This window comes from Amblyomma maculatum, chromosome 5 (genome assembly GCF_055883805.1).
Source record: "Amblyomma maculatum isolate TAMU_Amacu chromosome 5, ASM5588380v1, whole genome shotgun sequence".
NCBI classification, from domain to species: domain Eukaryota; kingdom Metazoa; phylum Arthropoda; class Arachnida; order Ixodida; family Ixodidae; genus Amblyomma; species Amblyomma maculatum.
This window is the reverse complement of record NC_139348.1, coordinates 122454957-122527045: the sequence shown is the minus strand read 5'-3', so window position 1 is coordinate 122527045 and position 72089 is coordinate 122454957. Positions and strand designations below refer to the sequence as shown.

General features: G+C 45.4%; 1 long non-coding RNA gene across 2 annotated transcripts; it reads left to right on the top strand.

The window, feature by feature from the left end:
* The first annotated feature begins 39217 nt into the window (after window positions 1-39217).
* Window positions 39218-67684, top strand: LOC146189392 (uncharacterized). 2 transcript variants are annotated; one of them, XR_014707297.1, is made up of 4 exons: window positions 39218-39323; window positions 47499-47564; window positions 59455-59477; window positions 67433-67684. It is a non-coding gene; the product is annotated as an uncharacterized LOC146189392 (long non-coding RNA). The 2 variants fall into 2 exon arrangements; XR_014707296.1 differs by having other exon boundaries at window positions 47499-47591.
* The last annotated feature ends 4405 nt before the right edge of the window (window positions 67685-72089 follow it).

The window sequence follows — 72089 nt, the reverse complement described above, 5'->3', positions numbered from 1 at the left end:
GGCTTAACACCAAGGTGAAAATCGTGCATACCCGACGGCTCGAACTACTTGCCGTAGTGAAGGTTTCGCTTCAAAAGGGATTCAGCATTTACTACATACGAACAATATCTCACTCGGGGGGTGCTCCGTCGCTCTAGAAATCCTCGCCGTTTTTAATAAAACTGCACTGCATGTGAAGAGCTGCGGCTGGACCTAAGCTGTCACCACTACTTGATTGAAATCTGAAATGTTTAAATTGCGAAGGGTTTTTCTTTTGCAGAAAAGCGCTCTGCTTTGTACACATGATGCGCCGCGTGCTCCGCTAAATTTAACAGGGTGAGGGTTTGGCCGTGTGGGTACGCTAAATCATAGCCGGATCAAAGCGTTTTCTTATATTTTTGATTAGGGCAGTTATATGCATCAGAACAACATTCAATTGAAATTGCTGCAGTGTCGCTCCGAGGAATACTGTGACAGCGGGACAAGATACGTTTTAAATCAGGTTCACGAAAAAAATTGCGGATGACACTTAGCTTCGCTTTAAGTGTATGACGCGACATTTTCAATGACTCCCCCTGCTGGCTCTCTCTTTCTGCGCGCATGTACACTTTGCTACTGGTTTATTCACCAACCCCTCGAGCGTACTCCTGCGCATTCAGTTATAGATCTTTGCAACGAGCGCTCCCTGGGGTTCGCTATATTTCTTGCTAGACTATTTTGTCCACATGACGCTAGCACGATAGAAGTGGCAGCGGAGCTTGTTTGCAACAGCTGAGAGAGGAGAAATTTCGTCATCGTTCTCACCGGATGCAAAGGTCTGTAGCTACCCCCTTATCTCAAAGATCACCCGACGTTAATATTCGCCCCGCTTTAACCGGACCTGCTTTGCGTATATATGGTATTCAAGGGTCGAAGGTTTCCACATCTTATGAGAACTACTGGAGTTACCAGCTTCTCAAAACTCTTCCTTGCCATGTGATCCAGTATCACCGCACAAATTAACAGCCAGTCGATGCAGCTGGTCACGTCAGCTGCCAGCTGTCACCTACTGGAAGCATTTCCTTGGTTTTTATCTCTGGACGTTAACGCCGACTACGCCGACCCCCGATTTTAATAATGGTGGAAGCTTTAATAATATGGCGTTAAAATATTGCTCAGAGTCATCACTTTGGGTATGAAGTTTTTGCTGAAGCTCTGTTCTTGTTGTTCGTGCCCGTATCCCGAGTTTGGAAGCCGTTGACGATGAGCTTAAAGATCGCACGCTTGCATTTGTTTACTTGCAGCTTCATTTGATGAACACTGCTCTCTTACATTGGATTCGCGAGGTCTCTTTTTCAGGACTTGCCACCACAATCATTAGTTTTCGCGACAGCACTCGCAGAGTTGTTTCAGCGTTCCTCTGCAGAATTCTTTTCAGAAATTAGAGGGTTTCAACGCTGCCTAACTGAATGTGGAGCGAATGTTCTGGAGCGAACACAACCAGAGTTCCGTTGAGAACATCAAAGATCACGGGAGTTCTATGTGGAACCCACTTTTATTTCCTGCGCATGCGCTGCCGGAAGAAGCTTTGTAGCTCCACTCGGTCAGCTCTCCGCGGCGTCGCGCTTATGCGCAGTGCGAAAACTACCCTTCCCCTCTTCTCCGAGCTGGCGTGCGCATTTTCTGGGATGCGGCTACCCTCGTTCTCCACTCTGCATGGGGCTACCTGACGAGTCATTGGGTGATCCATGAGTGGACTCGATCTGCTTGCGCAGTGAGGCTAATGAGGCTGCATAATAAGGCACGTGACGTCACTAGTCAAAGCAGCGGCCAAAAACCTCTGGAACGGCGCAGCTGGTTGCCATGGTTACGGCACATGCGCAGTTGCCGCCTAAGAAAGGCATGGCGAAGCTTGCTTCTACTAGCCTAGTGTAGCTTTCACTGCAATATGCTTTCGTACGCTCATACAAATTCGCACTTAGAGATGCGCCCGCGCGAACAGGTTTGGAGGCAACATGGCGGTCAAAGAACGTTGAATTTAGAAAGCTATCGAATGCGCTGTGTGAGCTCTGTAAACGATTGGTTGGGACTCTCTCTCTTGTAGCAGAACTGAAGCCCTTCATCGACTTATCATCGCAAATTGCTGAAGGCAAGTCCATTGCACACTTCAAAAGTGATGGCCTACCGCTGTCTGACCCTTTCTGACCTTTTGTGGTCACGTAAAACATATTCGGGGTATCACCTGCGGCCACTGCTGAGAGGCCTGCCTCTTAATCGATCTGTTTCTTCTTTCAGTTTGCGAGTGCGACTGAACTGAGGAGATATAGGGCGGTCGCATTCTCAATCACTCAGGTACCTCACTGCTTAAATGGTAAACAAGTTAACTTGGCCAGACCACAGTATCCAATTCATTGCAAGCACTTCAAATCACTTGGCTTTGTTACAAGATCACTCAGATAGGTATCACACGAAATATACATTCGCGCTAAACTCAGCAGTATGGGAATTACCACCAGGTATATTTGATTCATGCACTCGAAGCCATCGAAAAATCGGAAATATGTTTATGACTTCTGAGGGTAGATACGTGTACTGTATTACTAACAATAAATTATCTCCCGGTCTATAGTTTTAGTGCTCGGCAAAAAATGTTATGCTTAGTCGTTGGGGCGCATTTTACTTTTTTTTTTGGGTTTTTCATGCGCCTTTAGGTCGCCCAATCTGCTTAACTCGCCGCGTATGTAGCCCTTTTATACTGTTCAAAGCAATCTTTTCCTTGCAATGGCCATAGACGAATGGAATAACTTCTCGAAACCATTGTTTTCGACGCTAATTATTCAAGAGTTAGGGAGGTTTTAATGGCCTATTTAGGCCTAAAATAGATATTTTCTTTCGCACTTCGTTTTTAACTGTCCGACCGGATTATATTTCTGCGTTTTATATCTCTTAATGGGTTCCTGCATGTTTTGGTACATTTCGTTTCATACCGCCCAATGTTACTGTATAAGTCTATTGGTCCCGATTATTGTGGTATTTTCAGTGTTCACTCATATTCTGTTTTTTTTTTTTTTTTTTTTTTTTTCTGGCTTTATTATTTCAGGCTGTAACACCTTTCCAATAAGCTAGTTTTTTTTTTCTCTCTTTTTTTTTCTTAATTATTTTCGCCTTTCTTCGCTTCGCACTCACATGGCCACTCCATACTTCTGCCTCCCCCTTGCCTAATCTAACGTGTCAAATAAGCGATAATAAATATGATGATTACGTTTGGATTCAATAAAGTATTTGCTTTAGGAAGAATCAGACGACAACGCTATTTCGGCTAAAACAAGTAGGGATATGCCATCATATGATGCAGCTGAATGGAGCTTTGTGAAGTGTAATTCTTTCCAACAAACATGAGGCAGAAATATTTCATAGTTGATTTCGGCTTATACATGCCAGTATTTGAGCGTGTTTCATTAATAGCTTTTCAGTTCGCCTGTACAAGGTTATCCACTCTTAGTGCGAACATGCGATCAGGTGATCGCTCTACCCAAAGCGCTATTGCATACGACGCGGCCACATCTCGGATGCAATGGCACTTTGAAGAGAGCGACCACCTGCTCATGTGTTCGCAAAAGAGTGGGCCACCCGGTACGTGAGATTGGCTGCGATATGTTGCTAACAGAGCAGGAAAAAACTTCATATGATGCATCTCGTGCAGCGGCGCACACTCATTATTCCTACTAGTGAATCTAACAAGTTTAATGGCAATTATCGTCTAAGGGTGCAGCTCTTGCAGTGGCGGAGTGCCAGAAACGAATGTTTTGTGCAGAGAGCCAGTAGCAGCAGCTGCTATCAGGAGCCTAAGCAACATTAAACGGTGATGCACTGGAAGATTATGTTTGCTAATGCAGTCCCTTTGACAATAATACGCATTTTCCAGGTATCCGGAACTGCTGCAGAGCAGGAAGATACAAGAATTTTGTGCTCCACTGCACGATGGAGCTTGCTGGAAGAGTAAGTAGATAAATTAGATGCAAATTTTGTCAAGAGGATATAGTAAATATTTTAAGGCGTGCAGTAAATAACAATTCTGGTGGCTTTCAAAACTAGATTTTAATTCTCTAGTTTCGCTGGTTTTTCTTATACTAACGCCCTGAATTACGAAAACGACTAGAAACTTTCAAATCTTCAAAACAACTGACTACTTACCGACCATTTAGAATAAGCCGCCGACAATTCCTAGTGCTTTTTAGCACATAGTGGCCACTCTTTGTGCGTGCAGAATGGCCGGTTCCTAATAGGAACCACATACTAGTGTTTCAAGCTGACCTTAGTATTTTAAATTGTAAGTGAACGCTCGAGATACATGAGCAGGAACAGGAATTCTGTCAATGTTGCCGGCTTATGCCGCAACCTGGAGTAAACACTTTTGGCATCCCACGCACGTCTTTGCCGGGTCATCATCTTTTTTCATGCAATGCTCGTGGGAGATTATGATGTAGCCCTAATCTTATTGATGATGTTTGAGAGAAACACTAAAGGTTATCGATTCATTTATCAAGATGAAGCGCATCTGTGGAGGAAGGCAATCCAAAAAAATATCGCAAGGGCACTGTTAAGGCGTATAGATTGAGTGTGATCGCTGCCTACACCTCAGTGTCCTCTGTCGGCGTCACCCTTTAAAATTCTCTACGTATTTGTGGTATTTCCGCGCAGGGGGACACCAGTGACCCTCTCGCTGGTTTTGTCAAGGCATTAACCGAGAAGGCGGCCAACATGTTTGCCAATGAAAACAAGGTCCTCGGTATCTTCGAGCTCGCTGAAAAAACGCTCTGGCGCAACAGAGCTGCCCGGTTGAGTAGTCTTTGCAGCTACAGCGAAGATAGCTCGTGTTGGGCTGTCCAGTGTCAATCAGACTGGAACCACCTGCTCAACAGGCGAGGTGTCGAGCTTGTCCAACTTCATCGGGGCACTCTCCACTTCCGTACACTTGACACCGTTCGTCCCGGCGACCTGCATCAGGAAGAGGACGCCGTATTTATCTGCATCTATCTATGGTTGCTGGGGCAGCACCGCTGCATATCCAGTGTCGTTCTCAATCTAAGGGTCCTCGCACCAAACCACGAAGACCTTTTCTGCAGTCTTCTGAAGCTGCCGGCGAGTATAAAGAGGTGCCACATTATAGTAAATTCCACAGCTGACAGCCACATCAGTATCACTGCGCTCGAGGAGTTGCGCTTCTTGACAGAGCTGACGATTGGGGCCGTGCATCTATCTCATGATGGCTCTGAAGCCCTCGCGGACCTGGTGCGACGCAACACAAATTTGAGGATCTTGATCATAAGTGACGTTCATATGGCGGCCTGCGAATGTGCTGAATTACTACGCAACGTGATCGCTCACGAGAACCTTGAAGATTTCCGCCTAAAGATGGCTTTGGACGAGGAAAGATCCTTCCTTCTAGACAAGCTTGCTCTCTTCGGTGCCTCACTCGTGAAGAAGCTGCACCTTCATCTGGACAACGAAGCGTCTACTGCTCTCCTATTAGGTATGCTCGGAAGCTCCGCTCTGGTTGAACTGACATTGGAAGTACCGCTGGATGACCAGGAAGTCATAAGCACCTTGGCTGATTTTGTGCAATGCGACGAAGCCCTTAGGCGACTTAAATTTAAAATAGATGTTCGAAACTTCGACTGCACCCGCACTGTCGCACATGATTTGCACAGAATTGTGGGGAGAAGCCAACTGCGCACTTTGATTCTTTCTGGTTCTACGCTATCGACGAAAATTCTACAGGCACTTGCTAGCGGGCTCACGTTCACCCATACCTTGAGGCAACTCTATTTAGACAACTGTAACCTATGTTGCAACGATGCACTGTGTTTCTTCCGCGTCACCATGGAAAATGCCGTTCTCGAAGAGCTTGTACTGGGAGTGTTAGAAGGAACCGAGGAGGAGCAGAGCTTTTTCTTTAAGTGCCTCGTTTACGCTGATCTGACACGAAAGGTTACCTGCGTCTTTTCGGAGAGCCAGATGCAGATGTTTATGAATTACGCACAGACCCTAATCAGAAGGAAGATATCAAAGGTGTCCCTGCGCTATCTGCAGTCCACTGACGCCGAGCCACTTCTGCATCAACTCTGCTACAGGATGGAATCTCTGATGAGCCTCACCATGAAAACACCTCAGGTAATTACTCTTTCAGAAAAATAATGGGCTCATGTGCACGCAATCATATTGGGGTACCAAATCTTTTTTCTACAACTATCCGCTTTCACTTTGTCTGCAGCGATTAGTACTGGACACAAGGGAGCTAGCTGAAAGCCTGACTTTGCGTGGTCAATTATGGGCTGGTTAAGGAGTAGCAATGCTCTTATTATTCTTATTAGCCAGGTCCCCTAGCCAACAAAAAGTAAAAAAAGAAAACGTCCGAATGGTGCCAAAAATACGAGAATATATTTTGTAGAGCTGTCGTAACATCAGATGTTTGGGCTGTTCTGTAGCGCTTTTGTGTGGTTCTGTACTTTTTCTGTTGTACACTTCTGTAGTCGGTAGTACTTTCCTGCTGTAATAACTTTACATTCAGACGTAACTGCGAAAATTTATCTTTTCATAACAGGTTCACTGTCAAAAATAATTCAGATTCTATTTTAACGGCAAAAGATTTTCTATATTATTTTTCCGATTAGGTTTCCACCGGACTACATACACTGCACGGAACGTCTTTGTCATTGTGCTCTGTCTGGAGTGATGATTTATGGCGTTTTTGATGTCCAGGTCTGCCGTTCCTTTTTACTTCGTAAAAGCAAAAACAAAAAAGCACGTGTTTAGATGGAAGAAAGAGGCATATATGGTCTTATGAAAACAGAAGGTGGGATGAACATTTCTGTTTGTGAAACTAAAAGGGGCAACAGGTATTGGGGATATCCTTCGGATTGGAGAAGTGCGACATTTTTTTAGATCACTGTTCCTAGCAATATTTTATTTCAATTTATCATTCACACTGAATACCTACTGAATACCACATGAACAATTTTCATTTGGTCCCATAGCTGCTATCTTCGTGACGTGGCCGCTCTACTGTTCAGCTTGAGAGCCCAGCGACGGCTGCAGGATGTACTATGTCGGCTTTAACACATTGTACAGATGCTCAACACTTCTAACTTGAAAGAACTGGCTGTTGGGCTAGTTATTTTGCTTTATTCTTGAGGATATAAGATCAACAAATGACCTGTAAGAGCACAAAGCTAGACGTAGGACGCGAGCGCACTTCGATGTGGAAGTAGCGCCTCCTCCGGTCCTCTAGTTTTCGTCATGTTCGTCGGGCTTTAAATATTGAATTTCTTTTCTTCTATGGTCTCATTGTATATCCGTCGCTTTTATGACGTCTCTGTTGATAATGTTTTTTATATCAGGTTTAATTTGAAGCTAAATCATGAGAGAACAAATTATTGCATGATGTTAAGACTGCACGGGTACGTTTATCGGCAAGTAATTCTGAATCCTGACTGCGTTAAACATTTTTCTGTAGTAATTGTATAACAATTTTTCTAGAGGTAAACAAAACTGATAAAAAACATGGCACAATTTGTTTTACTCTCCCTGAAAATTTTCGTTAATCACGATCTTTTCATAAGCTCTCTTCTCCCTACCCTGTTTCTTTCCTGCAGCCGCTCAGCTCTTTGGGTGGCCAGTTTTTGGCGCGGACTCTTCGCAACCACTACGACTTGAAGATTCTAGGACTGCACTGCCCAACCACGCAGAATTGTGCAATACAGATCCTGAAGGGCCTAGGGAAGACTAAAAGCGTCGCAGTGCTGAGCCTCCAAAACTGGACTCTGAACGAAACAGTCCAGCGTCACTTTGTGGACATGCTCCAGCAGAACACAAGCATTCAGCGTTTGGATCTCTACTTCGAAAAGGCGAACGACTACGGTGCCTTCAGGGAATCTTTGAAGAAGGGCCTCGAAGGCAACCGTAGTGTTACAGCAGTGAATATATACTGCGGAATAGAAAGAGATGAAGTGTTCGACCCCGAAATTTTGCAGCGTTTGCAACGGGCTCAAATGGCCATAAGCTGGGCTGTTGACGAGATTCTTAAGAATGGCAGGTGTCCCGAGGCAGCGGCAGCCGTGGATAGGCTTAAGCAATGCGACTCGACGCTTGATATGTTGGAATACACGACCGAGTATTCCCATCGTACGGCTGCTAGACGGGTCCGCGATGCTCGCTTGGAGACGTGGCCACTTTTAGATGCCCTCACGTCAGCGTTTGGTGACCGCCCGGACTTCAAGTTGTCAGCTGAAGGTCGGGTGAACTTTGAACAATTACTCGACCAAGCATATGGTGACATTGGGGTCGCCCATGTCGAATGAAGCTGAATACTCATCTATCGCGGTCATAGTTTGTACTACTGGTCATGCGATGCAGCTTTCGCCTGGCGGTAGTATAGGTATCAAAGCTCCGCCTAAATGATTTTTCACTACTGCAATATCCGACCTTTGATCCTTTCTGCTTAAATGCCATCTGCAATTTGTGCAATGCCAGCTGTTTTGACAGTCTTAAATTTGCCCCTTCATTTCGGAGTAACAAATATGTTCAATATGACTTAGTTTCATAGGTCTGGAATATATCCTTGCGATCACTAGAAGATTTAGTATAAGGAGGCAAGAAATTTAAACTGTGATACATTGGCACGTGGGCAAGCTGAAGTGTCGCAGATTATGTAAGAACGACTGTATGCTGCGTAGAACACGCATGAAGACTGCTCGCACGTGTGTGATACCGCGTCATCTTACGTCGTGCGTCGCTACTCGGAGCATGCCAAAAGTTTGGAAGTAACAGCTTGAACGTAATTACAGATAGTTTTTTGTTTACTCGATGAGCAATAAATTGTGTACGCTTCTGAAATGCAGAAGTTGGCAGCCGATTATCGATTTACTCGGCAATGCGAAAATTTACTCACCTGTTCAGACGCTTATGTATTTATTTACTTTGCCCTCAGGGTTCAGCCATGAGTGAAATAAAAGAATATTGGTCACTTTCTAAAGAGGTGCTATGATGCTGCGGCACACTAACTATTCTCACAAGTATGGATAGAATATAGGAGCGTCCTCTTTGAAACGGGGTGGTAGCAGTCGCGGTCATGTTCGTTTTTACCCCCTATATCTTAATTATTGTTTTAGATCAGTTAACTCTAGCATCAAGGATCGCAGCGCGCAGCGCCCTCTTGTTTGCTCTCGCTGCCTATTCAGACACGACTAAGGTAGGTTTCTTTGAATAAATTTGCAAATCTTTCGCTACAGAAACCAAGATGAGTCTGCGCGTCGGTACCGTGGAGGGAAAGTTCGCTCGGCACACTCGGGGCTGCTTGCTGATGATGCTACGTACCAATAACTTTCGGATGTCTTCTCACGAGCGTAGGGTCTGCTTCACAGGCTATGACTTTGTTTTCTTGGCAAGACCATATTATATGGTATATGACTTCTTTCTGGCCGCAAAGTGTGCATTCAGCTAGGAAAGCTCCTGGACTAATTGCGTGCTGTCTAAATGGGCTGTTGTAGGTATAGTGTTTTCAGACTTTTCTGATTTATCGATTCCTTCAGTGGGTGATGAACTGCCGCTGACGCAAAAGCTTAATGAAGCTTTGCTGGTGAAGAAATCAGAGGTGGGTCATGGGCTACGATGTGAGCATGACAATGAGAAGAGGGCGAAAAATCTTTATTTCCACCATAGACTTCTTTCTTCTGGCTTATTTCAGCTGTGGCATTGAATATATTCACAAAAGGAGAAATAAATATGCATGTACCTGCATTAAAAATAAGATACCCTGAAGCGGACGGACCCTGAAGCGGAAGTCGCGCCCAGGGAAGTGCTCAAGTCCTGAGACATACACGGGTGCCGTGAAGGTATACGTGAAAGAAATGTCCCTCTAAGGTGCAAAGCCTAAACAGTCTGCTCCCGGGACGAATCATGCCGCTTAGCAGCATCATAGGTTCCCTGGCGCACCTGTATATCGTACGCTTGAACGACGCTGAAAAAATTAAACTACCGACAACTCATTTTCTAGGCAGAAAAAAAAAAAGAGGCAATGTAGCACATTTTTACAATCTTAATATATATTATGATCGGGTACTTTTTATGGATGTATCTTAAGCTGTTTGGATTATCTTCTAGTAATTTTGAAATGAGATTCGTTTGCATGTTTTAGTGATTCTCTCAATGTAATACGCTTGAAATATCGTGTGAATACCTATATTGAAATACACATGACAGTAAGAGGCTTAAAGAAATTGCCGATAATACGTATATTGAAATACATGTTGCACTGGGATGCTCAGAAAATTCTCGTTTATAAAAGGATGCTTTTATTGCAACAACTCTAGAAGGCGGTTCGTGAGCAGTTGCATTACCAGACGAGTTAAAAGCCATGGGCATTTAGGGTAAAACACTAGTTTATTCCAGGACATCAAAAACCAGTAGAATGTGCTGGAAAGGCATTGTAGCGAATAAATCGCAAAGGAATGCTCTCAGGTGCACTAAGAAGGCGCGTCCGATTGCCGGGAAAAGCCTCACGTTAACAGTACATAACGTAGTGTGGCAGCAAGATGAGCCGCGGTGGAAGCAACTCAGGCCGGGTACCGCAACCGGTGCATCTCCGCTGCAAGGCCAGGATGGACGACCCAGCCCGGACTTCGCTTGGAAACGTTACGACGGACTGCGACGGGCCGTCGCAGTAGAAGTGCCCACCGGCAGCGTGGCCTGGTCGCGGTCGCGTTCCAACAGAAGATCCACCCGGTTAGCTGCTTTTTCAGAGCTTATCAAGCTGCGTCATGATCTATATCAGACATCCAGCAACGGCCGGGCATGCGTCATCGGGGCGCACCTGAGTGCACTCGCCCCGAGAGAAAGAAAAAAAAAAAGAAATGGAAGCGCACGGAGCGCAGGCTTGTATGGCGATGGCGTCAGTGGGTAGGGAGGCCCACACTCTAGTACCGTACAGGATGATTGAATGAGATCAATTGGTGAAAATGGATTGAGTGGAGACAGAACCAACCGTCATTGCTTTCTACTGTGCTATATTGCCTGTTTCGTGGGAACGTGTTTAATCAGAGAAACTTATTCCTACAAATGCTGCTTTGAACGGAGTGCCGTAGACCAAGAATAACAAGCATTTATGGAATTTCCACTTGTTTCTCCGGGCTTTAAAGGTGACTGACTGCACAGCATACATCTAGCAATAATTTTGTTGACAAATGCGTCCAGTGGAGTTGAATGCCCATCAGACGACGTACCAGAATAACTGTGGGAGCGAAGAGGACAGGAACTGTGAGCTCTCTTTGCGCCCCTGCCTTTGGTAGAAGTTTGACTGAAGCACTTAACAGTGCTTTTGTGGGATAATGCGATATGATTATGTTATTTTGCACTGAGTTTATGTGTAAAATACGGAAAATGATACTTTACATATCGATTTTGAGCCACTAGCTATGACTATGTGACTGCGATTTAAATACGTGCGCTATATTTGTACAAGAACATTCAACATTGCATCACATTGTAACAAGCCGAGTCATCTTTTAGACGTGTAATCAGTGCCCAGCTAAGTCACCTGCAAACTGTCAACTACCAGAGTAAACCATGTGAGGAGGGCTGTGGTGTAGGCTGCTGAAGTTGGCATGAGCGACTTAGAGGTAAATATCAGGTTTAATCAAGCCGTACTCAGTGGACGCACTGTTTACAAGTTACGTGTAGGACTCGGGATCAAGAGGTCTTGGTAGGTTCAGTTCTCATTTCAGCATATGCTACCAAAGATGCCAGCTTCTTCAAATTCGACCATCACATGTACTCGTATATTGTGACGCCACAGAAAGCACCAACCGGTCATTTTCCGGTCACTTCTGCGGCCAACTGCGTCACGAGAGGGCGCGGTCCTTATTTTCAAAGCAGGTCGAAGCAGTCCATACAGAAGGTTCAAATATATCGGCTGGCGTTTCGTAGTAAATCTCATGAATGTCGGGTTCAATATGTTTACCCAATGGGGAAACATTCTTTATTTTTGTAGTTTGAATGAACTTTTGTATTTTTCTGTATTGTTAACATCTGTTGTCTGCTTTCGTTTCTTCGCTGTGTTTTTAGCTCTTAAGGATTATTCTTGGAAACAATATAGATGTGCTCAGAACTTCTGAAAACGTACGCGTCCACAGAGTTTTGCTACAGGGACGCTGGGCTGCTTTTGGCCCAGTGCCCATCCCTTTGAGACTTCATGTACCGCTGGGGAAGCGAAATGTTTGCTCTGCATATCGCCGTATTTCTTTCGTTGTTTATTTGGGTTCGCGTTGGAGCAGTAATAACTCGCTGAATACTGTTAGTAGTGTCGCTAGGAAGTCAGTCGAATATATACAGCCTTCTCAGCAAGATGAGGTTTCTCTGGATCTCCGGCGTTCTATGTTAGAAGTTATTAGGAGATATAGCCAGTTTTTTTTCCTTCAAGTTCCCGACTAATCAACCCAAAGGTATTGTAAATAATTCTACCGAGAATATACCTTCTCACACAGTATGCCATTCTCCAGAACGATCATGGTCTTAATTCTCCTCTGGGCTGGTGGTATCACCTGAAATCAAAGTGGATATTTTCGGGAGTACTTCTGCGTCTATGCCACTCTAATTATTCAATTCATGACATTGTGTTGTTTTTGTTCCATCTACTGGCTGAGCACGCTGTATAGTCTGCGAAGCCTAAGCATATGTGTTCATTTATTTCGGCTTGTTTAACCTAATGATGGAGTTTAATAATACCTAGCTGAAAATGATAGTTCCAAGAAAGGTACTGCCTTTTGGTTGGTTGTGCAAACGTCGCCGTAAAATGATCTGCTGTGCAATCAGCAATTCAGTACCGATGACGCTATAAATCAGTCAGGATACCCTTGCGATTATCTCAATCCTCTGGCACACTGAAGACCATTATGCATTCACTGGGCTGCTTTCAAAAGACTGCTGACAAATGTGTGAGATCCTTAGGCATAAGTCTTGTTTATTTCTCACGTCTAGTGCGTTGGGCCGGAATAGTCAGCTGCCATTCCCAACCAGCGACGTTGGGTGTCGATTTTTAAAGAAGTTGCGGTCTTTCTTCAGCTCCTTCAAGCAGCAACTATTACAGATGTTTTATTCACATGGGTATTATTCGGCGACATCATGTTAGGACCTGGAAGCTAAATAATACAAAATTATTGCTGAGAGGAACGGAGTACTTTTTGAATGACAGCATGCAAAAAATGGGCGAGTTTTAACCCTTCTAAACATAGTTAGAAAAACCGAAATCATGGTTTGCTTTGTTTTCATTTGGTTATGTTTGGGTTTAAACTGGGCAGACGTAGTTTTGCATGAATAAATTGCCAGGCATATCGAGTCAAGGATGCCGCCAACTACACGAGAGAACCAGCGATGTTCTATTTGCCGTAAAAGGACAAATGCCAAGGTGAAAGGTCTAGTGGCAGTAGACCATGGGGGGATACTATGGTTAAGCTATGTAACCACACTGTGACCTCTGGCTCGTTGAAGGGCAAGCGGCCTGCTAGGTTGACCTGGGATGACACATGGCGCAGTGAATCTTTCGCTTCGAAAACAAACACCCTTGCAACTACAGCTGTCATTGTGCGCAGCAACACACTGCGCAATGGCTCCGTGCGATGCTCTGGAGCAGCTGAGCTAGTGACGTACATCGCGTCGCTAAATTTCTCAGTTGATGCGAAATTCGCCTTCCATTATAAGAATTATTGGCGGCCATTTGGATTTCTTTTTCAGCCGCAGTGCGTTTTAATGCTTTAGCATTAAATGCCACATGTTGGAATGGTTTGCCCACCGACCTTGGTTGGAAGGTGGCGAAGAGCAGAAGGAAGATGGGAAGAAACGCGTGGCGGCAGTAAGAGAGTGAAGACGGGCACGTTGGGTTTTCACGCAATGGCACAAGCGCTGGATCGCACCCCAAGATCACAGAGAGCAGTGGCAGCGGCTCCATTTCTAATAGGAGAGGTGGGTTTTGAAGTCAAAGTGAAGGATCATGGTGAGGATTATCTGCTACCGCTACTTCCTTTCCCAACTTTATTCTTGCTGAATTGGAAATCATACGGTCGATATCGCTTCTACTACAATTTTTTGGTACTTCGGCAGTGCTGATTGTACTGTATCATCTCCAAGCAAGCATGTGATGCGCATATGTCCCATATGAATAACATGAGCGCACAAGAGAATAATCTCAAAAGGTAAATAAAGTGTGTCCTGCTATTGCCAATGTGCTGGCTATCACAGCTCAGTACAGGTGCAACTTTCCTTTGCGGTTGAAATTGGCTTTTGAAGAGTATTCTTTACACATTCGCTGCTTGCAGGGATAAAAATTACTGAAGCTGGAAATATAAGTAGGCCACACATGCATTTCACTAGCAGCGTGCAAAAGGCGCCCTGTGGGCTAACAAACAGCCCATAAACACCACTGCATACAAACCACAACGCATAGGATAGGGTACTAAGCGTCGGCCTAGTTATATTAGTACACTGCAGGTCTCATTTCGTACCTACAGCAAGAAGCAGAATTTGGGCACGTTGATTCATTTCATTTATTGAAGCCTTAAAGGCTCGAGGGCATTACATAAGGCGGGAGCAATAACATTATATAACAGCGTACGAACACCAGTTCAAGAAACGAAAACAAAGAAAGAAAACGAAACCAACAAACAAACATTAACAGTGATGCGATGATGTAGTACGGCCATGAATGCTTTATACCAGTAACTCTGAAGAACAAGCGGCGCAAACTCAGTGGCTGCAATTGTTGCAATGGACGATGGAAAGCAAGCTGGAACCGGAAGTAGTGGCTGTAGTACGTTTCCCATGATTACTTGCGTTTCCTTCGGAGATCCACTCCACTTTGAAACATTTCATTACATACATAGTGCATAAACGCATCGCCTATGTTCACTCTTTCTAGTGTCCTGAGAGCAACATTGCCTCAACCGGCTGGTCAGCTTGTTTCGTGCCCGTGCTCTGGGACGCAAATAATTGGCTGGAAGTGGCGAAATTGTTCACGCTTGCTCCTCGCATATGCAGCGGTGAGATCACCGCTTTCTATGCTAAAATGCTCAAAAACATTTTAAGTAGCTACAGACCTCAGAAAAGTGAAGAAACGCAAGTTGCTTTTTTTGAAGATTTTGAAGACTGCGTAGAAACCCGCAGCATCATGCGGTCATTCTGGAATGTGGGGTCGAGGAAGACAAAATATCAGAGTCCTGCAGAGCCATTCAGACAGGTTTCACGAAAGCTGTGGATGATGTCAGAATAGTGGGGCAGTCGCGGCTTTGTTTCAAACAGCCGAAGAAAGAAAACTCGCTCTAAGGCAGTTGTGTTTGCAAATTACGGAGACAATAGGCGCTGGAGTTAACGAGCTAACATCTAGGACCATTCGGTAAATGCGAAAAAAAAAAATCACATGCTTTCTTTAGCCGTCAAAGGTGAAGGCGAGCATTAGGTCCTTTCTTCTTTACATGAAAATGTTTCGCGAGATGGGGGAAGTTCAGGGAGAGAGAGATCTTGGCGCCGAAGATTCTGTTTGTATCTATTCGTAACGCAGAGCGGATAAGGGCTAAGTGTTCAGAAGAGACTGAAAATTATGAGAAAAGTTAAAGCATTGGTTATAGCGAATAACGCCTCTCAGAAGGTGCGTCCTGACGGCGTATTCTAGGAACAGTGGGGAATAAGGGAGAAGTCTCTGGATCTCTTATGCAAATAAGGCGAGTCAATCGACCGCCTCTAGGTTGAGGCTGCTTATGCCAATTGCGACAGTGATTGCTTTAACATGCTTGACCATTCGTATGAAGTACTGGGTGAGAAATCAGTCCCAAGGGAAACGAGCGGCAGAACTACTCGAGGAGCTGCTAACTGGGAGCAGCTTTCTTCGTGGTGTCAAGCTCATCTCGCAATTGAAATCATTAAAGTTCGAACATCTCTCAGAATCTAGAACCACATTTTGAGACTGAGGTGTTCAAAACTGATTTTGCCCCGGGAGAGTCAGTTTGGTTAGCCGAGCCTTTTCGAAGCGTACTGCTTGAGGAAGCGGGGCGTCTAGCCGAGCGACGCTTGTACTCAGTTCTACCAGCGGGTGTCTGGCTGTGGGTTTCGAATTAACCAATTTCGGCAGCCGAGATGGAAGCCCAATCCACTGGACCGAGACTGCGGTGGTCGCTACACGATGTGATGGGAATGTGTAGCTTCTATGGTGAGGCTGATTTTTTACGTGTCGCATCGGCATATCGGGTATTTATTAAAATGTCGCGAAATTTGGATTTCGTAAAATGCTAAGACGTCAATCAAAATGGTAGCTATTGCATTCGATTTTAACCTGAACACGGTTTCTCGGTTCTTGTTTTTTCATGTTCTCTTTCAAAGTTCGGCCCCGAAGTCTTGCGGGGCAATTTTTTCTCTAAAAACGTCTCTTAGTAAAAGAGCTGCCGGACATATTTAGAAGCTGGTTCTGTTCTTTCTATTAGGCGGATTCTGTGGTTTGCGCGGTTGAGGCAGCTAAATATTAACAAACATTACAAGGGTATCAACGCTGCTGAAACAAATATTAAGCGAAAGCATTAGCCGCGGGCGGCCGAGCCTTCTTCTTTCTCTTTTTCGTCTTCCTCAGCCCACATATAAAGCCCCGCTTTAACCAACCCGTAATAACTTGCCTTAGTGGCCTATAGGGGTAACGTGAATGCCAGGGTCCTAAAGTCACACTTGTTCTGTGGACACCTGAACCGCACCATAAGGGAAGGGAGGAAGGTGGAAGTGAAAGTGGAGAGAGAAAAGGGAGCCAGTAGTGGAGGGCTTCGGAGTAATTTCGACCAATTGAGGATCTTTAACGTGCGCTGACATCGCACGGCACACGGACGCCACTTCGCTTCGCCTCCATCGAAACGCAGCCGCCGTGGTCGGGTTCGAACCGGGGAACTCCGGCACAGTAGTCGGGCGTCTTACCACTGCACCACCCCGGCGGGGCTGCCAGGGTCCTAGCAGGCTGATTCTGACATAACCATTCTATGTGAAACGACAGACCCAAGTTGGCAGCTCCTGTCAGCCACATATAAAGCCCCGCTTTAACCAAGCCGTGCCTGAAGTCACGTATCACGTGAGCACCAGCTGCGCCTCTAGCGCGCCACTCCGACCGCTTTTGTGTCACGTGGGGTGTGACGTCACGCGCTGTGCCGTGGCTGCGACCGCGGACCGCCAACCGCTTGAGTTGGTAGCCCAGCTTTCACCCTAGTGTCACGTGGGGTGTGACGCCATAGCATCACCTGGGCGCGCCGCGCTACGCCGACCGCTTCTATGCGATATGCTGTACTGTGCGATATAAGTGAACAATAAAAAAAACAGGGTGGTCAAAATTTCTGGAGCTCATTAGAGAGACATTCAGCATTTGGACACCCGCTCACGCTGCCGTCCCTGGTAACGAGGCGGCTCACGAGCTAGCCCGAGCTCTCTACTTCCGGGTAGCCGTCGAGCCCCCCGAACACTGGGCATACGACGAGCGTCTGCAAAATTATGGGGAAATCATCGACCATTATAAATTGGGACGTAGACTGGTACCCCCGCCAGATGTTAGACTGAATAATAGTGAAGCTGTCGCGTGGAGGCGGCTACAAACATATGTTCATGAACCCGGTCTGGGCGTTTCACGCGCTACCAGACTTTAGGGACAATGATCTCTGCAAACACTGTGGGGCGAGAGGGACCCTCGACCACATAATTTGGGAGTGCCCACAATCTCCAGGGATAGGGCAAAATATTACAAGTAGAGAAGCCTGGGATACCCTGCTGCGAAGCGCGGACCCTGCGATCCAGCACCGCACCGTCCATCTGGCGGAAGAGGCCGCAAGGAGCCAAGGGCTACCTGCCAGCCTCTAATCCGCGGGCGCACGGCTCCCCGTTTCCGATGGAAATAAAAGTTGTACAACCAACAGCAGCCCGTCAAAAACTACTTCACCACAGTACTTTGATCCCTAACTCGTTTGAGCACAGTGTTTAAATGAGTGCAATATAAACGAGAAAAGCACAATACATTTACCCGAGAAATGAAATTAATTGAAAATATTTTACCGCTGAAAGGGGATAAACACACATATATTAGATGAGCTGTATATGGTAACCTAGCCGGCAACCCGCCGGGGTGGCGCAGTGGTTACGGCGCTCGACTACTGTTCCCAAGGACGCGGGATCGAATCCCGGCCTCGGCGGCCGCTTTTCGCTCGAGGCGAAAAGCAAGGTGCCTGTGTGCTGTGCGTTGTCAGTGTACGTTAAAGAACCCCAGGGGGTCGAAATTTCCGGAGTCCTCCACTACGGCGTCTCTCATAGCCTGAGTCGCTTTGGGACATTAAACCCCACAAACCAAACCAACAAATAATTTATAAGCAAGGACAGGGTAAATATAAGCTACATAGCTATCATAAGCCACCATCGGTCAACTCCTACAATTATTTCAGCGCACGACGTCCGCGTGACCACACAGCATTGCCAAAGTACCCGTACCAATACTTCAATACAGTAGTGGTATTACACACTTATTATTGCCCTGCAACGGTGGTGCACTGTTACGACATTCGAATTCTGTCTCAAGGCATGTGGGATCGAATCTCAACCGTGGTGGCCGCCTTTTGATATAGGCGAAAAGCAAGACGGATGCCAGCCAGGGGGTTCAAATTTCCGGTGCCCTCCACTACGGCGTCACTGTTGTTGTTGTGGCTGTATAGGAAGAAGGAAAAGAAAAAAATTGGAGGACGCTTAAGCTTCGCCTTCAAGAGTGGAACGCGATAGCGTTATTGCACCTCGTCGAGAAAACTTACTAAACGCAAGGGTATTGGGGCATCCTCGCACCGGTACCCGCGCGGCCCGAAGGGGAGAAGCGGGTGAGCGAAGATAGTGATCTAAAGAAAGGAAAGACGCTTGATTCTACAACCTGTGAGGGTGCACGGCGAAACGTCAGGGGCGAGTGGCGCGCCACGTGTCGGGGCAGCGCCGCACATTGCGAGGAGGGGTTCTTCTGTGTTTGCCGCAAGATGGCTCTGCATGTGCGCAGAGCGCAGAAGAAATGTAGCGGAAACGTACTTCGCTACTCGTGTAACTGCGACTTCTGTAAGTAACATGCTCATAATTACCGATATAGACTGCAGTATAACGTTCTACGGCATGTTTCTAAGGCAACACCGCATTCACTAGAAGCGCTTTTGTACCGCTTTCAAGCATCGAACTCGTGGCTGAGTGGTAGCGTCTCCGTCTCACACTCCGCAGACCCTGGTTCGATTCCCACCCAGCCCATCTTGGAACTTGCTTTTTATTTATGAAGTGCATGTTTATTTATGAAGTGCATGCCGGGATTTATCGCTCACTGGACGCCGACGACACCGGCTTTTCTGCGACACGAGCTCCTTAACGCTACCGCGTTAAAATGCACGGGCCTGCTACTGGCTCTGTAGCTGAGCCACCTCCGCTGCCTCATGCAGACAGAAGAGAAAATAGAGAAGAAAGAAAAGGAAGAGGGAGAGAAAAACGCGTGCCGCAACAACAGCTGTCGTCCACCACCGAAGAGGTGGCGGGTGCAATGACGGCCTACAACAGGTAAAAATTCGAACAGGCTAGCCCACGCCGCAAGCGGCAGTGACCTACCTGTCCCAGCCCCATCAGGGGAGTTCGTGTCCGTCATAGCCCGAGTCACTTTGTAATATTAAACGCCCTAAACGAAACCAAACAGAACTAAACAATTATTAACTCTATGTTGAATTGCCTGAAATGAGCTATATAAGATATTCGTTTGTGCGCGGTGAGCAATGGAGTGGAGAATTTAGTTTTTGCTGAAATGCAATTCGAAGGGCGATAACAAAAAAATACTACTGTTACTACGGGTTGTGGGGGATCATCTGAAAAGGAGACGGAAAAGTAAATTTTCTTTCGATGCTGTTGCATTATGTTAGATGGTTAACATTTTTACTAAAAGTGATTTTGCTCATAACTGAACCTCATAGTTTACATCTTAAAACTCTGAATTGGGTTGTAAAAACAGTTCATTTTAGGCAGTGTATACACTCGCAATCCGAAATTACTTAAATAGAAAGAAGTTTGGTCTTATGTTTGGCATTCATCACTGCAAATTCCTCGGAAGCACTTGTTTTTCACAACCTATCCTTTTCGCCCGAAACACTCAGGTGTAAATTCTTCACACTCGCTACCAGATACCCCTGCTAATGTGTTTTCCTAAATTAGCTAGTTGGTCACGAGAAACACTTCATATATTTAAGATGAAGAGCATTTGTGCAACAACTTCTATATTACAGCGTTCTTGTAAGATGATATAAGATATCGTGCCAAAAGAATGGACTCTATCACTGCCTGATGGCAAGGCTCGATTTATGCCGTACATAGTTGCTGACACAGAAAATCGGGAGTTGTTTTTCAGCAGTATTGAATGCTTCGGAAATAAAGTTGCAATTGTGCCGAACACGGAAGAACTTTAATCGAAAACTCCATACCTATATATGTCATCTGTGCTAACAACGGTACGAAATGCTTTTGAAGCAGCAGGCATGACCCCACGTGCTTCTTACACGTAGTGTGTGCACAATTAACTCCACGTTCCTGACACATATCTGACTTCAAGAAGGAGGTTTATGAAACACTAGTGGAGATATTTACAAAATGTGAGCAATAGAAATGGACCATTGGTTGATAGTGGAGCAGCACTTGTGGCAATAGTCGAAGCGTCCAATTAGACTACAGTATTCTTTATTCGTTTTTTATTCAGATCGTAACGCTGGCTGCACCTCGCCCGCCTAGCACGAGAGAACATCCTCGGCTCCGACATTCATGAGTAGGTGCACATTCTGCGGGCAGTATGTTGATCCGCATATATGTATGTTGGCCCACATGTTGTGGGCCAGCTAGGAAAACACAAGTATAGAAGCTATAAGACAACGAACCAGGGCTGGGAGGCGGCCCTGCCCAAACTGGACCTGGAGACCCAGCAGGCACTGGTCCAGAGAGCTTGGGCTGCGGCGGCGGCCAATGGCGTCCCGGAATAGGGTTTGCCATCCAGCGCCATAACCATCCTCACTTTCCTTCCAAAATCATTTAAGTGTCAGAGTAAATGTTTTCTCCTCCTCTCGTCTCCACGAACTTAGGCGTTCGGAAAGCAGTGCACACCCAGTCAGCATTTCTTTATCGGTTGCGTTGGCGCTGGTTCGCATCGGCCCACATTCAGTACCAAGACAAGGACATCGCAGTTGCAGCTCATTACTCCACCTGATGAAGCGGTAGGCATAGTCATGTCCAATAGATGCTGGGCAGGCACCCCTATAATATTCCTTCAATATTTCGTCTTCAGCAGTATAGAGCTTCATCGGAGATGGCCGCTGGATTGCCTCAAAATGTTCAATTTTAATCATATTCTGTGCAGCCCCGCTCTTATGGAGAAGCTGGCCACAGATGTACACCTTGCTTGAACGAACTGCCGAACGCCAGGACATCGAACCGGAATGGGCGCCTACTGAAGATTACTTAAGTGGCCCCGCTATGGGGAGTTCCCAGAAAGACGTCTCGTCATGCACCCCAAGCTGTATTGTTCTCGAGAACCCATATATGAAAGGAACACAAAACTGAAGGACACGAGAGCGTGAACTTAAGTGGCTAAGGAATACGGCGTCTCCTTCATTTAAGCCGCAGCAGGCCCGCAGTGATCAACCAACAGGCACAGCCTGACGACGCAGTTTCAACGCTTATATATAATCTATACAGATGGCCACATAACAACCGCAAAGGGCTCTTTGAAATGTACCTGAGCAGGTAGGGTGCCCGGATCACCTCCCACAAGTCTATTATTCTTTTTCAGAAGACGACAGAGGCCAGAAACCGTGAGCGTTCTGAGAAGAGGTAAGCCGCCTTTCTTCTCATTTATGCAGCTCGTCCGGAATCCCTTAACATGATACTCCTTTATTACTCAACTTCCTCCTCGGATCCTTCGAGCGTACCCCTTACTGCTAAGCAGCGTGTCGAAAACTTGTCACCGCTTCCCACGTCGTCCCAGTATTCGATGACTAATTTAACCGCAAACTAAAAGGACTGGACGCCTGCATCAACGCAAAATTCAATCAACGCTGCCACTCTCATCGAAAAACAAGAGCAGTGCATGGATGCTACGCTCAAAATTATGCCCGAGCTATTGGAGATTCGCCTCAACCAACTTGTGACCCCCTACCAAAAGCCTGCATCCGCAAACATATCCCACCTTTATGGAACAACGCATACCGATCACCTATAACACTCGCGTCCTCCTCTCACCTCCGCTGAATGAAAAATGTCTGGGTGTAAGAGTAATTTCCTCACTGCTTCCGGGGAAAACGAGCACCCCGGCAACTTTTTCGAACCCTCACGTCCTTGCCGCACGTTTTCAGAAGTCTGCCTACCAACAGGTTCTGACCGGCTCAACTCACCCCAGGCGTCCACACAAAGCAGTATATATATATATATATATATATATATATATATATATATATATATATAGAACTTAAGTGGTTCTATTCTTTGGTGAATACAGGTCTAAAGCACGACCACCCAAAAAGCCCTCCACATCACGGCTGAGACGTCTTCCTGCGTGATTTTAGAAGTTAGGAATCTAGTACATACGCTCGCTTGAATCTTTGCAGCTATGGAGTTACACCGCCTGTCCTAGGCTCTGGAGTTAAAATCACTTCCGCGAGGTATACATTAGTTAATAGTAAACCGTCCCCTGCTAATCGGTGGGGACTTCAACAAAGAGCATATTGTCAGGGGATACACACCTACTTCTCATTAAGGTCGCAGGCTCTGCTGTAACCTGTGGCACTCAAACTCACTGGTCGTAGTATGGTCGGCAATCCCTCTAGAATTGGTAATAGTGTCAGCACGTTCACCAGCCCGAAGCCTACGCTGAGCCGCTCCTTCTGCGGCGTTATCTGGAGCAAACAAGCAACATGCATTGGGCCGCGATCACTACATTAAACAAATTAGCGTCCCATAAAAAACAACCCCGTCACCCCTGTGCAAAGCAAATTTAATCACTATTACTGGAATGTCTCTCGCTTTCCACGAGCTGCCCATCCAGCTTCAATCACTATAGGGTAACGTCCCCCATATAACGCAAGAAATTGAATTCACCACAAATATAATTGCCCTAGGCACATCTATAGCTTCGTGAAGGAATTATCGCAGCCCCCCGAAACGTCGAAAAAGTAATTAATCCAGTTGTAAGAAAGGGCAACCAACAAGACTTGAGGGGAGCCTCAGTTCGTAAGCAAAGCCAAAGTTTCGGCAAGGGGACTTGGTCAGTCCGGGTCGAGACAAAGACAAGCCCTTATCGACGTTATTTTATGTACACATCTCATGCTTTCACATCCTGTCTACAGCACCCATGCACAAAGAAATGTTTTGGCATTAATAATTGTGCGAACGTGCTCAAACTCACACATTACAACTCACATAGACACATATGTACCCACATGTACAGGAAGAGCCTAAACGCGCAACACATGAGAGCACGCACGAAAGCATAAACGGACACCTCGGAAACGAGTGTACGCTAGTACGAGTACGAGCACACAGATGCGCTCGCTGGTGCCAAAACGTGAGTGCGCTTGTTTCATTGTAAGCGCATAAAAAATTGCCGCACCTAGGCAAACAAAAAAAGACGATTGAATTTCTTGCCAAAACATTTTCCAACAAACCGCTAAACATAAATGGAGGGTAAGCGAATATCGCCTGTCTGCTGATCCCTATAACGACCGTCTTTGCCAAAAGTAACCAGGCTGCAGGATCTGCTTCTCAGCCATATGGTAGCAGATTCATGCCACTTCTGAAGCTCTAAATCTCTGCAGTGCACATTTGAGCACCTGTTTTAACTTCTTAACTAGTTGTGGTAAAGTGGGAATCCTTATTGGCTTTATAATACAAGTGAGAAACAAAACACTCAGCCTGGTTACTTTTGGCAAAGACGGTACATTTTCCTAGTATTTCTTTGCGTCGAAGGAGAAGCATTGGCCCGAGCAAGTAGCCGGTATGGAGAGGGAGCAGAGTAGATAGATATTTGTAGAACACTTCTATTAAACCAGTCACATCCGCTTTCAAAGACCAAACGTAAGTGTCCTCTAGAAGTTCACTGTTAAGAGCATTAGCTCTTACTACTTACATTTGCCGGATTCTCATCCGTTTCTGCGACGCTGTAAGATTGAACATCGCGGCCAAGCCACGGGATCATAGCTACAGGGCTGCAAATAAATTCTTAGCTACCACGTGACCTTCCATATAATATAGACCACCACCCGGTCCACCGCGTTGACGCCATGATTCCCCGATGCTACGTGACTGACGACCCCAAGCGACACCTACAAACACTGAAGCTGAAGGCTCGAGCTGGCTGGCGTAGTGAAGCTCCCGCTTCAAAAGAAATCGCCGGAGAGGTCCGAATTTGAACGCAGGAATCACAGCAAGAAACGAATACGGAACGCCGTTTTCGCCACAGCACATCGCCTCGTGTGGAGAGTGCTACATTCTCTCCTGCCACTGTGCGCTGAAAGTCGTCGTCGTCTTTATCGACTTCAATCAGTGTGCATTATCTTTACCACATTCTACTCGGTCGAAGTTCATTAAAGGTGTACAATTTGTCGATTCTGCATCGTACTTCAATTTCGGGGCCCTTTTGTCGGGAATGAGCTTTCGTAGATTGTGCAAATTTCGGTAATTTCCAGTATATTTTTCTCGCTGCTTCCCAGCTATAAAATAGCTCGACGCGGCTAAGCGCAAACAAAGCTGGTTGGGGAGGGCTGCCGTTACAACGCAAGAATGTGGATAGCCACGACAACACTGCGTTTCAGACTGTTAGAACTCCTTTGACATTCTCTCCTGAAAAATATATGCGCTTTTTAATTAGCTTTCCTGTTAATGTCCCTTTTCTGCTCTGCCACTTTTTCGCCCAATGAAAAGCTCCTGCAGAGCATCGGTTCGGTATAGTTATTTGGTGCGGGAGCAAAAGTTATATCGCGAGCACTTTCTTGTTTTTTAAATTTACATGCCCGCCGTGTGTGATAAGGAAGCAGGTCTGTCCTCCCCCGAGGGAGGAGCGAGAATGTGCCGGCCACCGTAGGAGACGACGCGGTTGCCCTTACTTTGATGGCAGTGTGCACATCGAAGCACTCTATCCTGAAGATTAAAACAGACGATTATCCCATCGGAAACTTGAAAGGGACAGAACACTGGAATTTAGGTCTCGATCTTTTTTTGCCGCAGTGGAAAGATTGACGTCTAAAATGTTCGATTCCATAACGGTTTTGTTAGAAATGCTGTAGAAAATTTTTACCGGGAATTTTTCGATCAATGCGTGCGCCCGTTTTTATGTCCGATGCTGGAAACCATGAGCAGCGACCGCGATGACGACTGGTTATAGTATAAAACCTTCTAGCCTCTATAGTTATAGTGAACTATACGACTGGTGGTCGACAAAAAAGACGTACCGAAAACAAATATAACTTTCACTCGCTAGACAGTAATCAGACATTTTTTTGCGTAGAGTAACGTCCTTTTCAGTTTCACACTCAATGCTGCTACGGCACAATAACGCTCAACCTCGTCGACGAAAGGTTTAGTGGGCCCTGTCATTGCTTCATTCACGAAATTTCAAACACTGTGGCGCCATTTAGTGGCAAAACCTGAAAGTATACCTCTCACGGTGCGAAAGCAGGAGTGGTTTTTATTTAAGGACGCACTGAGAGAGCGAAAAATATAATAAATTTTGGCAAGCACTCCTAGAAGAAAAGAGAACAATGTGCAGTTACAAAATCAACGATATTTTACTTACGTGTAGTCACGTGGGGGGCTACACTAAAAGTACTAGCGTTTCTCCGCTAGATAGCGCCTCGGTTGTTTTATGTGATTTTCAATGGCAAATTAAAATTGTAAAGCCTCTTCTCTTTGATATTGTAGTGCTCGATCTGTACTGTATGAGGCAAGATCTTTTCATCTCCACCATAATCTCATGAAATATTTTGGCCAGAGTTCTGTCCCTTTAAGGAGGGTGGGCCTGCGCCGCTCGTTCGTTGCCGCGCCTAGGTTCCCTTCCAGCTCCTCCCACGCCTGACGCACTTCTCAGCGCTCGGCGTGGTCGGCCGGCCGCGCCCCTTGCGCTGGCCAGCTGGCATGCGTCCTTTCGCGCCACGCGCTGCTCTGCAGCTGGGCTATAATAAAGTAATTTTGTTACCACGCTACCGATGTCACTGGCACCAACCAGAGGTATCCATCGCCACCTTGTGCTGGTCTCCATTAAGAAGGTACTCGGTTTTCTTAATGAGCACCTTAATCCGTGATTTCCCCCATACGGAGCTGCCAGTTGCGACAAATTTGCGAAACCAATGTTTTCACCTTTATGGAGTTAATGGGTTTCTAACTGAAATCAGCCTATGTGAGTCCTCCACTACGGCGTCTCTCATAGCCAGAGTTTCTTCGGGACGTTAAACCCTATAAACCAAACCAAACCAACCTACGTGAGTTAGGAAGAGCAGCTGCACGCCCAGAATGAGGGTATACGCATAAGATCGTGCATGGCTTCAGCACTTAGTGACAACCTCCTTTCCCGTAATGGCAGGTAGCTAGTGGATGTCTTTCAGCATACAGAAGTTATTAGCCTTAGATGTGTGGATGATTTTTCAACGGAGAGCGAAGAAATCAGCCTTATGGTTGTATGAACATAAAACAAGTTTTCATATTTCCTGGTACCCTAAACCTCTCAGGTTAGCCAAAGTGCCCAATTACGCCAAATAGATGTTTGTGACCTTAAACTATTTCTTCTACAAGACAAGGTTTACTGACGGCATGACCCACGCTCACAAAAGCAGATTCGTCCATTAACCTCGTCACATTCGAAGCTGGTGAAACGGGGCATTGTCACGGCTGTTATGAGGAGCACGGCGAGGGATTTTGCGAGCGTGGAGTCAGCTACAGTCTACGCGCCCAGGTAGAGAGGCTAGATTGAACAGGGTGTCTGCGTCTGCTTCGGAGCTTGCGGAAGAGTTGCTATGTAAACCTCGAGGCAACTGTAGAACCAAGGGTAGCGACCACACTGATGTGAAGTAGTGGTCCTGTACATTCATCAATTCTCACAAAGGCTAAAGAAAATTGTGGGCAAATATCTCGGCCCAATCAAAACTTGCAAAAGTTTGCTGCCAGATTAACATGCCATGCTGCAGAAAAGTTGAATGCTCTAAGAAGCACAACAATCCCTTCGTTGCATGTAAGACTGGGGTGGTTTACAGGATCCCATTCTCATGTGGTAGATGTTATGGGGGCCAGACCAGTCATTGCTCCATCGACCGTTTTCAGAACACAAGAAAACCCTCCGAGCTGGAATTGGGAAGAACATGGCATTGCATTGCACCTCATGTCACGTCTGCTATCCAGCCTTAGGCATATGCAACACCATAACAAGATAAAAAGTAAAACGCACAAGCGATATATTGGACGCCTTGTGCATACACGAGATCGATGATGAATCTATCCGCACACCGTCTATCGCACTGCACAGGGAGGACCTCGTTTTCTTCGACGACCACTTTCGTCATTCATTTCCCGGCTTTATTTTCATCCATTTTGTTCTTTGACGCCCAGTCTGATTTGAAATATGGCGTGGACAAGACACCACGATATCGAGAAAATTACATCTGGCGCAAAAGCCTTACGAGGATTTTCAACTCATGTCTGAACTTACTTGTCACCTCAAGATGCTGCAGCACCTTGTTTCGCGCCTGAAATTGTCTAGCTGAGCCAGGAGAGAAGAAGCAATGTCATTGTGCTGAACAGAACTTCGCTGCGCCGGTACAGTGAGGAGTGTTTGAAGCAGAGAGTCTGGCTGTCATCGTAGTGTTGTAAGAGTATCTCAGTATCGAAAAATGTTCGGGATGTTCTTCAGCGCGCCGAGAACTTGGAAAAAGGTGCGTGTAAGAACTGAATCAGTGGCTGCGACAGTGGTGTGCTATGTGGCCAACGCGGAAAAAGTGAAAACAAATGGGTCCGTCGTGGGGGTACACCGGTCTTATAAGGGTCCTGCAACTGTAGCGCTCTGTACGGAGGTCATCAGCTGGTGTTCGTAGACACGTCAGCTTTTAAGGGAGGCATCTAAGAGAAAGAAGAAGCGTAAATTTTCTCTCACCGCTTTCACAGGTACGCATTTGTCTGATAGCTTCTGTTTCGAGATTTTTTTTTTTTTTAAAGCAGCAAATATTTGTTTCAATTTTCGCACTTATAAGAGAGAAAGCAAGAAAGGAGGGACTGCCAATGTTCGTGCCAAAGCCACAGTTAAATAAACAATTCTGCAAAATTAGTGTGAATGGCGTCTATAATATACAAGAAACAATGAGGATTCAGGTAGAACGAAAGGAAGAAGATGGTTTGCACGGTATAAAAAAGAAGAACCGAACAAGGGTAAATAGGGTACGCCTCAGGTCGCAGATGAGCCAACTTTTCGACAAGTGGACTTGTCTTCGTCTGGGCATAGCGATCATCTCTGGCAGGGGTTTAAATACGCTTTTGCTTCCGAAGAAGAAAAGCTGGGGAGGGGAAAGTGGGTGCGAAAGAGTGAGGAGGAGAGGATGGGTGAGAAGAAAGTGGGTCATGAAGTGGGGAAAATAAGAAAAAAAAACCATCTTGAGTATGTACTTATCAGCCATGGAACCAGGGATTCTGTAGCTTGTAAAAGAAGTAAAAGCGGCAGTACCAGGAAAAAAAAAAGCCTACTATGCCAGTTAGGTGATTAGTCACCACTAAAGAGGGTTTGGTGAAGGTACACCTTACAAAGGGAGGCTATGCAAAGGGCCCTGATAAGGCATATATCTAGGGGGACAATTCCTAAAAGGAGGGGGTAGGGCGGGGAGTACATAGTCACAGGATAATAACCGCATAGTGAAAAATAATAATAACCTTGAGTGTGTATGTCAACCTGGAACCGGAGATTCTGTGGCCTACAAAAGAAGTAAAAACGGCTGTACCAGGAAAAAAAAATCATAGTACCGGGTAGATGATTAGTCACCACTTAGGCGGGTTTGGTGCAGATACACCTTACAAAAGGAGGGTTTGCTAAGGGCCCTGATAAGACATATATCTAAGGAGGACAATTCTTAAAACTTTCTGCAAAGGGGGGGGGGGGGGATACAGTCACAGGATAATAAGCGCACAGGGAGTCAACACTGGCATGAGAAAATTAAAAAAAGAGAGAGAGAGAGAGAAAAAAAAATAATAAAATAATAAAAAAAATGTGAGGACAAATTCAAGCAACAAGTGATAAGGAGGAAATGTGTTTAGAGGAACGTGTAGGGTTATACTATTGCGGAAGGGAATAGGGTGTACGTGCGTTGTGATGAAACTGTACAATTAAGGCTATGCGAGATTGTTTTTCCGAATAGTTATGATGGAGAGGGAATATACCTAAGGGATACTAGCGTTCCCTTAGATATATTTATTCCTGCTGGTTCCAATGTTCTAAATTTATGAATTAGATACGCCTCTCTATATTTTCTGTCCCTTGCAGATTTAAAGTCTGACTGGAGAATATATAATTTAATTTCTTCGAACTTATGGTCTTTCTGATTGAAATGCTGGGAAACTGCTTTCGGGAGGTTTTTGCCTACGTCTGCCCGATGTCCATTAAGCCGCATGTTCATTGGTTGTCCTGTCTCTCCGATGTACTGTTTATGACAAAAGGAGCATTCTAGAAGGTAGATAACGTTTGAAGATGTGCAGTTAAAGCCTGATTTTATGTGAAAAGTGAAATCGCTTGCATTGCTTTTAACCGTGGTGTCTTTTTGTATATGACTGCACGTCTTACATCTAGGCCGAGAGCAAGGGTGTGGTTGTGTTGGATGCTTGTTGTCGAGTTTAGAATGTACTAGAATATCTCTGAGGTTCGCGTTACGTTTGTATATCACCCTTGGTGCCTCCGGAAATATTTTCTTGAGGCGTTCATTACACGTTAACATGGAATGGTATTTCCGCAGAATATTGTTTATGTTTGGAAGGGCATTGGAGTATTTAGTTACAAAAGAAGGCTGTCGTTCGGTGTTGGCCTTTGGTCGTTTCGTGAGCACATCGTTGCGGTTTAAAGTGCTTGCTTTTTCGAGGGCCGTATTAAGGGAGTTAGTGGGATAGTTCCTCTGGATTAGTGTTGCTTTCAATGAATGTAGTTCGTTTAGGTAGTCACTATCATCGCTACATATTCTTCTAAGCCGTGTCGCCTGTCCTACAAATATTCCTTGTTTACAATGTCTCGGATGATGACTCGTAAAATCTAGATATTGTTGCTTATCCGTTGGCTTTCTGTACAAAGAAGTTTTAAGTTTTCCATTTTCCACTGACACCATGGTGTCGAGAAAGTCGACTTTTAATTGTGACGACTGACAAGTGAATTTAATGCTAGTGTGATGATTATTAAGATGCGAGACGAAAGACTGAAGTGATTCTGATCCGTGCTGCCATATCATGAAAATGTCGTCAATATAGCGAAGGTATATAAGTGGCTTTTCCGGGAATGAATTTAGTATATTGGATTCTAGAACTCCCATGAATATATTCGCGCAAGTCGGCGCGAATGGAGTACCCATGCTGGTTCCAAATATCTGCAAATAATAGGATGAATCGAACTCGAAATAATTTAAAGTTAGGACTAGTTTAAAGAGCGAGAGATGAACTTCAGAGGCATGCGGATGGTGGTTGTTGATTAGTACTTGGGAGAGGGCGTCGATACCTTCATTGATAGGAATATTAGTGTAGAGTGCCGCGGCGTCAAGTGTGACAAGTATACAATCATCTGCCAGATTGGTGGTGTTATTAATACGCTCAATAATTCGGAGAAAGTGAGGTGTGTCCTGCACAAACGAAGGAAGCTGGGTCGGGAGGTCTGCTAGGTGGTGATTTAGGAATATTGAGAGGTTTTCTGTGGGCGTATTATTGTTGGAAACAATTGGTCTTCCTGGTATGTCTGTGGTAAACAATGCTTCTGCGGAAACCTTATGGATCTTGGGTAGTAGGTAAAATCGACCTGCTTGTTTGTTTGACGGCTGAAGAAATTTATAGTCCATCTCGGTAATTAGTTCCCTGGCTAATAGATCTCTTATTTTATTCAGGATGACTTCACTGAACTGTTCTGTCGGGTCGGTATTCAACTTTTCGTAGTGGAAAGAGTTGTTAAGCTGTCTATATGCCTCTTTTTTTGTAATTTTCAACAGGGAGAATAACTATGCTACCACCTTTGTCTGCAGGCTTGATAACTAAGTCAGTTCTAGAAGCTAGGTTGTCAAGAGTTGCTCTTTCAGTTATAGAGAGGTTTTTGGGCTTTCGAGCTAGCTTTGTTTTTTAAATAATTTCTTTTGAGACGGATTTAATGTATTGGTCTAGTTCGGGGCTGCGCTCTGCATCAGGAAACCATGTGCTGGGGGCTCTGAGTAGGTTGGAAGCTTCCGATACATTATTTAGATTTTCAGCGAAGAATTCTTTAATACGCATTCTTCTTGCGAATTCAGTTATATCTCGGTGAAGTTCATATTCATTAAAGCTATTATTCGTTGGGCAGAAGGTCAGGCCTCGCCTTAGAATCTGTTTATCATTATCGCTTACAGATTTAGAAATGTCAATGATGTTGCTATCATCTGTGTCCTGTCTCGTAGGTGATATCCGTCGTTGTGAAACTGCAGGAGGTATTCTTCGCTGCCAAGGTGTGTCATTATCTACCGACTGCTGATCCCTTCTGAATTTACGCCGTTTTTTAACCTGAAGCTTTTGTTCTTTCCTTTTCACGAATTCTTTTAGTACTTGATGCTCGTCCGCGGTTAGTGCTAGTTTGGCCATTTGATCGTTAAGTTCATCTACTTTTTCCTGACAGTGTTGTTTTAAAATGGCAATCAAAGCTAATGACGCATCATCTAAAATATTTTTCCAGCGAATGAATAGTTCAGGGCGAAGTGTGCCGAAAGCGCACTTTACATTTATCTTAAGTCCTTTCGGTACCATTGCTTTCGTTAAATAATGTTTGTAAGTATCTAAATGCGATATGTCGTCACTGTGCTTTGCGGCTAATTTCCTAGCAACAAGAAAAGGGCGACGTTTGTGCTGGGCGATTTCGGCTCTAGGAGCGAGTCATTTCTTCTTGTTGTTGTTCCGAGTGGACCTCCTGACAGGCGTTACGTGTTTGGGGGTAGCTGGCTTAGGGCTGGTGTTCGTGGTGAAGTCCACTTCGGTGTCCGCCTGGTAGCTGGTGTTTTTCCTAGAATGGGTGGGTGGGGTAGATGATTAGTCACCAAACCCGCCTAAGTGGTGACTAATCATCTACCCGGTACTATGATTTTTTTTTCCTGGTACAGCCGCTTTTACTTCTTTTGTAGGCCACAGGATCTCCGGTTCCAGGTTGAGATACACACTTAAGGTTATTATTATTTTTCACTATGCGGTTATTATCCTGTGACTATGTACTCCCCGCCCTACCCCTCCTTTTAAGAATTGTCCCCCTAGATATATGCCTTATCAGGGCCCTTTGCATAGCCTCCCTTTGTGAGGTGTATCTTCACAAAACCGTCTTTAGTGGTGATTAATCACCTAACTGACATAGTAGGCTTTTTTTTTTTCCTGGTACTGCCGCTTTTACTTCTTTTACAAGCTACAGAATTCCTGGTTCCATGGCTGATAAGTACATACTCAAGATGTTTTTTTTTTTCTTATTTTCCCCACTTCATGACCCACTTTCTTCTCACCCATCCTCTCCTCCTCACTCTTTCGTACCCACTTTCCCCTCCCCAGCTTTTCTTCTTCGGAAGCAAAAGCGTATTTAAACCCCTGCCAGTGATGATCGCTATGCCCAGACGAAGACAAGTCCACTTGTCGAAACGTTGGCTCATCTACGACCTGAGGCGTACCCTATTTACCCTTGTAAGAAACAATGAGGTATATTTGGCCTGTAACTCCAAAGTGCCAAGAGACCCGACTGTTCAGGTAAAAGATCCGTGGTTCCAGTGGGCGAAATGGAAAATATCAGCAGGCACATGCATTTTGCGAAAACTGCCAGTACTGCAGCAGGTTTTCAAACTAATATGTCTTGCGATTGAGCAAGCACTCAATTACCATAATAAAATGTCGAGGCTTAAGGTAAACGATTCAAAACCAAACGTAGGCAGAAATTTCGCAAGAAATCTGGCAAAACGTTTGAAAGTAATTTTTTCACATAATGCGTATCTACGTAGTAACAATCAATATACATGCACACCTCTATATCCATAAACTTGCAGCTTGCTATTCTTTTAAACGCGTACCCCCTTCTTATGGCAACCTTAATTACTCACAGGGAGCGCAGGACATGTCCAAGAAGAAAAATTTTGCAACACATCCAAGGTTTACAACATTTCCATAAATATGTATGTCAACTGTATCTGAGAATTTCTCTATACCCCAGTTGCCTCTTAAATAAATGCCTTTCAGCAAAGCAGGTCTTGATAGGGTATACTGACTCATCTATAAGGATATAATGTATTAAATTGTGAACTGGAACCGAAAGGGAGCAGTGTTTTCTCGGAATGGAAACTCATTTAGAGCGCGCAGACGCTAAGGTTTTGGAATGTGCGTACATGAGGGGAGTGCCACAATGTATAAAGTAAAGCAAACATTGGAATCACGAAGAATTGCCGCCGTGAGGTTATTTTTTTAAATTCTAGGAAAAGTAAAGACTGCACCAGCGCTCAACCAGGGCGTCTAATTTTCCTGAGCTCATCTCTCTTTTCCTGTCTTGTGTGTGCGCGCAAATTTCTATCCACTCTGAACAACCATCTCCGCAATTTCATTTGGGAAGCAAAAGATGGCGTTAATAGCGAAACAAGAATGACATTGGCGAGCTATTACACATACTCCGTAGTACGAACTAGCGCTTGTGAGTTATTTCAAAAAACGTAGAAAAGCACCCACAATTTCGCTTAGATTTATGATGAATGGACAAAAGCCAGTGAGGTTCATGCGCAAAAGAGGTAATAATGATGCTGTAAGTTTACATAAGATGCAATGAACACCAGCACTCACATGCATTGATTTCAAATTTCCTCATTTAAGAGAAGTATGTCATGCTGCAATAATGTTTTAATCGTTAGGAAAAATTCGTTTTCTTAGGTTTAGTTTTAGGATGCCAAGGGGCAGAAAATGCACTCTTACCTTGAGCATGGCCAGCTGCGACTAAGACAAGAATAGTTGGCATCATCAGATCCATCATCATGACCAAGATACGAACGGTGAAGGGAGCGAACTGTCCTTGTGAATTCAGGTTTTGGCTATAGGAAGAGGTGCATTAATATAGGCAGACGTGAACGCTTCCCAACGCTTATAGGTCTGTTTTATTGCTTTCGCAACGAGTGCAGTGAGTGAGTAATGGATAGGCCCCATTATAGTACGCTATGACAGTGCTTTAGAGTTTGTCGCGCTTTTTAGTTGCTTTCATTAGCCTTCTTGTTTGATCCAAGTATTATAGTATCTTCTTCTGACCAAGTCTGCTTTTCTTTACTGAGGCATTATTAGTCGTCTTCTTATTTGCTCAGTTATTCTAGATATTTATTTTAGTTTTGCGTCTTTACGAACAGTGTACAGTCGTTTTTTGCGGGTTAAGGTCAATCCATGTTCAGTTACATCGAAGCTGAGGCAATGTTTCTTCGTATTAATAACGTCTCTTGAAAAACAGGTCGAAGCCCCCATTCTTCCCTGCTGTGTACAAACAATCTCTTTTGTTCGTGAATATTTGTAGGTGCAAATACGACTGAGAAGAAAGAAACTGGGAGAATTCGCTAATATCCAAGAAGAGTTTTCCAGACGGAATTTTGTTGCGTTGCTCACAGAAACCAATGAATATATGTCATCATTCTCAAAGAAAAAAAAAAAAAACCTTACTAAATCTTGACAATACTGTTGCTGATGAAGTTTGTTCTGCTGGGAATTCTTTTGATGTTCAGGGTCATCCGCTCTTGCGATGAACATGCAAGTGAATAGCTGCTCACTTCGGAGCTTCATTGATTCCTGCCGAGCCGCGCATCAAAGCGGAGCCGCGGGCTATGCTATCCTCTACCTTCGGGTCCCTGTGAGCTTGCATCACTTTGCTTCAATGTGAAGGAACATATTCCACTTTATACTTGTGTGACCAGAAATATTTGAGGATAACCGTTTCTGTAAAAAAAAAAAAAAAGCGAAAATTTAAGCACCTTATGCCTTTGAAAAGGTCAGTTCCGGCTATGAAGGTGGCACAGGAAGCCAAACCTTTCTGCGCCATCTCGTGAGATAGCTGCAGTCGCAAAGCCAGCTCTGCCCTATAGTCGCCCATGACGGAGTACTTGGCACCCCCACACTGTTAGTTTCCAATTGCGGGGTGGCTGGAGCTCAGAGTAAATGTACAGGATGTGATGAAGCGTGCTCTTCTTGGACCTGTAAAATATCTGCAGTGTTGAATAAGAAAAAAAAACACCTTGCAGAACGCGCTCATCACATTAGTACTTTTTCAGCAGCTAAGTGTCATCCCGTGATTGTTAAGCTTTCTTTGTTTAAAACTAAAAACTCAGTCGTGTTATCACGAACAAGCCCGAAACCAAAATAAGTTCCTGTTAATGAATATTTTGCACTGGCTACGTGACATTTGAGGAAGAGACTAATCAACGTCGCTAAATCTTTGCAATAATCCCCCGCTTACAATGTGAAGTACAAGAAGCTGGTTGTGAATAAATACATATATACGACAGCACAATTGAAATTGTTAAGAAACTGACTCTGTCTAGGCAACCGACTCAACCATGGCCTATCAAAAGTATCTAAAGTACACCGTCAGGCTCTGACGCTATTGGCCCGTAGGGCCGCGTGAGGGGACATGATGCGCAACCCTCTGGATCAAGTGTACCGGTTTCATTGGCTAAAGTTTCATCAGTTTCAAAGCTTCATCAATTTACCCCAAATAGAAAAACGTTGCAGTAGTCATAAGGAATAATTAGATGTGTCAGTATAGAAGAGCAGAATGAATTTCAAAGTTGAGGAAAATGTACTAACACTTCGTGCTTACATATCTTCTATGCTGTTCATTCTGCAGGGTAAAGTCAATTACGGATTCTGTATGACATTGTGGTAGAAATCTAAGCACTTTAAAAATAAATTTCCTTTTTATTGCTGATGTCATTATATGTTGCACATTTAGTTTTTTTTTTCTTAGATAATAATTAGAAATCCAAAAAGTAATTTATCTGGTTCCCAACAAAATATTAGTCCAGAAATCACTTCGAAACAGCCGTTGGTGAAGGAGTTTGGAGATGGTGGTTTTCCTAACGGCTGTGCTCTTGCAGAAAGTGCGAACTGAGAAAAATAAATCTCACATCACATTAAGAATAGCGTGAGCCAATTTGATATTAGGGTCATGCTATCTGGACCGAACAAGCTAAAAAGTCTGTGCAGGAAGGTTAAAAGATTGTGTGAGCCCAAGGAAGGCTGCGGAGTGCTGCATAATGAGAGCTTCGTCAACTACTGCGAAGGAGTGGCGTACAAGATTCTTCTCACGTGTGGGAAGGAGTCTGTGGGGCATACAGGCCGATGCCTCAATGAGAGGTTACGGGACTCAGGAATGCGTGTGCAGCATTGTCGGCTCCAGGAATCCTGGGAACTCAGTGCTCGCCTCGTGGAAAGGATGGCGGTCAACAGGATCTAAGGGGTATAGGTTGTGGGGCCAGGTTCACAGAAACCAAGATGCTGGCTGGGGCAAATAATACTTTGAAGCGAGAGATTATTGAAACATTAAAAATGATTTCTGGTAAAAAGGGTGAGTGTACCATCTGTAGCGCTCAGCAGGAAGGAATTGCTACGAATTCGTTTGGGGCATAGGACAAGAAGATGGCGTAATTTCCCATTATTTTCGGTTTATTTTTTATTTTTTGCCTTCAATATTTTGCTCCGAAGTTTTCTCCAAGTGTTTGTTCTTATTGTACTCTTTATTGTTTTTCTTTGTCATGTTTTCTACTTATTTATACCCCAAATAAATATCCAGTGTGTGCGCGTCATCTCTGACAACGTCTCGTTGTAGCCTTGTGTGTGTGTGTGTAATGAACAATGAAGCGCCAGAAGTCTTCAGATACAATACAAGACGGGTCAGATGTTTATGGGACGTTTTGAGCGCGGCCGTTGCCAATGTTATCTGATTCGATTGAATTTCGTGTTTACATAGAGGCCACTGCCGCCATGGGTCTCATTTCTTCTCAGCCGGTTCGGTGATACGCAGCACTTGGCTGCTATGTTTTGTTTATGTAGGTATATCACCACGATCTCACAAAGCTGGCATCCAGAGAAGAATGCGAAGGCAGCGGTCAGACGTGCTCCTCGTTCGGCGTTTTCACTTTGTTATTTACAGCGCTACTTCTTAGATATGTATGAAGAATAATGCTAGTTGGTACATCACACCGTTTTTTTTTTCAATTTAAACCTTAACCAAATAGCACTGTTGCACGTATATGTTCTGAACAGGGCAAAATGTAAGAGAAAACCCATCAGACCTCTGCCCTCACCTAGTCCAGGACGTCGACTCGGCGACATCATGGCGCCACGCACACGATGCTGCAACTACGCACATCGTTTCACCTTACTCTTCTTGCAGAAGGACAGAGGTTAGGCGAGTTAGTATGTTGTCATCTTGAAGTAAAAATGCCAAAAATGAGAACGTGAAAGGGGACAAGACAGGCTCTAACTCTTGTGGCGGAAAATAGGAAACTAGCGGAAACTGCAAAGTAGTGGCGGAAACGAGACGGGGCAAGTGGCGGTGGTAAGTTCTCGGCGATTGCGAAATGCAATCTAATCTAATAGCATTGGCAATCTACGCTATCTAAACAGCCATGGTAACTACAAATCATCGTATTTTTTTGCGGCGCACATCTGCACCTGTTGCAAACGGTTAGCTCCCCGTATATTTATGAGAACCTACTCATACAGGTCACGCTGCCAGCGGTAAACTCCGTCTTTCGGGAGTGAACATCTACCCCAGATCTGCTCCCACGGCTCACCGCACATGCTCCTTATTTTTGAGGTTAAAGTTTGCCCTGTATATAACGTAGTATATCGAACCTAGTTTACCCCGCCGCCGTGATGCAGTGTTTAGGGCGCTTCACTCCTGTACCCAAGGATGCGGAATGAAATCCCAGCCGCGGCGGCCGCTTTTCGATGGAGGGGAAAAGCAAGGAGTCCGGGTGACGTGCGTTATCAGTTCGCGTTAAGAACCCCAGATGGTAGAAATTTGCGGAGTCATCTACCACAGCATCTCATAATCTGAGTCACTTTAAGACGTTAAATCCCATGAACCAAACCAAATCGAACCAAACCTCATATAGGGAAGACACTGGCCGAGAAATAATGCCTTCTAGTTTTGGGTTGATACTTGCGAAGTATGCATGTGGAGCGGACATTACTTTTGACACTTAATCTCGCCCGACATCTAGCATGTTTGTTTGTGGCCATGGATAAAACAAAAAACAAAAATGTTTTTTAGTATTTGGTGAAAATGGCACAAACTTGTACGTGACGAACATAACTTGCAAGCTTCAATTCATCGCGTTTGCTATCTGTTATCGAGGTGAGTTTCATCGACGACGACAGCATGGCCGGATGAGTCAGTGTATGGCGGAGCATAAGAACAGGCAATATCAGCAGCTTTAGCAACATCTGGTAATAGAACATTCTCTGCTGTCTCGTTACTTGCCCCTTTACGTCGTGAGCTGTAAAAACATATAAACGCAGCAAGTCGCAGCACAAAACCTATCCCGTGGCACATGGCTAGCAGTCAAACGCAGCTGTCTCATCTGAGCGCCGCGCTATATCGTCTCATGCTGGAAAGCAACCTATGAGCGCTGCTAACTTTATGAGGGTTAGGTATTTGTTTCCTCGTGGAGGTTGAGAACAACCAACATCTGGAACAACCAACAATATGATGTAAATGTAGTATTGATGGTGAATAGAGAGTTATATTCATGTTTAAAGAAAAAAAAAAAACGTTGCCTCATCTTCAATCCTTGTGCCAGGGGTTCCCGGAAATTTTAACGCGAACATTTTCAGTACTCCAAGTGACAGTGGAAAACAGGTGCACCGGCACCTAAAGCCTTGGGAGCGCACTATATAAAGACGTCAGCTTTCTGTCTCCTTAAACAGGACGAGAACAGAGATCGACATTCTGCCTCACAGCATCGTTCGAGACTCGATCATTATGGCGGGTATGGTCACGGCTTTCGTTCTGCTAGTGATGGTGATTGCCAGTTTCCAAGGTAATAACGTTTTCGTTGCATATTGCCTCTAATATATATCGTGAAGTAAGGTTTCTTCTCAGGTCAAGTATTACCAAAGCGACTTCTCAATATAATGACAAAATATTGTATAAAAGTGTGAAAAGGAGCGCTCACAATTGCTTCTCTTAAGTGCTACTGTGTTTATGACCAACGTAGCACCTAAGAACCTAAAACCTTTGCGTTATCTCCAAAGAATTTATTGGTGTTTACGTATTTATTTTACTGACGAAGCGTAATTTATTACAATAATTAAGACGGCGCAGTTTTGAGTAATACTGAGCGACAGCCGTTCGCGGTCCACTAGCTCAGAAAATGTAATGCCAGATAAAAACTCGAAAATTTCTGCGTACCTATTGGACACTTACTGCTGCTGCATGTTTCCCTGCTATTCACCGGCGTTATCAGTGCAATTTTACTATTTCGGGAATTTGATAGGTATCGCACTAACCCTCACTCTGCTGTGCCAAATGATACCTGCATGGCGCATTACGGAAAATCCCTTAAAGCGCATTTCTCAGCAATCAAATTGTATACCTCTCGATTTTCGTATGGTCCTCTTTGTTTCCTGATTTTGCTGCTCCAGTTTCATTTTGTATATTTCTGTTGCATTTTCAATCTCCCGTTTGAATGTTTTACTTCAGGCCTTCATGTTAAAGCGAACTTGTTTTTTTTTTTTTGCCTGCTGAGTGGATCACCAGAGAGCGTCACCATACGCTGTGAAAGGATATGTGGAGAGAGCGAGTTCCCATTTTGATGTCAAACATTATTAAGAAAAAACAATTTTCGATGCCAGGACTCGCACCACCATTCCCATTGTCTCAGCCGATTACGCTAACCAATATTCAAAGCCGACTTCGTGCAATCGTGTCCGTAATTCTTGTGATTTCCTTCTTATGATGCAAGAGGGCGTGCAGAGAAAGGCAAAAGTAGATTATTATTATTATTATTATTATTATTATTATTATTATTATTATTATTATTATTATTATTATTATAGATTATTATGCTCATTAAAAGTTTTCTCTCTCTCTCTCTGATAAATCAAAATTGAAGTAAGCATGTAAGTACAGAAATAAATAAAAATAAGAACAATACAGGAACTGAAATAAAGTAACAGCTAAACAAAAAACAAGGAAATTACAAACACTGATAAAAACGAAAATTTAGTAAATTGTGTAAAGTAAAAGTGTATAGTACACGTCTCAAAAGCAACGAGAGGCTGAACAAGCTCATAGCGCAACTAGGCTCGGAGCTAGCAATTCTTTCATACTTACGCACATTCGACTATCCGGCAATTCCAGTATTTTGAAGACTACCTTTTCCTGCTCACGTCTAAGCCTGGTAACTTGTAACTGATTGAAGGCATCGCAATTCAGTTGTGTTTGCAACAACACTTTCTGGGTTGACCTTAACAAAGGAATTTTCCAGAGGCAGCCAGCTGGATGTGGTGGCACAAGCCTATTTTCCAACCGATACAGGATAGGCATCAGCCTAACCGCCTAGAGTTCCTCAGTCTAGCTTTATGTTTTGAACGACACTATGATGGACGTAGTCCACCTGTTGAAAGAGATACTCTAATTTTTAATTTCCCTCTGCACGTCCCATAGCCAAAACTAGGCAGTAACGAGGGAGGGATTAATATGACACACCAGTTGAACCCAATTTCATGCTATGCATTCATAGGCTGGAAGTGGTTCGCGTTGCCTTTTTGTGGAAATCTGGTGCAAAATATGTTTTTTTCTGAATTTTGTAAATGAGAACAAAGGTGCTATAGCACTGAATACAAAAATAAAAAATATAAAAGTGGGTATTTTCTATGCAGACTTGGTTTTATTCACCAAATAGAGGTCGCTAACTCTGCAGAATATTTCTTCTGCCCCCAACAAGCTTAGCGGTCTTTGCCGAATAAAAAAAGAAATGCAAAAAAGCAAAGGGAAACACCTGCGCCACCAACTACAACATACACCATGTAGAAATCCACAAGGAAATTATGCATTGCACACATCTAAATTCTGGTTGCAAGTATCACGCACGTCGGTCACAGAAGGTGACGACTGTATGACAAGGTTCGTCAGCATACTAATGTTTTGCGGACTGGCACAGGAGACATATATTATGTTGAGGCATGAAAAGGAAAGAAAAATAAAGAGCCTCTGCCCGTGGCACAGGAGACAGTCTACTCATCCACGTCAGCAACTATAGGCACTTCAGACCGAAGCTACATCAGGCGATGTGTTTGAGAAGAAACAATACGAAACAGCCAAAGAGATCTACCATGTCTGCATAAGACATAAGGGGAGATTCTTGTGTTATCACACTTCAATCAGGCTCCTGACGACAGCAGCTCTACCTGAAACCTTAGTCCCACCTTGCAAGAGATAAATTGCAAAGATGCTTGTTTTTTTTTTCTTTCTCACCTGCACGACGATATCTCTGCTGGACGATATATATTGTTGTAGAAAACACAATTTCCTTGTTGTAGTTGCCTGCGCTGGCTTGTTCATTTTCATCGGTGTGTGGCTGCTGTTCACGTAGGAATCATGAACCATCAACCTCAAATAGCCACAGAGCTCAAGGATGGATCACATGACCAATTATCGTTCGCATTTAGGCTTTCGTGAAGAGCGACTGAATCATTGGCTCATTGGCGATTGCAGCACGGTATTGGGGAGTACTGGGCGGTATTGGGGCGGATGAGATTAAGAAGTTCGCAGGGGTCAAGTGGATGCAGCTAGCACAGAACCGGGTTAAGTGGAGAAATATGGGAGAGGCCTTCGCCCTGCAGTGGGTACAGCCAGGCTGATGATCATGATGATTGGGGCGTACTACTGCCAGTGATTGGTCTTTGCGTGTGTAGTGTGGCGATCGCTGTCGGCGACGGGAAGAACAGCTACCATATAATTTGTGACTGGCCATTCACTGCTTGCATGGGATGCTGCCGTTATGCTAACATTCTACCAAGTGAAAACCAATAAAAATCGTCCTTGAGTCCTGCATGTCACCTGTCACGTTTTTAGTGTTTTCCCACATTTTTTAGCGCGCAGTTCTCATTGTTTTTTTTATTTTGTGAACCGCCCTCTTGGTGGTAATTATCCTCAGTTCCCGATTCGTTAAATAACCCTTCAATCTTTCTTGCAACAATCTTGTACCATCGCAATGAATTATTCGAAGTACTAAATTAAAGACTATTTAAAGCCTAACACTAATTAACCCGCCATTATTTTGAACTAATGCTTTCTAAAAGAACGTGAGAGAGTGACCCGGGTAGACCTGCGCAGCTGTGTCTCTTGGGGAGCAGGGTCTGCGGGCTCTGACGTGGATGCGTTGTTCTGAATTGCCAGCGGGTGGTCCACTGGTTCTGCTGCTGGACTGTCTGTACCCGTGAGTGTGGATCCCTCGACGTTGCGCTTGCGGATTTGATCAGCATTACGACGGACCACCACATTATCTTCCGTCTTGACGGTGACTAGTCGAGCTCCTGTTGTTGACTTCACCTTTCCGGGTGTCCACTTGTCACCAACACCGTAGTTACGGACTAGTACAGGGTCCCCCGGAGCTTAACTCCCGCTGGCGTCGTCCGACTCTGGTGTAGCTGCTCTGCTCTGGACAGGTTTGTTCCTGAGAGGAAAACACATGTCAAGTCTGGTGCGTAGTCGATAACCTAACAGTAACTCTGAAGGTGATAGGCTCGACTGCCTTGGGGCATTCCGGTATCGACACAAAACTCGTGCGAGTGCGGTTGAGAGATTCACGCCAGGCATCTTATTTAACCCATCCTTAACCGTTCTGACCGCGCGTTCTGCCAGCCCATTGCTTTGTGGGTGGTAGGGCGGTGTTCGAATGTGGGCAATGCCATTCCTGTTCATGAATTCGGCGAAATTCGACCCGGTAAAGGGCGTGCCGTTATCAGTTACTACAGTACGCGGTAGTCCGAACTGGCTGAAGAGCGTACGCAGCGCGTTTACCGTGCTGCTTGACGTTGCACTCGAGAGTGGAATGGCCTCGATTCATTTGCTGTGGGAATAAACCACGATCAGCAACATTTTGTCCCTGATAGGTCCAGCGAAATCGAGTTGCAATCGGGACCATTTTTCTTCTGTAGCTGGCCAGTTTACTGGTTCACGTGCTGGAGGCATTGGTAAAGCCTGGACACAGTTTCTGCATTCATCGGCTATTCGGCTAATGTCCCGGTCGATCTCCGGCCACCAAAATTTGGACCGTGCTACCTTCTTCATAGTGCAGACGCCCTGATCGGCTTCGTGCAATATCATCAGCAGTCTACCGCGCGCCTGTTTGGGGACTACTACACGATGTCCCCACAGTAGGAGGCCATCCTGAACAGATAATTCATGTCGCTTTTTGTAGTAATGCAACATCTCCGTGTTACCGGAGCCACATGCTTTGGGCCAACCCTCCTGGACGTACCTGCGGACAAGTGCTAGTACCACGTCCGTTTCTGAGAGTGACCGCAATTCTTCTATAGTGATGGCCGACTGGTCCCACTGGTCGATGGCGAGGACAAACTCTGCGTCTCCTTCCGGTGCGGTCTCCGTTTCCTGCAAGGTTTGAGGTAAACGGCTTAGGGTGTCCGCGTTAACCATCATTTTTCCGGATTTTCAAAGGAGCTTGTATTTGTACGCTCCCAGCAGAAGAGCCCATCTTTGTATTCTCGCGGCGGCCATGATGGGGGTCTGACGATCCATTCGTAGAAGGCCGAGCAGTGACCGATGATCCGTCAGCAGGATGAACTCCCGGCCAAGGAGGTAGTCCCGGAAACGTGAAACACCAAAAACGAGAGCCAACGCTTCACGTTCTATCTGAGAATACTTCTTTTCGGCCGAAGTTATGGTCCGGGACCAAAATCCGATGGGCCTCATTTCCCCATTAATGCGATGGAAAAGTGCCGCTCCCACACCGTGAGGTGAGGCATCGCATTCCAAAAGTAGTTCGAGCTTCGGATTGAAATATGTCAACACAGGGGCTGCGCAAAGAACCTTTTTCGACAGTTCGAATGCTGCTTGTTCTTTATCGCTCCACATCCACCTGGCTCCTTTCGTCAGTAGCTTATACAAAGGCGCAAGTAAGGTAGACAGGTTAGGGAGAAACTTATGGTAGAAGGTGATAAACCCAAGAAAGGCACGCAACTCTAACATTACGCGGAGAAGGGGCTAGTCTGATAGCGTCGATGTTCTTTTCAACCGGGTGCAACCCGTTTTTATCAATGCGGTGACCGAGATATGTTACTGCTTGCTCGGCGAAGCGACATTTGTCAGCACGCAGCTTAATGCCATTTTCCCTGAAGCGTTGCAGTACTGCTTTCAGGTTTGAGTCATCTTGGCTCTTGTCAGCTATCAGCACATCGTCAAGATAGACCTGCACGCCGGTTAACCCTTGGAACACGGATTCAATTTTCCGCTGAAAGATTGCTGGCGCAGAAGAGATTCCAAATGGTAGCCGATTGTAGCAGTATAGCCCTTTTTGAGTGTTGATGACGGCCAGTTTCCGCGACTCCTCGTCCAACGCTACCTGACTATAGGCGTCTCGCAGGTCTAGCACACTGAACCGTTCTCCTCCCGCTAAATTGGCAAACATGTCGTCAATAACTGGTAGCGGGTATTGCTCAATCTCACGCACAAGATTTAGTGTGGCTTTAAAATCTCCGCAAAGGCGCACTGAGCAGTCCTTCTTCAAGACGGGAACAATGGGTGTGGCCCATTCCGAATATGGTACAGGCGATATTATCCCTGCTTTCGTAAGCCTATCCCACTCCTGTGAAACGTTTTCTTTGTACGCAAAAGGAACCTTCCTTGCCTTGAAAAACTTGGGGTTTGCTCCGCTCTTGAGATGAATCCGTGCTGGCGGGCCTTTCAAGAGTCCGGTGCCCTCGCCGAAAAGATCAGCATAGCTGTTCAGAATTTCCCCGGCAGGTTGATGGGCAGCTGGCGGAACCGTGCTGGCCACGTTAGTCTGCGCCTTTACGTGCAGGAGAGTCATTCTGGTGTCCTTCAGTTTCTGCAATAAATCCCGGCCACAAAGACTGGGGCCTCTGCAGTTTAACACCACCAGATTGCATTCCACTGTAGTTGCTTGATAACGCACGTCCATGTTCATGACGGCCAGCACTGGTAGCTTTCCAAGATAGCACGATAACTTTATCGGCGATTTCGCGAGCGGAGGCCATTCATTGCGATGTTTGTCATAAATAGCTTTTGAAATGACGCAGACTGGGGATCCAGTATCAATGTCCATTTTTAGGTCAACGCCGTTCCATGTGAATGTTTCCTGAATGGGTGGTAGCAGTGTCTGCGCCGCCGTACGGAGGGACCATATCTGCGATATACTGCTATCACTGTCTTCCGATTCCTGCCACTTCTGTGCTTCCATGGTACCAGTTCTGTTAACGCTGTCAGCCGCTGAGCACATCTTCGCTAGATGCCCGTATCGTCTGCATTTGAAACATTGCCGTCTGTTAAAGCGACATACTGCAGTCTTGTGGCCGTAGTTACCGCAGCATTGACATTGCGTTCGTATCTCTGATTGGCGAGGATGAGTTATCTTGAACACGTTTGGATGCCGAGCCTCGCCGGTTATGCCTCGCGAATCTAGTTCGGCGCTTTCTGCAACTAGTGCTAGAGCCTCTGCTTCCTTTAGCGACAGGTCTTTTATTGCCAGAAGCTGCTTTTGTAAACTCTTTGATCGGACGCCACACACGATGCGGTCTCTGATCATTCTGTCTAGCATAGACGAAAAATTGCAGTTCTGTGCTATTTGTCGTATAGCGACAATATATTCCTGCACGGATTCTTCTTCTTTCTGATAGCGGTTGAAGAACTTAAAACTTTCTGCTATTTCGTTTGGTGTAGGATCATAGTAGCTGTTCAAGGTCTCGACTACCTTGTCGTAGCTCAACGAACTTGTTTTTGCTGGCGCTACTTTACTGCATAAAACTTGAACGGTCTTCGTCCCAAGGGCGGCTACTAGTAAAGCCCTCTTCTTTGCATCAGCTGAGATTTCATTGGCCTCAAAGTACGCTTCTACTTTCACCAGGTAAGCTTGCCACTTATCTTTTTCCTCATCGAAGTCCGGTAGCTTGTGACCCATGTCTGGCGCTGTCCTAGGCCCGATATCCTTGCTTCAGCCTCGTCGCCACTGTTGGAAAGGCGTAGTCAATGGGAACGCCGCTCCCGAGTGATGCATCTGACAGCGTAGCCAGGCCAAAAGTACGACGGTTTATTTCCAGATCAAGGGGTATTATATAGTCAGAGGGGTGAGGGGAAAGAAGGAAAAAAGAATGAAAAGGTTGGTGCCGTTGCCGGTTCATAGATGGCGATAGCAGTTTCTAAACACGCTCTGACAAGAAACGGTCTACAGTGCGAGGACGATCCGCCTTGTTGGACGGAACCACGACGCAATATGGGAGCTGAAATGGTATACCGTGAAATGTATTCCTGCGTTGCAAGTATATGGCCAATTCTTGTTTTAGAATAGTGAAATCATCGTCTTTACCTTCCATTCAGCAGATAGATGGATGTTGTGAGCAACACTTGATAAATATGGCTAAAAAAATGGAATATGACAGCGCGTAGTGTTATCAATTAACGTTCAATCTTCTTCAAACTTAGTCAACACAAGAGGACAAGGGGCAAGGGATTGCAAGTACTGGAGATGCGAAACAAGGCTGGTTGCAGGGCTCAGAATGCCTTGGCTGTATGTATTAGGCGAGTGCCATACCTGATTTATAAACTGAAAACATGCGTATTTCCAGTCGGATCGGCAGAGCTCCTCAAAGCTTTCTCACTTGCGTACGCTGCTATCCCAGCCCCTTTTGCGGCTTCACTCGGTTGTGTTTATTGCCTCCGCAGCGTGTCAGGAGGCTGTGCGGCCCTTCTAGAGATGGTGTAATAATATGTTTACAAAACAGATTCCCGTCGTAGTTTCAATGTATTGCGTGTTGTGGTGCCCACCGTCATTGCGGGATTGTACCCTTGCGTCGATGTGTTTAATGGGGAGCCTGGATGGACTGTTGGCGTAATGCGAAAGGCATCCCAGTTGATGAGTTTGAACGTTTTATAGGTATGCCGATGTTGTTTTTACGGTACCGTGATTTGTGTAATGTACTGACCAATGCCCAATACGAGTTTTATTCTGTCACAGGTAACACTGCACATGCAGCTGCTCAGCGTCATGTCCCCGAGGAGGCCAGTGGTTCCTTTCCTTACGGCGGAAAAATAGACTATACTGGCAAAGGTGAGTTGGAAAGTCTTCAGAGAAAGATATTCTATGACCAAAATTTGTCGTGGTTATGTGTCCGCTCTCACTATGCAGATTGTTAAAGGCGTTGTCAATGAGCAGGGATGTTTCCATGCCGTCTGGTGTAAATAAAAAAAAATGATTCTAATTACATCTTTGGAGAGGGTGGAAGGTGGTATATGGTAGTCATACTACAGATTGAGGGTATAATGTGTATTAGCTGCATAATTTCTGTAATTACGCAGGGCTTATTGCGTGATGTAGAGAGTTCTGTGGGAGTGACGGTTGTGGGGAAGTGCGGACGCATTGAGTCGTTTTGGTGTCATAATGTATAGACACGTAGATAGAGGTTTCCTGACGAGTCTTATTCTGCTGACGTATCTGCGGGAAGGAAATCGGATTTTAAAGTACGCGATTTGCCCGGGCAGCTGCTGCAGTTTTAAATTATGATAGAGGGGTAATTTATGTCCAACTCGCCATATTTAATCGAAGGAATGTGGAGGAGAGAAGCAACAAAGGTGTTTAGTGACATGTGTTGTTCGGGAAAGGTAGCTTGATAAAGCAAACACAGGGCGCTGGAATGGACATCGGTTGGGTGAAGCGATTTTACATGATTGCATATTGAGCCCATTCGGCCGTAAATCAGTCGCTGTAACAAAAAAAGGGAAATCTCTCTAAAACATGCCGAAAATCAGGTTGGCGGAGAAAATACGTATACATGAATGAGTGTATTAAAGTATGAAGCGGCCATCTGACACGCAGCATTCAGGGCTCTGTCATGCAATTTCTTTCCCACTTATTATTCTTTTGCTAGTAAAGATGGAGGCCAGTTTGCGATAGGGAGTAAAGCCGACGACACACGCAACTTCGATTATATGCCGTTCCATTTAAATGTATTCGTCCACCATGAAGTGAGACAGATACTGCGCCTCCCCTTGTCCAAAAACAACCTAAACAAAGGGGAAAAATTGCTGGATAAAAAAACGGGGTGAAAGGCGTAGTCCTGTCTCCTTAAGCTTAAACAATCCCTAAAATATCTGTGAGCTTTATTATCTCCCGTTGCATAGCGTCCATGAAATAAAACAAAAAACAAATTCTAGGGGGACTTCGGTTCACTAAACAGTGATGAGGCGAATGCCTCTATCGCGCAGTGGCCTGAATCCTTCCACTACGGCACCTCTTTCTCTATGTTTTCACTCCCATCTTCGCAATGACGCGATAGCGTAAGCTACCAGCCAACATATAAAGCACTGCTTTAAACCAGGCGTATGAACGTGCCTGCGTGGCTTAGGGATACTGTGAATGCAAGGGTCTTGGCGGGCTGCTTCTGATATCGCCCTCCCATATGTAAGAATAAGGCACGTAACGCAAGCGTTACGCAAGGACATACACGATCCGCGAGCATTAGCCATTAAAGGCTATCGACTTAAAAAGGCTTTAGGGAAATCAAGAGGGCAGTATCAATTCTCTGTGGACACAAGAACTGACTGCAATAGATTCTGTCTACTCCCCTTTATCCCCATCCATGGCCATGAGCCTTCCCATTCAATAAAGGACATTCAATCAATCAATGTTTCGGCATGGTTTAAGAAGACGCGAAGGGGTTCAGCATGTCAGGAAGGTTTGGTACTTGCTAGAAGATGCTCGAAGGTTCTATGGTGGTGGAGGAGGAGGAGGAGACGTTAAGAAACGTGTTCTGGTTGAGGTTGTAAGGAGAGCTGCGTAGAGGGGACAGCGAGCCGCTCATCTTGTCCCAGAAAGTCTTCATGTTCTGGTCAGTCAGATCGCATTCAAGGGAATCGGTTAGCAGGGGATGTTTGGTGACATTGTCGGGAACGCTGTCTGCCTACGTCAATCGCGGGAAATTCTTGAGGCTCGCTTGCCATCGTCTATGTGGAAGCCGTTCAGTGAGAAGACTGGCTGCGCCTTTTGGTCGATCACTATGGTAGTTCCACGCCGTAGCTAGAGGAGAGGGTGCATTCCTTGGTGACGTTAGCTGATGACCCCTTGCTTTGAAGCTCCAGTTCCGTTCGGCGCCTCTCCCCTAATAGGGCTGGGGCAGGTAGGTTCCCGCCGCTTGCGGCGGTGGCTAGCCTGCCACCGAATTTTTATCTGTTGTAGGCCGTCATTGCACCCGCCACTGCTTCGGTGGTGGACGACGGCTGTTGTTTCGGCGCGCGTCTTTCTTTCCCTCTTCATTTTCTTCTCTATTTTCTCCTCTGTCTGCACAAGGCAGCGGAGGTGGCTCAACTACAGAGCCAGTAGCAGGCCCGTGCATTTTCTTTTCCTTATTCTTACAGCCACAACAACAAAAACAACAGTTCCGTTCATTGTCGGCCTCCGCACAGAACGCAGCTTGGGGTACATGATGAGACATCTTGGAGATTCGAATCTGAGCAGCGGGGGGACGTGTGTGATTTTGGGTGGATACACCCATCGGATCGGTTTCTCACGGCTCGAAAGTTGTAATAGTTAAGGCTTATATTTGTGGTGGGTGCTCCGCCATAAAAGACGACCCATAGAACGGGTCTTGCATGAAGATATATTAAGGCAGAACGTTTGGAGCGCATAGAAGGGGCGTCCCCGATAGGACTTCGAGGTGTTGGAGTGCGAGATTTTGAAGAATGCTACCGGGATCTCGCCCAGTACGGCATTGGAGACGTCTCCTTTACTCGCTCAGTCTGGCGGAGCTATAGATGTAAATAGTGACTGCGAATTTATTAACGCGAAAGCATTACTTCGCTATGTTCACTGATTTCTGTCCGCAGACCGCGTCCGCAAAACCGTGTCCGCAGCAGTTGCGGGCATTTGAGAAGTCGTAGAGGTTAATGAGTGGTGTCAATCGATAGAGGCTGACGTAATGTTGCTGCAGAAAGAATAAGTAGGCCAATAAGTTAATTAGGTAAACAATTATAATACCTGGTTCACAGGAAAGGGAAGGCGCAGTATATGCCACACTCGTTCTGTGGACACCTGAACCGCGCCGTAAGGGAAGGGAGGAAGGTTGGAGTGAAAGCGGAGAGAGAGAAACGGGTGCGGTAGTGGATATGACGTCAAGGATATGACCTCACGCATTAGGAAGTACAGCCGAAAACAAAGGGCACAGGAAGGCATTGGCGCGCAATTTGAACGTACCAAAGACTAAAAGAGGTAAAAAAGAAGTGAATATAATGTGAGGTAGAGGATGTGACGTCACGCAACCGGAAATAGAGTCGAAAAAGGGCATAGGAAGGAATTGGCGCGCAATTTGAAAGTACCAAAGAATAAAATGGGCAACCAAGAAGTGAATTAAGCTACTAGAAGCAACCAGAAGCAGCCAAGAGCAGCATCCGTGCTGTTTCATTACTCCAATGTAGATTATGCAGTGTTCTGTAATTTTGTGTCTTGAATGATATGGGCGATGCGAAAAAGTGCGAGTGCTTTGGGTCGTAGAACATAAGTGAGTTATTTTAATATGATTTGCGCACACGTAGGCTCCCGGTGCTGGGATGCTGCCTTGCGGATGGCCTCCCATGCTAATCGAGGCGGAAGCAGGGCTGTCTATGTTACCTCGCTAAATACTGTGGTTTGCTGCCAATAGCGGCGACAGCTCCCTCGACGATGATGGGCTAGCGGCCTTTTCATTTCGGTCGCTGGAAGTTTAGTAAAAATGTGCGCTATAATATTTTATGGAAACTGCTCTCTGAGTTGAATGTACTCAGAGCTAATTGCGATATTCCAAAATACCTGGTGAATGCACTGGCGTTTTTTAGTACTTTTTCACTACTGTATCGTCAGGATGTTTTGATAGAAAATGGTTTTTAGTGCAAGAAAAAGCGTGGAAATTTACCTTCGCGGCCCTCCACGTGCTCCTTTCCCCTCTTTTTGACGTTTAATTTTCCCTACTTTATTGACACCCAGAGAATGTTTCAAAAAGCGTCTCGTGAATGGAAAGAATTTAGAGGACCAACGTAAGTGGCTTAACGTTTCGCAGAAGTACGGCTGCCTAACGCGAAACGGTCGATGCAATAGCTAAGTTCTCTGAGTTGGCCAATGACGATACATTGTCTATTATGTGCCACAGCAGCTTTTGCGACACTCCATGCTTCTAGATAGGCAGCCACAGCCTCACCAAATATCCAGGGCTGTATGTGACGTGACGGCGCACTTTCGAGTGAAACTGAAAAGGAAGCATGTGAAGGCGGACAAGGCAGCGGTCCTACACTGCGCAATGTCTCAGATACCGAGAGATCTTCTCAGGACGACGGGAATACGGGAAAATGGTGTAGAGCGCAGGGAGCTGGAACTCACGAGTGTACGGTTGTGTGGAGCTTATGGCTGTAACAGTAAACGTGCGCTTGCGAAGTACCTCTCATTAGGATCTTCAGCAGTTAACAGATTCCTGGGCACGATGGGGCGTTCGGGCAGTTCCAAAAGGTACGGAAGTAGGGACCCCTTTTGTTTGGCTTACAAAACGAAGTTGTGGACGGTCTTTGGAACATGCAGGAGGAAACGATGGCACGTCAATGAGTGGATTTATTTCAGAGCAGGCCACCACGAATACAAAATTGACGTGCACCGAATGAAACCTCAGCTGTTACGAAGACAGATATGCTGCATCTTTCTGCTCTTTCCGGTATGTCCTGATGTGGGGAAAAGCCGCTAAACGACGCGACGCAGGTTTTGAAATTACCGGCGTGAGAATTTTCCTATGACCACTTTCTATGGGATGGGGAAATCCTATTCTTGTAGCAGCAGGGCTCACCATGCAAAACCGCCCCATGGCTCTCTGAGTTTAACTGCTGAGCAGAGAATATGGTTGTCAAAATGATTGTGAACGGGCGTCCATAAAGATATGAGTAAGAACGCTGTGTAGCGAAGACAATTAGTAGGCATTCCTGCTCTGTGATGATACACTGCCGGTAAGACTTTCTAGGGGAGAGACTCCCATAAGCAACAAAGTGTTTCTTTGAGCACTGGACGAGAACTGCGCTTATTTCAACATTGTTTGCGAAGGTATACGTACCTGTGGGCGCTGATGAATCCAAGTTTCGGAGCGCAGTGCCTGACCGGTGAAGGAATATAAAGTGGTGAATGGCAAAGTCGCATTCAGGTCTCTAGCCCAAAGCCGCATCTTTCTGAATAGGGTATGCAGTGTCAACAAAGCTTGGAAAAACCGATAAACTACGAACTGAGCAGAAAAAACACCAGTGGCCTTTATTGGACAAGGGTGGCCGGAAAGCTGCGACCTGTGCAGTCTTTGCGGGGTCAGGTGTGACGCTGTCTTTATCCAAGAGGTGTCTGAGAACTATCTCTTGACGTACTCCAAAATGGCAATCTGATTTTGGCAAAAAGCCAGCTTTCGGCGAACTGTCCAGCACAAGAGTTAAATGGTTCTTGTGCTTATGGAACATCTTCAACAAAACCTTAAGACCGTCCAATTAGCACATATGCGTCTCATTTAAACCATGGATTATAATGTGCATGCAACTTCCTAAGGTGGTTGGTGCATGCAAAGACCGAATGGCATCGCATCAAATTAGTAAAGTAATAGGGTGTAACAAACCAAGTTCGCGCCGGTTGGTTTCATGCATCACTATTTGTCAGTAGCCAAATTTAAGGACTACTGTAGAATATCAGGAGGCCGGAAAGACACAGTTGACGGTATTGTCTATATGGCAAAGGGGCCATCCATCGGTCTTAGTGAAGAAGCTCCTTCGTTGTGAGCAAGGAGTCAACCATGCGAAGCTATTGCCATTCATCAGGAATTCGGTCACTGTCTTGTAGATGGCATTGGTAACCAAGATAAGAGACATCGCGCGTCAGCGCTGCAGGCCGGAAGCCTTTAACCTTGACGCAGATGAGCGGATTGGGTGGAGAAATTCGCTGTACTGAGAGCAGTGGGACATTTGGTAACAGACAAGCTAGCATAACGAAGCAAGGCATTTATCTTTACGCAGGTGACGTGCATCGATTTTAAAGGAGCTTCAGACATGCCGGGGCTGTGCCATGGCAGAAAACCGGCAAACAACAGATTCACAATTACTCAAAATAATCACAAAACACACTCACACTATGACACGAGTCTCCCCTCTGGCCAGGGGTAACAGATATGCCGACGCTAAGCTCGTCAGTGTGACAGTAGATGTTGACGACACAACCTTTAAAATGTCTGGCCTAAGGATGACATGGTGCGTTGATTGGGCGAGCACCATCGTTTCCGAATTGAAACTTTTGCCAACCAAGCAAACTTCAACAATGCGCAGCTCAATACCAGGGAACGGGTTGCCACTCATAGCAAAAATTTCTAGTGGCTTAGCTCAGCTATAGCCAGAATATACGTAGTAAAATGTAGGGGGTTGGCTTGGTTGAGCTCGGTTACCCGATATGTTAGGCTTCACCGGTTAAGCAGTTGAGACATTGTCGCGGTTTTAGATGTGTGTAAAGCACACATTTATCCCATATTAGCTTTAGTGACAGTAATAGCGATCGGTGGCCTGTAAAATAGTTTTCCGCTGTCTAAATTTGCGAGGCCCAATATCTAAACATTATCCTTTTCTGGTACACAAGATCAATGCGGTTCCTTATTGTCTAGTCTGAACGTGAGGATCCGATGCCAATTTGAAGTCGGACTTCACCTTCCTATACTTGCTGAGCTTCGCCTTGTTCTTGTTGTACTGTTGGACGGTCTTCTCCTTGTAGTTCGGCAATGACTCGGCCTCTTTGCCGACCCGATATTTGGCGCCGCTGCTTAGCGAAACGTTTTTCTCACTCTTTTAAGGCATCTCCGACGCTCGCTTAGCCCTTTTTGCTTTATTCACATGTTGTCTGGTGGCCTCGCTCCATGCGAAGACTTCTGAATCCGTCGACGCTTCTTCGCGTAGCCTCGGTTGATGTCGTTGTTTTGCTCTAAGATAGAATTGTCCACAGTACATGCACCCTTCGTCCGCTTCTTCATCTACTGCGCGTCTATACAGCGAGCGCACGTGCCGCGGCTCATATTCTGAGCTCTGCGGTAGGCAGCAATTGCAGTAGCTTAGATTTACTGGGCCAGGATTATCTCGATGACGATGATCACGCGTGATGATCGAGATGAAGACGATAATGAGCAATTCGAAGCGTGACCGTTTGCACATGCGCCGCGAGGAGACCGGCGCAGCTCAGGACAACCGGTCGCCATGGTTACGACGCATCCGCAGAAGTGACTATCGCAGACCGCTTAAAATTCTCTGCTGACTAGCTTAGTGTAGCTTTCGTTCCAAAATGGCCGTAGTTTTGTCCCAGTCATATACGGCACTTTTCGTCCGAGGTAGTGCTTAAAAGAATCACTTATTGCAGATGCGATGGCGTTGGCATCAACCACAGCTGTATCGGGGACACCATCAACGAAAGCGTGATCTATGTTCCGTCACATAACCACTGGCAGGGGTTTCTTCTACAGGAGCCGACGTCTAGTGACATCACCAGTATGGGTCACATCAACTAGTTTCTGTGGAGAAACAACGTGACGGGGCGGAGAAGATTTAGGCGCGCGGGATACTGTTTGTGTGGTCGCGCTCTTATCCGGTACCAGTGAATGATATCGCAACGGCGCAAGCCGTCATGCAGGAATATAGCTCGGACGACCAGAAAAATCGGGTAGTAATCCGCTATAAAGAATATGTCGAGGAGCTGTAACGCGATGTTTACCGGCGACGGCAGATTAGCGGAGCTGTGACCGGGTGGCTGCATCAATAAAAAAAAAAATAATTAAAGAGCACTGCAGAATCAGCATTGGAGTATTGCGAAAGTACGGATGTTGTTGTTGATTGCTTCTGGTTGCTTCTAGTTGCTTAATTCACTTCTTGTTTACCCATTTTAGTCTTCGGTACATTCAAATTGCGCGCCAATCCCTTCCTATGCCCCTTTTCGGCTGTACTTCCGGTGGCGTGAAGTCACGTCCTTGATGTGACCTTAATTGACTTATTTAATTAACTATTTTAGTATTTTATACATTAAAATGTGGCGCCAAGCCATTCGCTAATGAGACCATTTTCGCCTTTACTTTTACATTTTCTGCCTCAAATATATACCTAATTAACTCAGCCTAATTATTTTTTCGGACACAGTATGCGTGACCCTCTATTGATTGACACCACTCATTACCCCCAAAAGGCAGTGCCAAAGATTGTCCCAGCTACCGCACGATCGCGCTTATTTCGCATGCTAGCAAGGTGATGTTGAACATCCTCCAAGGTAGGCTGCAGCAGTATGTGGATCGGGAGCTTCCGGACGTGCAAGCTGGGTTTCGCAAGGGCAGAGGAACTAGAGACCAAACTGCCAACCTTCGCTGGATCATGGAAAAAGCAAGAGAGTTCCAGAAACCCATCTACTTCTGCTTTATTGATTATGCGAAAGCGTTTGACTGCGTAGATCACAGCAGATTGTGGCAAGCTCTCCAAGAGATAGGAGTTCCAATTCACCTCATCTGTCTCCTCAGGAACCTGTATGAAGGGCAAGATGCCACAGTCAGAACTGGGCATGGTCTTACTGATTGGTTTCCGATCGAGAAAGGAGTGAAGCAAGGCTGCATACTGTCGCCCTGCCTATTTAACCTATATGCAGAGTGCATCATGAGGAAGGCCGGTCTGGACGAGTCTTCAGCTGGAGTGAAGATTGCTGGAAAACGTATCAACAACCTTAGATATGCGGATGATACCACTTTAAGGGCAGAAAGTGAAGTGGAACTCAAGAGACTTCTGATCCGCGTACAAGAAGAGAGTGAGAAGTTTGGGCTTAAACTGAACATTAAAAAGACAAAGATCATGGCGTCTTGCCCTATCAAGTCCTGGAGCATCAATGGACAAGAAGTGGAAGCTGTGACAGATTTTCTGTTCTTGGGCTCCAAGATTACCTCGGAAGGAGACTGCAGCCATGAAATTAGGAGACGCCTGCTTCTGGGAAAGAGAGCAATGGTTAGCCTTGACCGCCTAGTAATGAGCAGAGACATTAGTCTGCCAACCAAGATCCGTATAACTCGTGCTATGGTCTTTCCAGTTGTGATGTATGGATGCGAGAGCTGGACTGTGAAAAAGGCTGACCGCCGAAGAATTGACGCGTTTGAATTGTGGTGCTGGCGAAGACTCTTGAGAGTTCCTTGGACTGCCAGAAGATCAAATCAGTCGATATTGTCGACCATAAACCCTGACTGCTCATTGGAGGGTCAAATTCTAAAGTTAAAGCTCAGCTACTTTGGTCATCTGATGAGAAGAGAGGAGTCGCTGGAGAAAGATTTGATGTTGGGAAAGGTTGAGGGTCGCCGGAGAAGGGGTAGGCAGCGAACGCGTTGGTTAGATGGCATCCTCGAGGCACTGCAGATGAAGTTATGTGATGTTAGGAAGATATTGAGAGACCGGAAAGCGTGGCGTGACTTGGTCCATAGGGTCACGAAGAGTCGGACACGACTGAACGACTAAACTGACTGACTGACTGACTTCTCAATTACTCACAACTGCTGCGGACATCTTTTTCATTTTTTGCCTGTAATTAGTTACCTAATTAACTTATTGACATAATTAGTTTCGCGGACACAACATTACGTCACCCTCTATCGATTTCCACAACTTCTAACACCGTGGACACCACTCATTAACCTCTACCACTTCTCAATTACTCGCAACTTCTACGGACACGATTTTGCTGACGCGGTCTGCGGACGCGGTCTGCGGACAGAAATCTGTGAACATGGCGAAGTAATCCTTTCGCAGTAATAAAGTATAAGAACGGGCGGTAATGGGCAAGGCGTTTCCAGACAAAATTGTCTCATTTCACGTTGTCATACGTAGCAGGTACCAGCTGGTAGTGGCGAGTTTATAGCTTAGGGACATTTCTTTGCTTGGCAAAGCCCCACCTGTGGTTCAGAGTATTTCTCAATGTTCGCTGCACGGTGTCTACCGGAGACGGACGTGGTGCATTCTATGCAGAAAGCACTGAATGGCCCCAAGGGAATTCCAGCCACAGTGAATTTCATAGGCTTTGTCTACAGCGGACACCGACACCATGCTAGTCAGACGCTCGAACATAACACTCGAACTGCGTATCGAACACGTTGCCGTGTAGAGTAAGTCCGGCACGCTTTGAAGCTTGATTTGCCGATCAGAAAACTGAATATGCCACGAACAAGCCCTTAAATAAGAGGTCTCTTCTAGAAGGGGCCTCATGCAGTCAGTAAAATGGTTCTCGTGGTGCCTTACCACGCTAAGGCATTGTCACTAAGCACGAATACTACCTTGTTCATCCGGGGAAAAGAGCGCAGCTTATTGTAGCGGCTCGCCCTTCCGTAATGGGTAAGCCACTCGTCCACACCTTCGCTGGATGTTCTTAAGGTAAACTGAAGCGCAAACGAAAGCCGGTCCGCAAAGAAGGGGCACACACAAGAGAAGGCGTTAACCAAAGAAGGCACTCACATCTGCCGGGACGATTCTTTTTCGTAGCGAAAACCCGTACGGTCTTGCTTGGCAAGTGGCATGGATGATATGGCTGATCAATGCGTTGATGACAGAAGAAGAAAGTGGGGAAGACACCCAAAAAGAGCGGCCTACTGAACTATAAAGGAAGTTCAATAAATTTCGTTTGGGGCTAGTTGGTGCATTATTCTTAAGGTAAATTGAATCACAAACGAAAGACGGTCCACAAAGAAGTGGCACACATAAGGGCACTTACATCTGCCGGGACGATTCCTTTTCGTAGCGAAAATCCGTACTGTCTTGCTTGGCAAGTGGCATTGATGACATGGCTGATCAATGCGTTGATGACAGAAGAAGAAAGTGGGGAAGACACCCAAAAAGAGGGGCCCACTGAACTAGAAAGGAAATTCAAATAAATTTCGGTTCTTCTTTGTTGACCGTCTTTAATTTGCGCTTCAATTTACCTTACGAATAATGCACCAACTAGCCCCAACTGAAATTTTATTGAAGTTCGCTGGATGTGCTGCGAGTTCCTAAGCACGGGCCTTGGAGGGTTGCCATAGAGAGACACCTTAGAGAGAGAGGATAGCAGGCCTGCATGACGACGGCTGCCGCATTCTGCAAGCTGCGGATCTGTTTTCAGGGTACTTAGTGAACGGTCGCTCCAAAGCTCTCAGCAGACCGTCACGACGGAAACGGCTCTTATTGCGCGGAGAACGCAGATGAGTGCGGTTGCTGATATCATTACAAAGCGCATCGTCTTCCCCTTTTCAAATGTCTGTGCGCTACAATATATAAAACTGGTTTACGGCTCAATGAGTTCTCAATTTAGTTCAATTTAAAATTAGCTGCCAAGGCATTAAAAACAGGGCGAACGAAAGATACTTGTTTTCAGTGGGTCGGCCACATTTTATGGGATAAGTTAAATGTTCGCAGAATGTAGTCTAGATTACATGGTTTGACATCAGAGAATCCATGTCGTGTTACTGACAGGAACGTTTAATATATGTTTCTGAAAAATGTCCTTCACTTTTAAAAATAAATCTTTCTTCTCGACAAATTAATTATTTTAGGATCTCAGTGCAGAAGAGAATAACGCTGGCGAGGTTGAAGCTTGCTACAATATGTTGTTCGCATGGAATGATCAGTCTGAAAAAAAGAAGCACTTGCTGAGAATCACCGAATAAGATATGCTTAAAATAAGACGAGGAATCGTTGTTTCTATATACTTGGGGATAGAGTGCCCGTTGACGGTATGAAGGAATCGGTTTGTTGCCACTTTATTATGCCTACTAGGTTTGATCTGTCAAACTCAAGGCAAAAGTGACGCTCACCAGTCATGACGGGAGTAACCTTGAGTAAAAACGTGACCTACCTAAGATAGTGAAGCGACTTCAAAGACAATACTTTTAATTATTGTACTTTCTCTCTTTCAGCGGGGCCCAAATCTGTTTTAACAGTAAGACGCCTTTGGTTACCTTACTATATTCAAACAGCATGTTCCAGTAAACTAAATGCTTCAACAAGATTGCTTATTAGAAAAGGGCGCATATCTTTATATAGGTAAAACAGATTTGTTTAACAATGACTGCACAGCATGCAAGTTCAAGTGCTGGAATGTTTTGCAATCTTGTTAGGCCAGGCAGGTGTCCTCCGCTAAATTATTGGCGGTTCTCCGCTGAATAATTACTTCTAACAGCTAGTAATCTTATTATTGATTTTATTTCGGCAATATACTAAGCCCGCCTAACGTGAAAAAAATTCTGTAAGTATTTTCTTTGTAGACATAAAGTGTCTTTCGATTACACGGTGTTGATTTCTAGACTGAACCAAAAATCTATTCCGCAGATATATTCTGGTGTGGCGCATTTGTCTATGTGCCTAATGTGAAATGTTTCACACATTTGCATAAGTGACTCCGTAGTTTGGGTTATACTGTTTAACCTCCCAGAAGGGACTCAGGCGATTAGTGCTATCATAGCAGAGAGCTCCAGCAATTTCGACCAGCTGGGGTTAGATAACGATACTGATGCCGCATAGTACACTGGAGCCTTGACATTGCCGATGTCACCAAGTGTAATTAGGTGGCACCCGAAGAACACGATGGTTTAGAATGAAGAAGACCCACCCGCTATCGGACCAGGAACGGTGCTGAGCGTTGGCTTGTCGCTTCTGCACCATGACATCTTGGTGGAGAAAGCTGGGTAGCCTTCCTGGCAGGTCCTCCAGTCCTTCCCGTGCTGAGAATCTCCGGCCTCCGTTTATCGACACTCCAATCACCGAGCGAGTCGCAGAACCCTTGGCCTGTCCCCTGAGTACGGGTTCTTGTCGTTTAGTCCTGCGCCTGCTCCTAAACCAACCATGCAAAGCGCTACGCATTAACCCTTGACAACCCACGAGTATCAAAGCCCTTCCACGGTGTTCAGTTTGAAGGCATGGAAGACGTGCTCGCTCAGTATGAATGCGTCGCCGCATTCAATCGGTAGCACGACACCGGGAAATAGAGGAGCGTGTTCTTCAGCCAAGAGGACGGTGCTCGTACTGGCGTCCTATGCAAGAACTCGAGAGCAGCGGCGACCGACACATTCTAGTCGTGACGTCAGACCTTCGAGACGACATCCTCGTTGCCGGTCACGATGAGCCAACATCTGGCTACTTTGGGTTTGCGCGCACTCTAGAAAGAGTGAGTCAATCCTGTTATTGTCCCAAGCTTTCAGCCACTATACACCGCTATGTCAGAGGTTGCCGCGAATGCCAGCACCGCAAGTCCCCCACAGTAAAGGTCTGCTCCAAACACTTGCGACGCCATAGAACCCCTCTGACCAAGTCGGTATAAATCTTCTCGGCCCATTCCAGTTATCATCGGCTCGCAATACGTGGATTGTTGTAGCGACAGACTATTTAACGCGCTATGCTGAAACGAAGGCTGTACCGCGAGGAGGGTCGTCTGAAATCGCACAGTTATTTATGCACCAGATTATTGTACGGCACGGAGCCCCATCATACGTCATCTCAGATCGAGGCCCGAGCTTCACGGCGCAGCTCCTGAATGAGGCGTTGCAGATGAGTCAAAATTGCCATCGGAAAACTACTGCCTACCACGAAAACTACTGCCTACGACGTGTCTTCTAAAGAGTTATATGAATATTGCTACAGCCGCTTACTGGGCTCAACCAGACTCCCGACACATCCGTCTAAGAAGGCTTGATCGAACATTTAAATTTTATGTTCCGCGTGATATTCCGCGTCATCAGACATGCTTGATACATCGACTTCGTTTAAACGTGGCTTTCACGCGCAAGTACTTACGTTTAATTGGACAGCTGGACTCACCGGAATGTTTAACTTGTGGCATCCCAGAGACTGTGGACCATGTATTATTGGTGTGCCCAGAGTATGCGAACGAAAGAAATGTGCTAGCTGCTTCCTTGAAGCGTTTAGACAAGAGGCCTCTGTCGAAGGAACTGCTGCTGGGCGCTTGGCAGGACAAGGGGAAGGGCGTCCAGGCAGTGCGCGCTCTTTGCCGTTATTTGAGCGCCAGCGGACTTGATTCACGTTTGTAAAGCAAGCTGCTGTGTCTGTATATATATTTCATATGCCTTCTCCCACATCGTCACCCATCATGACCTTCTTTCTTCTCTCCTTCCCCTTCCCCAGTGCAGAGTAGCAGGCCAGATTTGAATTATTCGGGCCAACCTCTCTGCCTTTTCCTTTCAATAAATCCATCTATCTATCTACCACCCACAGTTAAATGGGCTCACGGAATGACTAAACAAAACCATACCGGACATGCTAGCAATATACGTCGATGTACAACATAAAACATGGGACGGAAGTTCTCCCGTACGTGACATTTGCTTATACCAAGGCCGTAAAGGAAACCATTCGCTTTGCGCCGTTTCGCCTCGTCTATGGCCATGACGTGGAAACCACGTTGGATGCCATGCTCTCAGGTGCAACCGCCAATCATCCGCTCACGCCGTGCGCCGAGGAATTTATTCATGTACGCAGAGGATGCCCGCCAACTTGCCTGCATGCACATCAGGCGACAAAATGCGACGGATGCACGTCACTATAACCAACGCCACCGGCATTTCGAGTACCGCCCGATGACCAAGTGTGGGTGTGGACCCCTGTCCATCGGCCAGGATATCGAAGTTGCGAAGTTGTTTCTTTGGGCCCTACAAAGTGCTTCGCCGTCTGTCTGATATGACTTGCGAAGTTCTTCCCGACAGCACTGTGCACAGCCCATGTCGTCAGCATCAACCTAAGGTAGTGAACATGCTCAGCATGAAGCCCTACTTCATGCAGTGACGGCCGGTACTTGCATTTTGATTTTGTTTCCTGGGAGCGTTCTGTCTGGAATTTATTTTCGGCGGATCCCAGTCGGAAAAAACTACAGAAAATGTTCTGATGTTACGACAGAATTTCTGTGCGGTTTTTGACGGGAAACCTGTTGTGACAACAGAATATTATGTAGTATCATCAGAACTTTCTGTAATTACAACAGAAAAGTGCTATAGAACTACACACAACAGAAATGGACAACAGAAAAACTACAGAACTACACAAAAGTACTACAGAACTACAGAAAAATCTGAAGGTTACGTCAGAACTACAGGATATTTTGTCGTATTTTTGACACATTTCTGTAATTTTTTTCGACTGGGATTGTTCCCTGTCTTACCCACCGCAGCAAGCTTGACTCTCACAAGTGCTTACGTATCTGTATATTTTTTTCGGAGGGGGGGGGGGGGCGCAATGCTACCAGTCTTCATTAGATGGCCGCCGAAGCCGACGATGTTTTAGAATGAAGAGGACCCACGCGCTATCAGACCTGCAACGAGGCTGAGCGTTGGTTTGTCTCTTTTGCAGCGTGAAAATATTTTTTTCTGTGTAGAAAAGTGGCTGTTGAGATTATAATTGAATCTAGGTACTCAAAGTTGGTGCCTTAGAGAGCCGTAATCTTAGCCTCATATAAAATCTGCTTTTGCACTTCTGTATGCCTATTACCACGTTTATGAAGTCGCTCGGCACAATCGCCTAATCTCGGAAATCAAACAAGATATTTAGTCATGAGAGCACGCGCAATCTGCCATCTTTTAATGCTAACAGTAACTCTAAAATTCAAGGCTAAGGTTACGCCTGTTCGTCGCCGTGTCCCTTCAATGGATATTCCTGATATAATGAGAACCCATGCCGCAGGAAAGGTGCCACTATATTTGTGTGCCACTATATACTCCGCGCGGCTGACGCGGGAGGGGGGGGGGGTAGACACGGGGACTTGAGCTTTGAAGCTGGTGCGGAAAACATGCAAGAGGCTGCCCTCCTGGGCCGACGCATCGCGACCGTTGCTTCGGATCGTGAGACCCCAGAGAGACAATATCAATCGAATCCCTCTTCAGCACCGTTAAGACAAGTAACAATTAGAATAGCTTCTATTGTCACTTATTTTTTACAATTAAGGACACTAAAGACTCTAATTAATACCATGTTTCATTTACATAAAGCCAACCCTGAGGATGGAACTACCGTTCAAGTGAATGTTTACTGTTGTAGTGTAGCGTCCTTGCAATTTGCTGTTTCGTTGTTTATTGTTGTAGTAAACCTTGGTTTTGAGATGTACACCTCTCAGGGTTTCTCGACTCGCGTTCTAGGCTTTTGACAGTTGTAGACGAGCCTTATGTGCAAGTACTGAAAGATATCTATAGTCCAATTCAATTGGCATTTAGTTTAGAACAAGTTTAGAACAATATTACCAGTGAAATTTAAAATAAACTTGTAGTATTCACTTCTTTGCGCATAGATTCATTGTGGATTACTGGTATTGGGAACCACAAGACGAACAAACAAAACAAAGATATTTCAATGCAAGAAAGAGCGGTTCACGCTATAGCAAAATACTTAATAAAAAAAACGAGGGAGTATTTCCAGAAATGAAGTCTTCTTTCTATTGTATAGACTTACAAACGAATTAGCTTTTAAATCATAATAGCACGCTGATCAATACATAGAGACAACATTTTTAGGACACTCTTTAGCGCTCCATACTTATAGTATACTCTACTTAAAAACCAATGTCTCGAATGATCGAACAAACCTACGGCTTTGAGAGGCTGACATACATCATACCTAACTTGTTGTGTTCGTATCTACAAATGTTTGATATAGCCCTAGAAAACTGCAGTGATCAACAATTTAAGTTGCATAGTCAGCCTACTTTTAGAGACATAAGCTCAACAAAACTTCACTTACACCTTTTCGATTTCAAATTTGATTTTCCCGGGCTGTATTGTCCACGTCCCTGTGAGACCTTGTAGTCGTATATGTATTCGTTGAGTACACATACTATTTCTTTTCTCGAAGTAATATGATATTATGTCATACCTGATCTAATTCCCAACGATGTGCTGATATATAACTTGCTTTCTATTATATAATTCTGAGCATATTTCATGTGTTATGTCTTTATGCGATGCGTTTTAGATTCATTTTTGCAAACAGTCTCTTTTCAAAGTGGGTGGGTCTTCGACAGGTGCCGATGTACATTTTGCCTGCTCGCCCTCTGTTTTCACTGCTTTGCGAAGAAAACCGAAATAAAAATTACAGAACAAATTCCCATAAAAAAAAAGGCGTCTGACAAGGAGACACGATCTCCCCGGTACTATTTACAGCTTGCTTAGAGGAAGTATCCAGAGACTTGGAATGGGAGCAGTTAGGGACCGTAGTTGACGGAGAATGCCCCAGTAATCTGCGGTTCGCTGATGGCATTGCCACGTTAAGCAACTTAGAGGAAGAACTGCAAAGAATGATTGATGACCTAGGTATGAAAAGCAGAACGGTAGGCTTGATAATCAATATGCACAAGACTAAGATAATGTTCAACAGCCTCGGGAAGGAACAGCAGTTTACGTTAGGTAGCGAAGCACTGGAAGTAGTAAGTGAATATGTGTATTAGGACTGGTAGTAAACGTCAGATCCGGACCATGAAAGGGAAATAACAAGGAGAATAACATTGAGATGGAACGCATTTGACAAGCACTTCCAGATTATGACTAGCAGCTTACCGGTATCGCTCATGAGGAAAGTATACAACAGTTGCGTCTTACCTGTACTCACCTACGGGGCTGAAACGTGGAGGCAACGAAAAGGGGTCTAATTAAGTTGAGGACAACGCAGAGGGCTATGGAAGGAAAAATGGCAGGTGTAACGATAAGAGATAGGAAGCGTGCAGAGTGGATCAGGGAAATAACTCGAGGTAATGATATTCGATCTGAAATCAAGAAGAAAAAATGAGCATGGGCAGGACATGTAATGCGAAGAGAGGACAACTGATGGTCGCTTGGGGTAAAAGATTTGATTCCAAGGGAAGGAAATTTTAGCAGGGGGCGGCATAAAATTAGATGGGGGGATGAGGTTATGTTCGCGGCGGTCAAATTCATGCACCTAGCACAGGAGCGGGTTAACTGGAGAAATATGGGAGAGGCCTTCGCCCTGCAGTGCGTATAGTCCGGCTCATGATAAATGAATGAGGTAACTCTGAGCTTGATGACGCGGATTCTATCTTGCCTGCGGGGAAAGCACGAGGCTTTTGAAAAGTAAGGACCCTGTGTACTGTATGGCCCTGCCCTACAACATGGATGTCATACCTCATATGGGCCAGCGCGCCCATAGAGCGTTATTATTCAAATGTTCTCCTCTGTGTCACATTCTTATATCTCACATTCTTAACCGATGCTACCTTAACTCAAAATGCAGGAATTACAGTCGTTATAGGTCCCAACCTCACCTCCCGTACGTGGATACAGAGCTGGGCTCATCAAATACATCCACGCTCGAAAAATGGGCAATAGCTCGTATCATTTCGCTCATTCTTTCCCCATCCGACTATACAGTGTATATATAGTCTCACAGATTCCATAGGAGCATGTGGTCTCTTCTTGGTTAGCGCTTGCGAACCGTTGCACCAGCGTTCTTTCACCATTCCACACCGCCTTCACAGGTGAAGTGGCCATGGTTTGGGTGCTCGGCCACAACATACCCGGTAGTGGGGGAAATCATGTGTTGGCTGGCGAATTATCGGACCGAAACCACGGCGATGCTGTTGAAACATCACTCCAGTACCTCCACATTTTACCGACACTCTTGTATACTACTGTTGTACCCGATAAACCTTCCACATATCCAATACATCTCTCATCAAATACGATAATACGATGTAGTGATCAGGAGGCAGCTGCCTACCAGTTCCTTGCCTACCTACCCCCTTCACTGGCGCCATCTTCAACCACGACCTTAGATCGCCCGAGTGTCCTTTCTACGGAGCCGCTGGCAACCTGATCCATATATTATGTAAATGTCCAGGCAGTCCATTCCTTCTCTTCCCGCCCAACCCACCTTCCCCAATTTGAATGGACGAGCCCAACCAAATCTCGGCCCTCAGCCAGCTCTGGCTGGGGGCCTTGGTCTAAGGCGATGTAGTGCCTCAGGGACTTTGGACTGAGGGCTCTATCCTTTTCCTTGGGATAATATTTCCTTCCTACTCTTTTTGCAATAAAGTGCCTTACTAGTACTGCTTTATGATATAAGGGTATGTTGATCTCAGGTGGTCAAATTATCTGGAGCTCTCAACACAGGCATCTCACAGTCTGTCAGTATGGGAACTTAAAAATTATCAACCCAACTAGGCCAGATTTCTCCCTTCTCTCCACTTTGGTCCTAGCTAACCATGGCTCAGAAGAACCGACAGATGTTCACAATAGGGTGTTTCATTGCTGTCGCACCTAGAAAGAAAAATGTCGCTTGAAAATGCAATGAATGCACGTACCCCTTAAGGTTTTTCGCGATAATTGGCCTCGAGAGCCACTTTCAGGCGGTGAGAGAAAAATTCTGCTAACCCTAAATATAGGCGACGAAATGGGCAACATTGATCAGTTGCTCTTGTCCGATGGCTCGAAGCCATTGGGCAGGGTGTTTTGCCTCGACAGAATTCAGACAAAGTCCTTTTTTAGACACCATCAGATGCTTGCACCTATTTTAGCTCGAAGGCAACATTCCAGAGGCTGCCAGTCGGAGGAGTTTCTTGTCACACTTGCAGAGACTGTGGAGAGCCGCGAGCTGCTATCCAGTACAACTGGAACAACAGCTGCATTACGAAGCTTTGCCGACGCAGTGGCAAATCTCGTAGTATTGCGCTACGGTTGTACAGCCTGTCAATAAATGCAAAAATTGAGGCAAACGCGCGTATCATTTCAGCAATTCCAGAAAGAGGTGAAAAAAGGGCGAAGCCTGAACAATCATCCTTCGGCACGATATTATTAGTTTGACAAATTTCACAAACGTTTATTGGTTTTTGTCAATAAGCAGATACTTTCTGCTTGCCAGATTCTAATCACTTTTTTTTTTGTTGTTTAGTTTCCAGGTCCTACGCGGACCAAATTCCCACAGGGGCCGACTATGAGGCCTGGATTTTGGGAGCAAGATTATTATTCACTGCAACTTCCAACTGACTCAGAATAACAACTGACGAAGACGAGGACTTCCTTCCACCACATATCTCCTGCGAATGAAAATAGAAGAAATAGCCATGCCATTTGCTTGGCTCTTTAACGTCGCAGTTGTTCTTTGTACGTGAGCTGCTGAAATAAATTAAGCCCAAATAAATGAGTAGCTGTTTTTATAACTTTCCGTTTAGCTTCATCGGAACAAGGCTGCTCGCGCGTTTCGGTAGAATATAAAAGCGACTTAGCCACTGAGTCACCGTAGTGGTTGGCAGTACAAAATAAGCAATTTCGCCACCCTTAAAGGGACATATCAGTGTCTATACCTCGAAGGGGCGTACTATGCCTATAACTTGAACCTTTACCGCACTGAGGTACTCATGCGCACTACAAAAGGATAAAAAAACAACTGAGCACTACAGGATGTACTGAAAGCACATCGGGAGCCTTTGATAAAGCAGTGCGACAAAGGTGAGTATAATAGATTGGTTCAGTTTATTAAGGCTTATATAATTTCTGCTTTGCCCTTCGGCTCGCTACTACAGCAATACATGTTCACGCATTTTGGTATTGAAGCTTCGTCTTTATATGTATGCATAATGTTGCTTTAAATGACACAGAGTACGTGTTTATTAGAGGCTTCTATTGTATAGTTTTATTTGCATAACATGAACTTTTTAAGGACATTAAATTGAAAAAAAAATTACCAGGGTTCGACGCTGCTGAACCAAATATTGAGCGAAAGCATTAGCTGCGGGTAACCGAGCGCTCTTCTTCTTCTCTCTTTCTTCTTCCTCAGCCCACATATAAGGCCTCGCTTCAACCAAGCCGTACGAACGTGCCTTAGTGGCCTATAAGGGTAACGTAAATGCCAGGGTCCTAGCAGGCTCATTCTGACATAGCCGTCCCATGTGAAACGAGAGACCCAAGTTGGCAGCTCCTGCCAGCACATGTGTCACGTGGGGTGTGACGTCACAGCGTCACGTGGGTAAGACGTGGCTACCGCCGCGCTACGCCGACCGCTTTAGTTGGTAGCCTAGCTCTTACCCTAGTGTCACGTGGGGTGTGACGTCATAGCGTCACGTGGGTAAGACGTGAAGGCTCGAAACCTAGGGTAGTATTGCTTTCGCAATAAAAAATATACATGCAATCAGGAACAAAGATTGCAAAGAACAATAACGCTAAGAGGTAGTAGAAGGTGATTACAATCAGGGTTCTGCCCACGATGGGCGGCAGTGGGTTTGACGTCCACTTCTCGGACTTCAAGTTTGCTACGACCGGAGACTACTCTCTGTAACCGATGAGGCCAGTAGCTCCGTGTCATACACTGGTGTGCGCGTCACGGCTTTATTAGTTTTGTTTCAGGATGGCGTGACGTCGTTCTAACGCCTACTCATTATTTTCTCTCTCTTGCGCCCACGTGCTGCCTCAACTCTTCGAGAATGCTTAGCTGTTGTGGTTTGAGAATGCTTTATGGCTCTGGTAACAACAAGTGCGGTGAAGCATTATTAAATCGCAAAGGGGCCGTTTGTGACGAGGCACCACGGCTAATAAGTCGCACTGCGAAAAGCGCCGCATTCGATGGCACTTGCCATTTTGAAGCAATTCTTCGACACCCTGCGCAAAACAAACCACTTGACGAATCCGCGAAACGTCGTCGTTTGCGCTTAATCTCGAATGTATCGACAATACTAATCCAGGCGTTAATTAGATAAATTTACTGTTATGGAAACAGTTCTCGACAGTTATTTAGGGCCGAAGGTCGAATTAACGAAATTTTACTGTATTCGCAATTAAGGCGAACATTCTTCTTTTAATTGGTTTCATTATAGTTTACGTTTCTCTGAACGCTTAAACCTAGTAGACTGGGCTTTTCCGGGTCGTGTGCATTGGTAATCTGTATTTTGTGATAGTGTTGTTGGTTAGTTTTATGTGCTATTGCTTGTGTCGCTAGGGTGTATTAAATATGCGTCTCTGTGAGTACACCTGTCGCTTATTCCATTCGTTTAGCCCGAGCGTTCTTCGGCGATCCGTGACAAAGTTAAGTGACCTGCCTGCCAGGATCCATTTCCTTTTTTCTTTTTGCTTTGTTTCGGATCTTTCCGATCTGTCGATGGCGGAAAATATGAATTTGGTAAAAACGTTAGAACTGACTCTCAAGGTGGGTCTAAGCAACGAAGAGGCGATGCGCCTCCATGACGAGGAGGCAAAGAGGCAGAGATAGGATGAAAATAGGCAGTGAAAGGAAATGGCGCAAGAACGCGCAGACGCTCTTGAGGCAGAAGAGCAGGAGGCTAAAAGAGCTCGCGCGGTAGACGAGCGGGAGCCTAAAAGATCTCGCGAGGAAGACAAACGGGAAGGAGGAAGAATAAAACGAGCGAAAGGGTTTCTTTTGTGGAAATAGGCTCATGTCGCGGGAGGATATGAGATCACGGTCGATCATCAGCGTTTCTTAGCTGGTACAGAATCTCCTACACCGACCAGAGTTCTTCCAAAAACGCCGGTGGCTCCTTTTGATGACAAAAGAGATGATTTGGACGGATATCCGCAACGATTCGTGCGGATAGCTTTGGGGCATGCTCACGGCGTTGAGCATGAATGTGTCTTGGGGATGCCTGCTTCTGATTACATGGACTACAGAAAGTCAAGAAGGCATTCCTCTGGCTGAGGGTTATCGCGAGAGATTTCGCGAAGGTTTTGAAACCACTAAGCAGTCTTCCTGCAGGCTGGCCAAATATTTCGGCAGGTGGCTTGATATGTCAAACACAGCAAGAGTTCAAAGGGGTATGTGACAAGATGGTGACAGAGAATTTTCAGTATGTGTCAGTTCAAAGCTAGCGCTATTCCTGAATGAAAGTTGTGTTCATTCGAAGAGTTTGCCCACAGGGCAGACAATTTCATCGAGGCTCAAGGAGTGAGAAATATGAGTAAGACAAAGGAGGAAACAAAAAAGCCCTAGAGATACATGCGACAAAACCAAGAGCCTATGGTTGTGCACCTGAGGAGCAAGTACGATGTTTCCCCTGTGGCAAAGTGGAACACTGTGCAGTTGGCTGTCGGACTAGTAGAGTTACCCCAAAACACAAGTTGTATGTCAAGGTTGTAAGAGGAGAAGACGTACTGTGGATAATGGTCGATATAGAACGTAGGACCGAGGTGCATGCGTTGTCGGCTCTCGGGTAGAACTTGCCACGTCATCTGAATTTTGACAGCTAAAAGGAGAGCAAACGCTGGTGGAAAATGGGGCGGTGACTGGAACACCCAACTCGCTTTTTATATCTGGAGATAGATCCGTTCCCAATAACTACAGGCCTATTTCACTGACTTCAATAGGTTGAAAATGTTCGAACACATTATCTGCACTCACATTATGGCTCATTTTAACCAAAATAACTTACTAGAATGATTTTCGGGAAACATTTATCGTGTAAGACACAGTTATTTGAGTAAGTAACAGACCTTCATCAGGCATTCGATTCATCTTTGTATATTGACCCGATATTTATTGATTTCGCCAAAGCTTTCATTGATCGCGTCCCCCATAATCTCCTAATGATATAAATATATAATCTGCAACTTGATCAGTATGCTACAAAGTGGATTGACGCGTTTATAACTAACCGATTTCACTCAGTGAAAATACATAGTTGCTTTTCAAATCGCTCAGGAGTTGCTTTCGGTTTCCCTCAGGGTTCGGTGGTGGGTCCTTTGCTCCTCTTACTTTATATTAACGACATTATGTCTAACATTATATCTACAATAAGATTATTCGCAGATGACTGTGTAATTTACAGAGAAATATCTAACCCTGCTGTCATGATCGCTGTTCAGGCTGACCTTGATGAGCTGACTCTTTGGTGCTGCAGGTGGCAAACGGTAATTAACGCCGATAAAACGAAACATCTTAAATTTACTTCAGCTGCTTACTTGAGTCCAAATGCTTACATAATAACAACACTCTTACTGAAACTGCGGCATCGGCGAAATACCTCGGCGTGCACTTTAACACGAATTTATGCTGGAACACACATATAGAGTACGTCACTTCCAAATGTTTTAAAACACTTGGTCTTCGTAAGCGCCGACTGCAGCTTGCCGACAAGAACACAAAACTACAGGCCTTCAACTTGCTGGTCAGGCTCATATTAGAATATGCGTCAGTCATTTGGAATCTTTATCAAGCCTATCTTATTAACATGTTAGAATCGGTCCAAAACAAAGCAGCGCGATTCATTCTTTCACAGTACTCTCGGCATCAAAGCGTTGCAGCGATGAAAACCTCGCTCAATCTCCTGCCCCTATAGGCATGCGCAGACAATTAAATCGTTTATCTCTTTTACGCTCATCACGTGATGGCCGACGCTTAAGCCGCTTTTTATGTACGTCCTGAGCGGGATTTGTTTCGGCGACTGTGGCTGACGGTATTGGTAGTCCCACACTCGGTGCCTGCCGTCTGAGCCGCATCTATCTGGGACGTCGAGAGCGCTTAGTATTCGGTGACATGAGAACTCCTTTGAACGCAATCACACTTCCTCTTTCCTCGAGAGTTAATAGAGTTCCATGTGGTGTAC